At 47.1% G+C, this 72,089-nt stretch overlaps 2 protein-coding genes and 1 long non-coding RNA gene across 5 annotated transcripts in view; 1 reads left to right on the plus strand and 2 right to left on the minus strand.

The window, feature by feature from the left end:
• The window catches only part of LOC133914260 (uncharacterized), a 3,704-nt gene extending 954 nt beyond the window's left edge, over window positions 1–2,750 (plus strand). The window contains exons 1-2 of the mRNA XM_062357387.1: window positions 1–707; window positions 1,340–2,750. The exon at window positions 1–707 is cut by the window's left edge and continues 954 nt beyond it. Of these exons, the coding sequence (XP_062213371.1) occupies window positions 1–707; window positions 1,340–1,430 (798 nt within the window). The 3' untranslated portion in view covers window positions 1,431–2,750. The remainder of the gene's footprint in view (window positions 708–1,339) is intronic.
• A 28,580-nt stretch (window positions 2,751–31,330) lies between these two features.
• Window positions 31,331–40,713, minus strand: LOC133915874 (uncharacterized). Of its 2 annotated transcripts, none has more exons than XM_062359249.1 (3): window positions 40,404–40,713; window positions 31,788–31,864; window positions 31,331–31,584 (listed from the first exon to the last, which is right to left on the minus strand). In XM_062359249.1, exons 1-2 carry the CDS (start codon window positions 40,577–40,579, stop codon window positions 31,789–31,791), a joined length of 252 nt encoding a protein of 83 aa, XP_062215233.1. In that variant the 5' UTR covers window positions 40,580–40,713; the 3' UTR covers window positions 31,331–31,584; window position 31,788. The 2 variants fall into 2 exon arrangements, with proteins under 2 accessions (XP_062215233.1, XP_062215232.1); XM_062359248.1 differs by having other exon boundaries at window positions 31,331–31,588; window positions 40,404–40,712.
• Window positions 40,714–41,907: 1,194 nt separating this feature from the next.
• Window positions 41,908–44,028, minus strand: LOC133915875 (uncharacterized). Of its 2 annotated transcripts, XR_009909412.1 has the most exons (5): window positions 43,542–44,028; window positions 43,214–43,436; window positions 42,775–43,132; window positions 42,519–42,681; window positions 41,908–42,288 (listed from the first exon to the last, which is right to left on the minus strand). It is a non-coding gene; the product is annotated as an uncharacterized LOC133915875 (long non-coding RNA). The 2 variants fall into 2 exon arrangements; XR_009909411.1 differs by having other exon boundaries at window positions 42,775–43,436.
• Between the last annotated feature and the right edge of the window lie 28,061 nt (window positions 44,029–72,089).

Genomic DNA, 72,089 nt, shown 5'->3' on the forward strand with positions numbered 1-72,089 from the left:
CCATATAATCTTCAGTGGTTTAATGATGCTGGAAAAGCTAAGGTAACACAAACTTGCAGAGTTTCTTTTTCCATTGGTTCCTATGCTGATTATGTTGACTGTGATATGGTACCTATGGAAGCTTGCTCACTTTTATTGGGTCGACCTTGGGAATTTGATAATGATGCTATACACCATGGTAGAAGTAATACATATACTTTTATGCATAAAGGAAAGAAAATTACTTTGGTTCCTATGACCCCTGCTGAAATTGTACAAGCTGATAAAGAACGAGCTGCTAATTTGCGTGATACTAAATCTGAAAATCAGCAAGTTGCTAATTCTCTTTACCCACCTAAAAAGGATAAGTCTACACCTAGTTCTAAGGTAGAGGGCATAAAATTGAAGGGTGGTGTTATGCTTGCACTAAAAAGTGACCTTGCTGAAATTTCTAATAATGATATTTGCTACACCTTGGTTTGCAAACGAGTTTTGTATTCGCTTGATGATGTTATTAGTTCGATACCTCCTACTGCCACTAACCTTTTGCAGGAGTATGATGATGTTTTTCCAGCTGAGATACCCCCGGGACTGCCACCTATGAGAGGGATAGAGCATCAAATCGATTTGATCCCGGGAGCAACATTGCCAAATCGTGCTGCGTATCGAACCAATCCCGAGGAGACTAAGGAAATTCAGCAGCAAGTCCAAGAGCTTTTGGACCGCGGGTATGTACGTGAGAGCCTTAGTCCTTGTGCTGTTCCTGTGATTTTGGTTCCTAAGAAAGATGGTACTTGGCGTATGTGTGTTGATTGTAGAGCCATTAATAACATTACTATTCGATATCGCCATCCTATTCCTAGACTTGATGATATGCTTGATGAGTTGTGTGGCTCTGTAATTTTTACAAAGATCGACTTGCGTAGTGGTTACCACCAAATTAGAATGAAACTTGGAGATGAATGGAAAACAGCTTTCAAAACTAAATTCGGATTATATGAGTGGTTAGTAATGCCTTTTGGTTTAACTAATGCACCTAGCACTTTCATGCGTTTGATGAATGAGGTTTTAAGAGCTTTTATTGGACGATTTGTGGTGGTTTACTTTGATGACATATTGATTTATAGCAAGTCTTTGGATGAACATATGGATCACTTACGTGCTGTTTTTAATGCTTTACGTGATGCACGTTTATTTGGTAACCTTGAGAAGTGCATCTTTTGCACGGATCGAGTCTCTTTTCTTGGCTATGTTATTACTCCACAGGGAATTGAGGTGGATGAGATGAAAATTGAAGCCATAAAGAGTTGGCCGGTGCCCCAAAACATCAAACATGTGAGAAGTTTTCTTGGACTTGCAGGTTTTTATCGTCGTTTCGTGAAGGATTTCAGCGCCATTGCTGCCCCCTTACACGAGTTGACAAAGAAAGGTGTGGTGTTCCATTGGGGTAAGGCACAAGAGGAGTCCTTTGACACTTTGAAGGACAAGCTTACGCACGCGCCATTGCTGCAACTTCCAAATTTTGGTAAGACCTTTGAGCTAGAACGTGATGCTAGTGGAGTTGGCATTGGAGGTGTTTTGATGCAAGAAGGTAAGCCCGTTGCATACTTTAGCGAAAAATTGCATGGCCCTGTTCTTAATTACTCTACGTATGATAAGGAATTGTATGCACTTGTACGTTCTTTAGAGACGTGGCGTCATTATTTGTGGCCTAAATAATTTGTTATACATTCAGATCATGAATCGCTTAAGTATCTTCGTTCTCAAAATAATCTGAATCGTAGACATGCTAAGTGGGTTGAATTTATTGAATCTTTTCCTTATGTTATCAAACACAAGAAAGGGAAGGATAATATAATTGCTGATGCCTTGTCTAGACGATATGCTTTGTTATCCCAACTTGATTATAGAATTTTTGGACTTGACTCAATAAAGGAACAATATGTGTTTGATCCTGATTTTAAAGATGTATTGCTGAACTGTAAAGAGGGACGTACATGGAATAAGTTTGTGATCAATGATGGATTTGTGTTTAGAGCTAACCGTCTATGCATTCCAGTTGGTTCCGTTCGTCTTTTGTTGTTGCAGGAAGCACATGGAGGAGGATTGATGGGACATTTTGGTGCTAAGAAGACGGAGGATATGTTGGCCTTCATTGAACCTTCAAGGTCCAATCACAAGAGCTCGCGCACGACAATTAAATTTAGAGGTGAGCTCGTTCCTAAGCAACTCTTTATATAATTTTGAGAATAGATTACTACCTAATGATTATGTGTTGTTTAGGAATCATGGAGAGGACAAGGAAACACATAGAGGAAGGCTTGGAGGCGTGGAGGAGCAGCTAGGACGTTCAACAACAGCAGGAGGTCCAGTCCAACTCGAGTCCGAATCAGCCTCGGCCTCCAGGACCAGCGAGCAATAAAACGGACGCCCAGGACGCATCCGGACTCCGTTTTCGACGATTCACATATGGTTGGAAAGATAATTTCATAAGGAAACCAATGGCGTTGGTTTGAGGTCCAAATTCCTTCTGAGTCAACGGGAAACGTCGAAACAAGTCAGCGTCCAGAATCTGTCCCGGTGCTGCGTCACCGTTTTTGGTCCGTTGGGCCATGTATCGTGTTGGAGTCCATTAGGGACGCGTCTAGGGGTCCTTGGCCGACCCTAATCCTTTATATACAGTAGCCGCCGCCCTAATTAGGGTTGGGTTTTGCTTAGATTATTCTGTCAAGAACAGTTTCGCCGTTTCGTCGGTTTGTGAGACCCCAACTCGTGAGATTAATCATTCATCTGCAATTTGGTTGCATTCTTCCTTGTTCTTGCTTGTGTTCTTCGATTCGCAGGCAAGGATTTTAGCCTTCTTGGCGAGGTCAACCGTGCAACGCCGGTTGATAACCAGAGGAGACGTGGTGCTGCGATTGCGGGGTTTCGGATCGTGTTGTTCGGAAGCCGGATCGACTTGTGTCTCGTTTCCACCAAATCGAGAGTTACCAGAACCTTTCGGAAGATCGGGAACCCTTGTTCATATTAGCTCCTCAGCCTGCACGACGGTTAGTTAAGAGTGGTTCCTGACGTCGAGCTAAGGGTCAAGCAGCTCCGGGTGTGCTTGAGCCATTCCTACAAGTTGAAAACTTAATTAGACTTTCTTAAATAAAACAATAGAAAGTAACAAATTAAAGTGCAACATATGAAATGACAGAGGAAAGTATTTCAAACATACAAACATATGTTAACATAGTCCCTATAGATATACTACATTACATAACGTACTCGAAAAAAATACAAACACACATAACACAAATTACTACATTACAACATAATTGATAATAATAATTCCACAACAAGAATTGCAAACTACAATGTCAGATACATGAATATTTCTCACACCACAAATTACAACATAAAGCAAACCCAATGAGTGGACAAAGCAGATGATCAACGAGCATGAGGACGTTTCACATCTGCAGCTGAGCCCGAAGGACCTGCTTCAGCAGGGTTGGCACCAACATTGCATTTCTTATAAGTGTGGCATGTTCTGTTGCACTTGCTGAATAATTTCACATGATACCCATCTTCTGCTTTGTCCATATCATTACGAATCTTCATCGTCTTATGCCGTCCCTTCTTCTACTTCATCTGGTCTAGATCAGGGATGAACACTTAGTCTGACCCAGGCTCCTTTGTGAATGAATCAGCTGTTGGGGATGATCTCCCGCCCACCCTCTTCGGAGGGTACCTCGAAGTCTACTGGAAAGATCGCATGCTTGCCATTGCAACTTCGTTTCAGGGACTTCATCCGCAGGTGGCGAAGATCACGAAGCTCCATTGGTCGAAGGGTGTAGACGCGCTCGCATCCTCGATCTCCCGTGCCGGCGAAGACGAGGGCGACCTTCGACCGGAGGGCGAAATCCGTGCCTGCGGTCCTGAGTGATCACGGCGGGCGAAGATACAAGCCGACCTTCGCTTGGGGGCCGAAGGCCATCTGACGAACGACTAAGTGGAGAAGGCTTCGGCAGATCTCTGGAGACAAAGATCACTGCGGGACAGTGGGCCCGTTTTTGGTCGTTCGGGGCAGGGTTGTAATTATGTAATTATTCTCACTTGTACCATAATGCCCCCGGATATTCCGAGAATGTAGCAGGTAAAGGGGTAGGATTTGTAAACCGCGCCTAGGGTGGTCGAGTACGGGCTATAAATAGGGCCACACTGTACCCGGAAGAGACATCAGAAAAACTGTTCCGCCTCTAACATGTGACCCCGAGGACCCTTCGATATTCCCATAACCGAAGGTCCATATTGTTTGGGATCTCAGCCCCAACAGTTGGCGCCGTCTGTGGGGATCGAACACTTCGACGCCATGCCACCCAAGAAGAAATCGAAGCCAACCGGAATAGTGGAAGCATTGCAGGAACCTTCAGCCGCAACCAGGCCTTCGGCCGAAAGACCCCCTTCGGCCCTGCCAGGATCAAGTAATGCTTCGGCCGGTGGAGCTTCGGGCGGACGAGAGCAATGCTGCGGAGTTGAAGTAGCGCCACAAGTTGCCAGTGATGGCCGCCACGGTGAAGCAGTCTGGGTTAATGCGGAGCCGATGCGGGTCATGGAACCAATTGATCGTGCACACTTTGAGCCTCCGGTGAAAGAAGGTGAAAGGGTGTGAGACAAAGAATGGGAAGACCTTGATGACTTCGCAGAGTATGAAAACGAAGATGAAACAAATGAAGAAAGAATAGCCAGGCAAGAAGCCGAAGAGTTGGAAAGGCAGATAGCACAGAAGAAGCGCATGTTAGATAGCCTGGCAACAAGTCAAAAAGCCGCAGAATATCACAGATGGGCGGATGAAGCTAGGAAAACATTGGAAAAAATCCAAGAGGAAATCGATATGCTACACCAAGCGGAAGGCATGTCTCGTCAGGTGACGCCGCAGGGAGACATGGCATGAACTTCGCAGGATCTTCGGCAGAGGTCGTCCACGGGAGACCCGGAGTCCCCGCTGGCCATGGATATGCAAAACCAGCCGTGGCCACCAGGGTTCAAGATGCCCAGAGTGGTTATGTTTGACGGAGAGTCAGACCCAAGGGAATTTGTAATGAGCGGTTGTGGAGTCTGCCGGAGGGGATGGTACAACATTGGCGAAAGCCTTTGTATTGGCCATAAAAGGGATAGCAAGATCCTGGTACTCCGCGTTGCCCCCGGGATCCATATACTCATAGGAGTAATTGTGTAATGCACTGTACAACAATTTCCAGGGAAATCAAGCAGATAAAATTACCGCTACCGACCTCTTCGCACTGAAGCAGCAGCCAACAGAAACCTTGCAGAGCTACTTGCGCCGCTTCGTGCACATATGTTGTCAAGCGAAGGGGCTGAGCGAAGATACAATCATCGATGCGGAGATATAGGGCATCAGAGGATGGCTATTAGCAGGAAAGCTCACGAGAAAAGGACCTGGAAGCGTACAAGAGCTACTTAACAAGATGGAAGAATACTCAAGATCTGAGCTCGATCATCTTCGAAGGAAAAATGAAATAGCAGCCTCCAAAGTAAAACCACATGCATCAGCCAGAGAGGCAGGCAATAGCAATCCTAGAGACAGATTGCACCATCCAAGGATACCCGAAGTTTCTGACTACTCAAGGCAAATAGAAGTCAATCAGATTAACTCTAGCCCATTCAAAGTCACTCAAGCGGTAAGCGAAGCTCACAGTGTGGCTAATCAAGGAGGCCAAGCCGGTAGGGGAAGAGGCCACAGAGGCCGAGGAGGACAGGTTCCGCAGGACCCAACGACGTTTTATTGTGAGCTGCATGGCGAAGGAGCCGGCCACAGGACCAAGCAGTGCCCGCAAGTTGTGTCTATGAAAGAGAGCTTGGCGAAGTAATCTCTTGACCACGCAAGGACCATACACTATGCAGCAAGTTTCGTGAGAAGCGAAGCGTGGGAATCCACAATCAGAACATGGCGTTTGCAAACCAGTGGCGACCGATTCCTGCACCGCAGTATACACCTGCAGCCTCGGTTCAGTTGGATCAAACGAGGCAAATGAATCTCTAGGGAGAGCTACCTCCGCCACCACCAAGGCCTGCGATCAAAGCACCACCAGAGAGCAGTAAGTTCGTGAACACGGTAAATCGTGGATACAACGTGGTGTTGGCTATCTCAGGGCTATCTAACCAGCAGACAGAATTTAAGAGACAGCAGAAAGAATACGTGCGAAGGGTCAACCACGTCGAAGTGGGACCAACGTACATTCATTCAAGGTGGTCAAACGTTCCCATTACATTCTCGCAAGAGGACATGAGGGTCTTAGACTACCCACACATAGATGCCTTCATTATCACAGCAAACATCTCGAGAAACAAAGTGCACAGGATCTTAATAGATGGAGGAAGCTCAGCGATCCACTCCGATTGGCTTTCCAACACCGTCCTGGTCAAAAAACATAGCGGAAAATGGCGTATGTGCATCGATTTCACGTCATTAAACAAAGTATGCCCTCAAGATCCGTACCCTCTCCCCCGCATCGACCAGCTGGTGGATTCTACCACCGGTTACGAAATGCTAAGCTTCCTCGATGCCTACTCCGGATACCATCAGGTGTGGATGGCAACGGAGGATGAAAACAAGACTAGCTTTATTATCCCCTTCGGAGTATTCTGCTACGTCCAGATGCCCTTTGGTCTTCGAAACGTCGGGGCCATGTTCTCCCGCCTAGTTCACAAGGTGCTGCAACAACAGTTAGGCCACAACATCGAGGCCTACATAGACAATATTGTGGTAAAAAGCCAACTAGAAGCCACCCATGTTGCCGACCTACAAGAAACATTCAACAGCCTCCGAGCCACTGGCGTGCGGCTAAACCCAGAAAAATGTGTATTTTGCGCTAGAGGTGGAAAAATGCTAGAATATCTTGTCTCCCAAAGAGGCATCAAGGCCAACCCAGGAAAGATTCATGCTATCACGGAAATGTCGCCTCCCACCAATCCTAAAGAAGTACAGCGCCTAGCCGGCCGCCTCACAGCCCTCAGTCACTTCCTCGCGAATTCGCTGAGCACAACCTCCCTTTCTTTAAAACGCTAAAGGGCTCCGAGCCGTTTAGCTAGACACCGGACTGCTAGGCGGCATTCGAGGCCTTAAAAGCGCACCTATCCCACCTCGAAACCCTTGCAATGCCCCTCCCCAGTGAAGGACTGCTCCTGTACCTATCTGTCTCCGCATCCGACGTCAGCACCGCCCTGGTACAAGAGGAAAAAAGTTGTGGTCTCCCTACTCAAAGGGCTGCATACTACGTCTTAGAGGCCTTAGCCGGAGCCAATACATGTTACACTGAGCTCGAAAAAATAGCTTACGTCCTACTGATGGCCTCGCGTAAGCTCCGGCACTACTTCCTTGCCTACGACATCACTGTCCCAACCTTGTACCCGCTAGGTGACATGTTTCGCAACAGGGAGGCAACAGGACGCATTAGCAAGTGGGTGGTAGAGTTAGCCCCCTTCATCATATGGTTTGTAGCCCACACCGCCATAAAATCCCAAATCTTGGCAGACTTCATTGTCAAATGGACCCCAGCAACAACCGAACCCAACACCATGCCCACCCAAGACATCTGGACCATCTACACTGACAGAGCATACTGCTCCATGGGCGCTGGAGCTGGCACGATGCTCATCTTCCCCACAGGCCAGCAGGTCCAATACGCTGCTCTCCTAGATTTTTAGATGACCAACAACATAGCCGAATACGAGGTCGTCCTCCTAGGTCTCCGAAAGGCCCGAGCCTTAGGAGCAGCCAGAGTCATCATCCAAACCGACTCTCAAATCGTCGTCGGTCACATCAACAAGGACTTCCAAGTACACCATCCAGACATGGTAACGTACCTCAAGGCCATTTGCAAAGCTGAGGCACACTTCTGCGGCATATCCATACGAAGCATACCACGGGTGGACAACAATCAAGTAGACACTTTAGCAAAAGCTACAGCCATAGGAAAAAACCCACCAATAGGCACCTTCCTCGAGATCCTGCACCATTCGACGGCCAGAACCCTTGACAAAATAGCCATCGTCATCCTCCCCATCCAAACTGCAGACTGGAGGGCCCCCTTCCAATCGTTCCTAAGAGGAACAACAGAACTGGACGACCCAATTGCACTCCACCGCATCCAACATCGCGCCAGGGGCTACCACCTCATAAACAACACCCTTTACAAGACAGGTGTCTGCGCCCCCCTCCTTCGATGCATCACTAAACAAGAAGGAGCCACCCTCCTGAAAGGAATACACGAAGGCCTGTGCGGCAGTCATCTGGCACCTCAGGCTCTAGCCGGTAAGGCACTCCACCAGGGGCTCCATTGGCCTACGATCATGTCCAACGTGGAAGAACTCGTCCACACCTGCTAAGGATGCCAATGGATGGGACAACGAAACCACTGGCGAAGACCTCCAACTCCTTTGCAACCAATTGCCCCTGTCTCGCCCCTGGCTCGTTGGGGTATGGACCTCATCAGTCCATTTCCCCGCACCAAAGGAAACCTCCAGTACATAGTGGTCGCAATATAATATTTTTCCAAATGGGTTGAGGCCGAACTGTTCACTGCGATCACATCAAAAAATGTCCAGAAGTTCTTCTAGAATAACATAATCTGCCACTTAGGCATCCCACGACAGCTCATGGTGGATAATGGCACAAAATTCTACTCCGGGCCTTTTAGACAATTCACCAACGGCCTTGGCATCGAATTATGCTTCACAGTAGTTCGACACCCTCAATCTAATGGAACCGATGAAAGGGCCAACGGCAACATCCTCTCCGGTCTAAATTGGCGCCTCGTCAGCTTAGCTTGAGGCCTATGGGTCGACGAATTACCCAAGGTTTTATGGTCCCTCCGCACCACTATCATGCGGACCACCGGGTTCAAACCCTTCCGCCTCCTATACGGAGATGAAGCCATGACCCCCACCAAGGTCAATGCCTACTCACTCAGGGTACAACTCCCACAAACTGACGGAGAAAGGGAGCTCTCCCTCGACCTTACCGAGGGCACCTGGCTCCACGCCATTCAGAACCTAGATCACTACATTAAAAAAAACTAACGCTTGGTACGTTCCAAGGGTTGCGCCACGAAACTTCAAACCCGGCGAACTCGTGCTTCGACGCGCCCTAGCCCTGGGAAAGCTACGCAACAAATGGGAAGGCTCGTACTTGGTCCTCGAGTCTAACAGACCTAGCTCCTAGCGACTAGCCAATGCAGAGGGCAACCCCCTCGAACACAGTTGGAACGCAGAGACCCTCCGCAAGTATTATGTATAAAGAGCCCCAACCTTCCTAGAAAAAAACCAGCATCTTGGAGGCATAAGCCTCTGTGCTGGACATGCATTCCGTCCACCATCTTTAAGTTCTCACCAACCTACGTGGCCGATAGTCAAAGACCGCTCCGGCATCTTGGAGGCATAAGCCTCCGTGCTGGACAGGTATTCCGTCCGCCATCTTTAAGGTCTCGCTAACCTACGTGGCGAATAGGCAAAGTCCGCTCCAGCATCTTGAAGGCATAAGCCTCCGTGCTGGACAGGCACTCCGTCTGCCATCCTTAAGGTCTCGCTACCCTACGTGGCGAATAGGCAAAGTCCGCTCCAGCATCTTGAAGGCATAAGCCTCCGTGCTGGATAGGCACTCCGTCCGCCATCTTTAAGGTCTAGCTAACCTACATGGCGGATAGGCAAAGACCTCTCCAGCATCTTGAAGGCATAAGCCTCTATGCTGGACAGGCATTCTGTCCATCATTTGGGCCTAGAAAACCTAAAATGTCAGATAGGCAAAGACCACTCCAGCATCTTGAAGGTAGTTCCTTCATACCAGACAGGCATAACACCCCCTGTCATTTCTAAGGCCAGGCCGCCCTAGGCATGGCGAGGGGATAAAAACCCCAACAAAATTGAGTCTGTCACCCAACCCTTCCGATGCCCCTCGTAGTCTTACACCCTGTGGCTGCCAGACAACCATAGGATGTGAAGGGGCTGGGACAAGGGGCACAAGCGAGACATTAGCGCAATCAATCATCAAAAAGGGAGAGGAAAAGGAACACACAAAAGTCTTTTTATATAGTTAACCTCTGTACATCGAATCTATTCCTAGCAAACTGGCTAGCCAACTACGCCCCCCTGTACCACTACGGGAAGACAACGGTGCCGCACCGCCAAGCCTCCCGGACACACCACGGGACCTGGAGAGTCATCCACGACAACTGCGCACAGGAGGCCGACACGAGCCCCCTCCACCAAAGGGGTTGCTGCTGAAAATAGAGACTCGACCCTAGGAAGACGAAAAATCCACCGAGAAGGGATACGAGTCAAAGGCCGAGAAGTCCAGCTCCTCCCCCTGCCCCGCTGATGAGGCCTCCACGGCCTGTGCCTCCTCCACCTTCACCTTACCCAAGGTAGACTCGAGAATTTCTGAAGGCACCCTTTCGTCAGAACCCCAGGGAAGGACGAAGCGCTGAAAGAAGCGTGAGCCGGAAACCTCCCGGTCCGTTCGGGCCGCACACCAATCATCTCTTGTGGTAAAGCATACATCCAGAGTGGACACCAGAGGATCCTCCAGCTCGACCTTAATCAAAATGTCAGCAGCCACCTGCGGGTCAACACGCCCATCGGAATCGTGGGGCATAACAAATAGACTCCGCCAACGAACGAACGAAGTAGCCTCCGACGCACTAGACGCAATCAATCCCTCCCTGGAGGCACTATCCAAGGTACGGATGAGTCCTCCTCTGGCCTCGGGCCACCGTACCTATACACGCAGAGCAAACTCCGGTCAAAACTCAAAGGCTCAAAAGTCCCAGAAACAACACAGGTAAAACACAGGAAGACAGGCGCGGTTTCCATCAAATAAAGGAAAGATTATATACATAAAGCAGAAGGAGGCGGTCAACATACTAGAACAAAGCCCCCCTCCTCGAGAAAGAAAAGAAAACAAAGACAGCCACGATAGAGCTACACCTCTGGGGCATCCACGCTTGGCTCTGGAGGGGCAACAATGCTAGACAAAAGCTCCCCAGAGGGCCGCAAAGCACCCGTAGACTCTGAGTGAAGCACCAAGCCTCCCAACGAAGAACTCGGGCAAAGGCCCCCCGAGGCACCTCGGCCCCCCTAACTGGCCATGAAGCACAACGTCACATTTCGGCCATGTTTCCCCTATACACCGCGACGGAAGCTCTCCAAGGCTGCGCTAATCTCCACCGAAGGTGCCTCTGGATGGAAGGCCTCGACCACGGAGTCTGGCACCTGCCGCTCCAGTGCTTCGAAGGGACCAACCCTCGCCTGGTGCAACAGGGTCAGCTGAAGTGCAACAGCCACACAAGCGCTGGACCTCGCATAGGCCTTTGCAGCAGACCGAAGCCAGAAGAGTGGCATGACAGATGCCTCTAAGTCAAAGGGCAGTGGCGAACATCGGGCCCCTAGGCCACTCAAGGCATCAGAGGTAATCCAGGCCACCTCCGATGCTAGCACCGTTAACTGCTAGCACTCCGAACGCAGTGCCCCTCCAATGCTCGAACCTCCTCCGCATATTTACCATCGCCACCTGAAGGGTATTAGCATCACTCTCAGTGGACACATAGGCCGCTGCCGCCAATCATGCCTCCAGCTCCTCCAGGGGACGCTGGGTCAACGCTCTCTCGACCTCCCCACTTCGAAGCGGAGAGGAGGCCACAATGAAAGCCCTTGACACCTCTGGGCGCAGCGCAAAGTCATCCGGGGTCAGGATCCCAAGGCCAGGGCCCCTCAACTGCTTTGAAGGGACTCCCGGCAGAGGGCACGATGCCTCGAGCACCAGCCGTCGCGAGCGAGCCACTAGCCGTCTCTGGGCCCCGTAGGAACGAAGCCACATTCCCCAAGACAGCCCTCAGAGACCCCTCCGGAGGAGTCCACGATCTCCGCTGGGCCTCCGAGGCCCCAAGGGGTGGAGTCAAGGTCGCATCCACCTCGAAAGTCACTACAACAAAAAAGAAATATGAATTAAGATCCAAGCGCATGACCAAAAGGGTATGACTAACAAAGCAAACCACACCTGGTTCCCCTGAACCTCTTACAAGAGGACCCGTAGCATCCTCAGCATCCGAGTCAACAAGACCGAAGTCGAAGTCCACGGAGGCCATGCCTCGCTGTTGGCTCTGGTCCTAACCCGTAATATCCAGGAAGGCTCGGTCCTTCCCCTGGCCATCGCCGCCACCCTAGCCCTCGCCTCCGGACTGATCGCTCACACTCCCAACCCGCCTCAGGCGCTTCTTGCAAACTAAGGGCACCTCCGACGACTCGGACATCGAACCAGTTTGCGAGCCTCCGAATGCTAAGGGCCACCGGTCCTGGAGCATCCTTGTATGAACGGGGGGGGGGGAGGGGGGGCGCACACGCTTATTTTCCAGTAGCCCTAGGCTCTGGAGGATCCCGCCATGCCGAAGCCCTCACGCCAAGGTAAAAATAGACATGATTGTACCGCTCCAAACTCTGTGTCAGAGCCACTTGTCGCTCCCGCTCTGTGATAGTAGGGGGGCCCAGGATCACCTTTGCGATCTCCGCTGCGCGTTCCAGTGGGAGGCAGCTCTTTGAAAGAAAAAAGAAGGCTCACATTAGTAGATCGAGAACCCAACTACAAAGGGAACTCACCAGCGCTGACGGGCGGACCAGAATACACCTTCAACCACTCTTCCCCACCTTGCTCAAAAATGCAGTTCCAGCCCGTTTGGTGGGGCCGGACACACAACATGGTGAACTCCTCCACAAGTTCATGCATGCTCATCTTCTCGACCACCCTCCGGAGAAGGGCTAGCTGTGAGGAGAACTGGTCGTTCGTAATCCCCATCTCCGGCTTCGGAACAAATGTGATATCCTAGTTCATGGAGCGAAGGGGCGATACAGGGCCGACACTGTAGTATACCACCAGCCGTTGATGGCCTTCGCCGAGAAGGCATCACGATATTGCGGCCGTATCTGGAAGTTGATACTCCCAAAACTGAGGGGCCTCTTTGTCCCCTCGACCTTGATCAACTTCGGCTGGCAGCTGGCAAAGTGGAGGGCCATGAAGAAATCCACCCTCCCCTCACACCCCTCCGTCCGCATGGCCCACTCAAAGGTAGCCAGGCGGGCAATGGAGTTGGCGTGGAGCTGCGGGAGCTCCACGTAGAAGTGGCAGAGCACCTCTTCAAGCAACAGCATTGAAAGAAAACCCAGGCCCACCTTGAATAAGGCCTCAAACACCACAACCTCATGGGCCAGAGGCTTTGGGACCTCCTCGCCTAGCAAAGGTTGGGCGATGGATCGGGAGGGGATCTTCCCCTCCCTAACCATCCAGTCGAGCTCCTTGTCACCAATGACATCCAATCCCAGCGCGATGGTTTGCCGGGAGTGGCTTTTGCTAGCGCGTCGGAGCTCCACTCCCGGCGGCGGCCCCGTCAGCAACGGGGAAGACGATGACACCTGAGGGTCACCCACCGTGGCTACTTCGGCCATCTCCCCCACCGCCTGAGTTTCGGCTTCACTCGGGGTACTCAGGTCGGCCATATGAACCACAAGAGGATGGCAAAAGGCGCTAAACTACGAGAGAGAGGGGAGTAGAGATCAAGGAACAACTGACGCAAGGCAAGAGGCGTTGAAGACAGAGGCATATGAGAATGAGGAATCGACAAAAGGGTTGCTCTGGGTAATTCCCCTCCTACTACACATATGGGGCAACTTGCCCCCCCCCAGGCGGCAGGCGCACGCGCCATCCTTTTGCCTACCAGGCCGAAATCATGGGGGAGCGAAACCGACTCCCCTGCCCCCCCCCAACGACAAGATGACACGCGTCCCACGCTTCGCCAGATAGGGCAGGACTACACCTCTCCCCAGGGCGCATTCAATATCCCCTATCGCCAACGTCATCTAACACGTCGTTCTGTCACCCAAGTCAAATCGTCTCGGGCAAGCCAAGCAATTCTCGAACCACGGGCCATCAACCACAAGCCAGGGACCGCCGGGGGCCCTGCTCTGAAGGAACCGTGGGCCCGACCGCTCTGCTAGCTACCCCCGCAAGGGGCTACTGTTGGAGGTCGTTATTAAGGACCCCCGACGGCCCCTTGGCTTAATTAGCTCAGCCTCCCAAAGGTTGAGCCTGTTCCTGCCTTCTGAAGCCCCGGCCTTCCGGAGCTCGGCCTCCCAAAGGTTCAGTCTATGAGGCTTCGGCCTCCCAAAGCCTCCCTCTTCTGAAGCCCCGGCCTTCCGAAGCTCCACCTTATGAAGGCCCGGTCCCCGAGGCTTTGGCCTCCCGAAGGTTATTGGGTGATGCATCAGTCCTCAGGAAAGATCTGGCAAAAAGCAAGAATCAGTCGTACTTTGCCTGCGAGAAAGTGACCGGCATTTAGTGCCTAGGCTAGTGGATGCCGCTCTGACACCCCAGCATGATGGTACATATCCTGACACCCCTGGCGGTGCGGCACCGAGCCGCAATTGGCGACCAGCTCGCCCCCTTCAGGGGGCAGGCACCACGATAATTACCATGGTGGATATTTATCTCCCAACAAGATAGAAGGTAGTCTTCCAGGATAAGGCTCGGTAATTTGGTCGGATCCCAGATATTTGTACATTATGATAACTTGTACGCCGAGCTACGTATGGCCCTATAAATAGGAGGCCATGATCCTCTGGGCAAGAGGACGGATACAGAGCACAAATCACAGCAAACCTGTGATTCTCCCTCCGATCGATCCATTTTCCTACCATCAATATACTCGTGGTGTTCCTTCCTCTCAAACTTCATCTCCAAGCTTGAGTCTCCTCCTTAGAAGAAATTCTCGCCGTATTTGCTAGAGCAAGATGAATTCTTGCTCCAACAGTAGGGTTGTGGTGGCTACCATGTTGTAACTCTTGGGTAGTTGATACTAGAATCAAACTAGAGTTTTTGGTAAAATGTGAAGTTGATATATGCATCAGCAATATAGCAAATGATTGTTGTGTTGGTCGATAAGCATTGTAGCTTCATTATTACCCTCGGAGTTTTGAATGGAATAATTGTTATTACTCTTAGGTAGTTGATATTAGAATCAAACTGGAGTTTTTGGCAAAATGTGAAGTTGATATATGCATCGGCAATATAGCAAATGGTTGTTGTGTTTGCCGATAGGCACTGTAGCTTCATTATTACCCTCAGAGTTTTTAATTGTATAATTGTTATTCTGATCTTAACTTGACTATGACCATAAAATCTGCTTCGGAAGTAGAAGATTGTGGACAAATGTTGTTTAGCTTTCTAAAAACTTGGTCCCATCATGATCCATTGGTGAATAGATTTTGAGGATATGTGCGTCTATAACATTGATCAACCCAACTTTTATTTGACAATGTTACTTATGTCATATGAATAAGAGACACATGGAGAAGCTCCATAGAGATGATCTTCAAGATTCATTAGATTTTGAATCATTTGGCATGTGCGAATCTTGTTTACTTGTCAAGATGACTAAGTTGCTTTTCACCGGTCTAGGAGAAAGGGCGAGTGAGTTATTAGCTCTTGCACAAACAGATGTATACGTGCTGAGGAGCTCTATAGCTAAAAGTGGTTCTTGGTACAAATCTGAATCCTTTGAAAAGTTCAAGGAGTTTCAGAATGAGGTACAAAATCATACGGGCAAGATAATTACATTCCTGCTATTGGATCATGGAGATGAATACTTGAGCCATGATTTAATGGTCATCTAAAGCAGTATGGAATTATTTCACAGTTCACTCCGCATGACATGCCTCCATGAAATAGGTGTCTATACGAACGAATCGTACTTTGTTGGACATTGTTCGGTGTATGATGAGACAATTTGATCTTCCGTTGTCTTTCTAGGATACACTCTAGAAATTGTTGCTTTCATATTAAAATAGGGTTCCGTCTAAGTCTATGGAAGAGACGCCATATGAGATATAGGCCGGGAAGTGTCCCGTGTTGTCTTTCCTTAAGATCTGGGGTTGTGAAGCCTATGTAAAATGTTTTACGCCTGATAAGCTCACTCCTAAATTAGATATGCTTCTTTGTGGGGTATCCTAGGGAAACCAAAGTATATTATTTTTATGAATGGCAAGATCCTCCAGAGCCTAGGGCTACTGGAAAACGAGCGTGTGCGGGCCCCCTCCCCGCCGCCCGGTTCATACAAGGATGTTCCAGGACCGGTGGCCCTCAGCATCCGGAGGCTCGCAAACTGGTTCGATGTCCGAGTCGTCGGAGGCGCCCCTAGTTCGCAAGAAGCGTCTGAGGTAGGTTGGGAGTGTGAGCGATCAGTCCAGAGGCGAGAAGATGGCAAAGTGTTTGTCACTATGAATGGTGTTTTGCTGGAGAAAGAGTTTCTTTCAAAGAAAGTTAGTGAGAGCACAGTGCAACTCGAAGAGATTCAGAAACCATCAAAAAATATTTTAGTTCCTACTGAACCACAATTGGATGTTGCAGAACATGTTGTGGAGACACCAACCCCACGTCGGTCAAAAAGGGTCTGTCATGTATCTTAGAGGTTTATGTTCCTAACCACGAAACAATGCGATACATTATTGTTGGACAATAATGAGTCCCAAGTACTATACGGAAGCAATGGTGGGACCATGCTATGAGAGATGGCTTGAGAACCGAATTATAATCCATTAGAGAAAACTAAGTTTGGAACTTGGTCAATCCACCCAATGGTGTAAAAAACTATTAAGTGTAAATGAGTTTGAAGGAAAACGGGTAGACACTGATGGAAATGTTCGTGTCTGTATAGCACGATTGGTGGTGACAAGTTTCATGGTAATTCAAAGTGTTGATCATGATGAAACATATTGCCTGTCATATGCTAAAAGTCTACCGGGTTATCCTAGCGATTACTGCATATTGTGATATGGCAAATGGACGTCAAAATGGCTTTCCTTTATGGAAACCTAAGTTAAGGCATGTATATGATACAAACTAATAGTTTTGAGGATCCTAAAATGTGCTAGGAAGCTATGCAAGCTTCCATAGTCCATCTATGGATTGAGTCAAGTATATCAAAGTTGGAATTTTCACTTTGATGAGGTGGTCAGAGGAGTTTGACTCCATCAAGAGTGAGTAAGAACCTTTTGTTGGCAACAAGGCTATTGGGAGCATATCTGTGTCTCTGATCTCATTAATATGTATGACATATTATTGTACGGGATGACAATCCAATGCATTAATTTTCTCAAGTATTCATTGAGAAATGGTTTCAAGATGAAGTTATGGGAAAGATAATATAGGGCACAAAGACCTATAGAGATAGATAAAAGGAGGCCAAAGTGTTGGAACTTGCGAGAATCAGTGTGTGATGACACATGATGAACATGATATCCTAAATAAAATGCCCAAAAAAGGCTAATGAGGTTAAGTCGAAGAACACACATTGACAAGGTATTGAAATAGTTCAATATGCAGGATTCCATGTAAGTTTTCTTACCAATGCAATATAACATCAATCTTTGCGAGACTCGGCGTGTTGTGACACCTGATGAGTAGAGAAATCTTGATATCAATAACAAGTCATGTTGATAGTCATCAGAAAAAAAATCATGCTCTAGTACTTGATAAGAACAAGGATGTGACCATGGTTTTTGGAGTAAAGAAAATGTCATTATAAATGGTTACATCGATGCTAGATTCCAAACTAACAAAGGAATCATGGTGTGAAATCTGGTTCTATGTAAATGATGGAACGGTGAGCTAGAAATGTTCCATGCAAGAACCGTTGCCTACTCTACAACTATTGCTAAGAATACCACCGCTTTTGAAGTCACACAGGAAATTGCTTGGATCAGAAAATTAACTTCTGAGTTATGTGTGGTTTGCAATACATTTAGTCCAACGGATCTCTATTGTCGATATTATACCTATTGCCCAAGCACTAGTTGCATTGGCACCACCATAATTTCGAGCATATACTTTGGCATGGATACATCATTTGAATTGAATGGAGAAGTGATGTAAATATATGCAATTCGTATTGGATACCTATCAGATTGGATCCGTTAGCCTATCTTATCCTACAACATGAAAGAAGGTGCACTATCGAGCAATAGGTATTGGATACCTATGTGGCTGGCTCTAGTGGAAGTAGGAAAGTTTTGGTGATATGTCATAAAGGCAATCATGGAGATGATTGTATCATTTCTATATTTGTATTGTCTCGATTAATTTGTTACTTTGTTCCTTGAATGACCATTATAGACATTGATCAACAAGTATGTGACTTGCTCACAGAACACATTGTTTGATGTCATTCTAAAATGGTTACTGGTTTCATATCATCATGAGGAACAACGATGAATTACAAAATATCACATGTATTGATTGATGATCATATTTCATGGATCATAGATATGAAGGTATCAAATCAATAATATTAGCACATGTTAGCGAACATGGTGTTGGATAGACCCACCTCGAGACATTACTAGGATAGTTTGGTGAAGTGCCATCAGTTGTAGTCTTAAAAGGTGTACATGCAGAATCCTTTGACCTGAGATCTTCATTGATTCCCAGAATGTATAGTAACACACTTAGGGGCATCCAAATGCTATTCCGTAACTGGGTTGTTATAAAGGTTGCTTTCGGGTATGATATGAAGTATGTCGTGGGGTGTGAGTAGTCAAGATGGAATTTTCCCCTCCTACTTAATGGAAGAGATATCTCTGGGCTCCTTGAGGTAATTGGATTGAGGAAGTGCATGGCCATGCTAATATAATTAAAGAGTTAATCATGATAAATCCACTACTTGATTGAGTGAATGTTTAAGCTGTCACAAGGGTGACATGTATCTCACCTTGAGCTTGACTTGTATCGTGTGGCAAAGGGATTGGTGCATGTGTATATCAAGGTTCAGCCAATCTGATCTTTATGTGTGCTTGGGAGTCAATATGTGCTTCTAGGTACCGCTGTTGACTTGCAATATGGAAAGGGTTTCCGGGTCACGGCCTTTACACATGAACCTAACGGGTCACACAATGAAAGGGATGGAATTTAAGACTTGCATGAATCGACTATAGTGCAAGTGGGAGATTGTTGGTGACATGCCCTAGAGGTGATCGCGTATGCATATTAGATCTACGAATGTGATTTAATATGATTGAATGTCCATTAGGGTTTAGAGTCATGATGGTATTTAATGTGATTAAAGGCCCATTAGCGTACTCTATATAAGAGGAGGCAGGATGTGTCTGCTGAATGTGTTATGGGGCCTTGCGTTGTGAGACCATCTCCCCCCAAACGTAGCTGGTGCAGACTCGAAAGTAGCTGAAGTAGAAGTATAGGCTGCAAGACCCTCTATTGGTGTAGAAGAAGCAGGAGTCAACTCGGGAGCAGGTGTGATGGAAGGAAGTAGTGGATCATCCTCATCATCACGGAGAGCTGGAAGGTCAACATCTACGATAATGCTTTCACCAATCTCTTTGTCACCTGCACACTCGATAGCAGAACTAGCACACGGGTGAGAAACCAAGTTGAAATCTGCTTTGGTTCATATGTGATGAGTGATTGACAATGATATTGATTTGGTTTGATGATTTTGAGATTGCTTGGGCATGGTTATGTACTATAATTATGATCATAACTAACCAAAGTTGCAAAGAAAATAGAGTTTGTGTGTTTGTCTCTAAGTCTAGGAAAATTGTACACGCCAGATGATCCGACGCTGAAGAAAATGAACTCGCCGGATGATTCAACGTTCATATGCAGTACACGCCAGTGCATTTCAATGAAGAAGAAAAAATTAAAGTACATGCCGAATGCTCTTGCATTGGGCATCAGTGACCACCGAAGCTTTTCTTACAGAGAGGTTGCAAGTTGGCTTTGGTGGACTTACATGCGCCGGATGGTCCAGCGATGGGCATATGTACATACCGGAGTATTTCATCCTAGAGGCAAAGATTGAAGTACACACCAGATAGTCAGCGATGGAGTGAAGTGAATGCTGAAGCTTTTCTTGCATAGAGGTTGCAAACTAGCTCTTGTGGACTTGTACTCGTCGGATGGTCCGACGTTCAAAGGGATGAACTCCAGATGCTTCATCGGAGCATTTCTTGCAGAGATGTTGCAAGATGGTTGGCCCGGAGAAGAAGTACACATGGTCCGATGCTCAGAAGCTGTGAACACTAGATCATCCGACATTCACGTTTTCTCTGAAATGTGCTTTGAATTGAGAATTCTAATTTTGAGCTAACTGGAAATGTAGTTGGGATATGTGTTTGCTTATATAATGTTGTGTAGGTGATGGATGCAACTTGGCGGTCAACGATGGGATGATGGGGCCAAGCGAGGTGCTTGGTGCTGGATGATCGAGGATGTCAGGCGAGGTCAAGGGTGATCCTAGCTGTGCACATAGAGGACAAGCAAAGCATGAAAGGAATGTCGGTGCAAGTGACAAGGTGGCCTGAGGGACCGGGAGCGGGAGAGACTTACCGGCGGTCAAGATTGCAAGATAGAGTACACGTGTCAACATCGAAAAGCTTGCTTGGGATCAGAGCAAGTGGCAATAAGTCATGCTTTGAGAAGCATGCGAGGCGGTTTCGTGGTTTGGTCTCAAAACCTTGGAAGGGTGGAGGACTAATCACAAAGCTTGCGTCAAGGCAAAGCTAAGTTAAGAAGACGCCACAACCGTTCGATGGATGGAGCATAAAATAGACCAAAATACCCTGGTGGTAGGTAGGAGGCCATTGGAAGAGAGGAGTATTTTAGGAACAAGGAAGCTTAAGAGCTAAGCTACCTCTCAAGGTCTATAAATAGAGGGGAAGAGCTGTAGGGAGAGTGCTCGATGGCTGGTCGAGCAACTGGTCGAGGAGCACGACCACCTGCTTAGAGTTGGTCGAGGAATATGATCACCTGCACGGGGCTGGTTGCAGACCTGATCGAGAAGCTATTCGAGGAGTTTAACGCACATGACGATGGATTGTTCTACTCCAACTCTTCTTCCATTGCACTATGTGTCAAGTGGTAACAATCTATGATCTCCTACTTGCATTGTTTCCTGGGTGAATGTGGTAGAAAATTTTTCTTTTAGGCTAGTGTAGCCAACCCATTCCCCAACAGTGGTACCAAAGCCTACATGCGTAGTTTTTTTTATCTAGATCGGTCACATATATGTGATATGTGGTGGTAATAGGTTGGATCTATTATTGTTGTTGTGATTGGTTCATATGATGGATCGTTCGATGCATAGTTTGGTGAAATAGGGATTGGATGAGATGTGAGTCGATGAAACCATATGACCAAAAGATTAGCTCGATCTCCCATTTTGCCGTGCATGCGACTTGCTCCTACCGACTGGAATCACCATCGAGGCTAACAGCGCATGCTACAGCATGGTTGGATGATCAGCAGATCGAGGTTGTATGTGTTGTCATTGTTTCTGGAAAACCTCACGTGATGATCAATATGATTGATCTAGTTGAAATTGAGGTATTGTGAATGACTCATAATCGGCTTGGTATGATCAAACCGATGAGATTTTCATAGCGGAACCACTGTGTTGTCCCGGCCTAGGGCTTTTAAGGATAACATGTTTACATCACCCTTTAGAATTCGATTCTGTGCTTAACTTGTTTTTGTAGGGAATGATGTGAATAGTATGTATTTTATGTGTATATGATGTATGCGTGTACTTTTCATGGCCTGCGTGTAATGGTTAATTACAGCCAAAGGCTATCATGTTAATGTATAACGGCATGCATGCTGACCTGTGATGCTTTCTTTTCTCATGTAATTTGACTAGTGCTATTAGGTGTAATAAACTAGTGCATGATCATGGAGACTTGAAGCGTGAAGACCTGGAGGACAGGGACCATGGCGATGGAGATCACCATGTGAAGGGGTCATACTATTTTATAGTAAATATGATTGTCTGTGATCTCTATCTATGTTTCAGTCATGCTATTTTATTCATGTTTTCTATAAGATGGATATGTTTACATGATAGAATAGTTTCCCTTAGAAAAAATTAAGAGTAATTCATGCCCTTCCAATAGCCGCACCTACATAGGTTTTGATCATTGTTTGATAGGTCTGCCAAAGCAGGGTGCCATCATTTATGTTAACTAGTTAGGGTTGATGTTGGGCATCTACACGCATAGTGTTGGTTTACTTAACAGTCTATCAAAATAGTTTTGGGCTTGAGGTATGGTGTTGGGCTCCGGGGCATTCGATGCCACCCAACAAACAAGAGTCACATAAAGATGTGATGAGCAATGTGTTGCTTACCTATGTCACCCAAGTTTCTAGCAGTGATGCCAAAGCTCACTATAATTTAGTTGAATATGTATCTTACCCCACTATAGGGTTGTTAGAGGGAAACAGTTTCAAAACATATAGTGGGAGTATCTTTTGTTAAATTAGTTAATGAAAGGTTTACATAAACATAGTGCTAAAGTTTGCATATTTATTTCTGTTGTAGATCATGTCACCTATTGTTAATGCAAATTCTAGGTTTGATTTGCATCCGATTCTTGAAAAAGAAAAGCTATTAGGAACAAACTTTATTGATTGGTATAGAAATCTGAGAATTGTTCTCAAATAAGAGAAAAAAAGATTATGTTCTAGAGGTTTCCTATCCTGATGAACTAGCTGATAATGCATATGTCGCTGATCGGAGGGCATACGAGAAGCACACCAACGATTCACTCGTTGTTAGCTGTCTCATGCTTGCCAGTATGTCCTTTGAGATTCAAAAGCAATATGAGAACGTGGATGCTCACGATATGATTGTGGGACTCCAAGACATGTTTGAGAACCAATCTAGGGCCGAGAGGTTTAACACCTCCAAGTCCTTGTTTGCATGCAGGTTGACAGAAGGCAGTCTAGGCAGTCCTCATGTGATCAAGACGATTGGTTACATTGAGCCTAGAAAAACTTGGTTTTCCTGGTAGCCCTGAGTTGGCTACAGATGTAATTCTCCAGTCGCTCCCTACGATCTTCGAGCCGTTCATTTTGAATTTTCATATGAATAGCATGGAGAAGAGCATGGTTGAATTACGTGGGATGCTTAAGACTATTGAGCTCTAGTCATGTGATGATGGTTCAGAAGGATAGCAAGAAGAAAAAGCGCAAGGCCAAGGTTAGAGCATTAGATGAGATCTCGAGCTCAAAGCCTAAACCTATTAGAAAGTCCAAGGCTCGCCCTACTGCTTCTGATGCTTGGCACCACTGCCATAAGCCTGGCCATTGGCGGAGGAACTGCAAGCTATACTTGGAAGAACTCAGAAGAAGGGAAGTAAGACTTCCACTTGAGGTATAAATGTTATTGAAATTAATATTGCTACTCGTCCTAATGATTCATGGGTATTTGATACCGGGTCGATGATTTATACTTGCAAATCATTTCAAGAACTAAAAAGGACTAGGAAGTGTCCGAGAGGTGAGATGGATGCTCATGTCAGCAATGGTGCAAAGTTACTATGTTAGCCATTGGTGTTTATTCTTTATCACTACCCTTAGGATTAGTTTTGAAATTAAATAATTGTTATTACATTCCTGCCTTGAGCAAAAACATTATCTCCTCTTCATGTTTGGAAAAAGATGGATATGAATTCATAATAGTGAACAAGTGTTGTTCGATTTATTTGAATGGTATGCTCTATGGTAATTGTCCATTGGTGAATGGATTATATATTCTAGATCTTGAGGATGTCCCTATAACATTAATACAAAGAAGCCTCAACTTAATGATTTGAATCTCATTTTTATTTGGCATTGACGCTTGGGTCATATAAGTGAGAAGCGCATGCAGAGGCTCCATAAAGATGGTCTTCTTGATTCATTTGCTTTTGAATCGTTTGATATATGCGAATCTTCTTTACTTGGCAAGTTGACTAAGGCGTCTTTCACCCGCCAAGGAGAGAGGTTGAGTGAGTTATTGGCCCTTACACATATGGATGTTTGTGGACCAATGAGCTCTATCGCTAGAGGTGGTTTTTAGTACTTCATTACTTTTACCGACGACTTTAGTAGTTATAGTTACATCTATCTAATGTGGCACAAGTCTGAGTCCTTCGAAAAGTTCAAGGAGTTTTAGAATGAAGTAGAAAACCAAATTGGCAAGACAATTAAATTTCTGTGATCTGATCGTGGATGTGCGTATTTGAGCCATGAGTTTGGTGATCATCTTAAGCAATGTGGAATTGTTCCATAGTTGACTCCACCGGGGATGTCTCAATGGAATGGAGTGTTCGAATGGAGGAACCGGACTTTGTTGGACATGGTCCGGTCTATTTTGAGCCAATATGATCTTCCATTATCCTTTTGGGGTACACTCTAGAAACTGTTATGTTCACTTTAAATAGGGTTTTTATCTAAAACTGTAGAGAAAACACCATATGAGATATGGACTGGGAAGCGTCCTGAGTTGTCTTTCCTTAAGATTTGGGGTTGTGAGGTCTATGTAAAATATTTGACGTCTAATAAGCTCCCTCCCAAATTTTATAAGTGCTTCTTTGTGGGGTATCCTAGGGAAATCAAAGGATATTATTTCTATAACCAGGAAGAAGGCAAAGTGATCGTCGCCTAGAATGGTGTCTTTCTGGAGAAAGAGTTTCTCTCGACGAACGTTAGTGGGAGCATGGTGCTCTATTCTAGAGAAAGAGTTTCTCCCGAGGAATGTTAGTGGGAGTACATGAATGGTGTCCAATGGATCTCTATTGTTATAATAGTAGAGCCATTGCGCAAACCAAATAACCTCGGTCGCATCAAAAGTCCACGCACATACTGTGGTGCTATCACCTCATTCAAGAGATTTTAGATTGATGTGACGTGAAGATATGCAAGGTGCACACGGATTTGAATATTTTTTATCTGTTGACAAAGCCACTCCCACAGCCCAAGCATGAGGCACACATGAGAGCTATGGGTATTAGATACTTACATGATTGACTCTAGTGCAAGTGGGAGATTGAAAGTAATATGCCCTAGAGGCAATTATAGAGATGATTGTATCACGCGTTTATGTTCATGTACTTCTGAATAATGTGTTATTCTTTGGATGACTATCATTTACATTGATTAGCAAGTATGAGACTTGTTCTTGGAACTCTTTATTTATATCATGATGTTATTCTGATTTGATCCCTGGTCACATATCATTGTGATGATTTATAAGACCAGCACATGTATTGATTGATGATCACGTTTTACGGATCATAGGTATAGAGATATCGAATCAATAATGTGGGCATTCATGTTAGAGAACATGATGTTGGATAGACTCACTTTGAGATACTAATGGGATTGTTATTTATGATGTGCCATCAGTTGTTATCTCGGATGGTGTACTTGTAGTATCCTTAGACATGAGATCGTCATTGATTCCCAGAATATATAGTGACATACTCTGGGGCTGCCAAACACTATTCCGTAATTGGGTAGTCATAAAGGTATTTTTAATATTTATCAAGAAACATGTCGTAGGTTGTGAGCGATCAAGATGGAATTTGTCCCTCCTTGATAATGGGAGAGATATCTCTGGGCCCCTTGAGGTAGTTGGATTGAGAAAGTGCATGGCCATGCCAATATGATTAAAGAGTTAATCATGATGAATCCACTACTTGATCAAGTGAATGATCAAGCTATCACAAAAGTGACACGTATCTCACCTTCAGCTTGACTGGTATCATGAGACGAAGGGATCAGTGCATGTGTATATCAATGTTCAGTCGATATAATCTTTGTGTATACTTAGAAGTCAACATCTCCTACTTGGGACCGCTATTGACTTAGGTTTCGAAAGGGTTTCCGAGTCGTGGTCGTTTGTACATGAACCTAACGGGTCATACACTTAATGGGTTGGAACAAAACATGTGAATTGGATTCGTATATGGGTTTGATTGGATTGTGATCCATGAAGTGTTATAGTGCTAAAGGGCTTTCAACGTGGGAGCCCATTAGCGAGCTCTATATAAGGAGAGGCATGGGGTGGGGCATGCACTGGAGAGCCACTCCAAAACCCTAGCTGCAACCCTCCATAAGATCTCCTAAAACCCTAGCCATGCGTGTAGTGCTAGCACATCGACGCTCGATGATTCTGCCTAGTGTGTGTGAATACCGTAGAGGCGTTGTTGCTATTGCGACGCTGATCTCCTCGGTGTGTAGATCTTAACGCTACTGCTCGACTAGTCGATGACCTACTCGGCTGGTCGATATTCTTGCTCGGTGCTGGTCGCGGATCGTGACATGACCACTCGAAGCTGGTCGAGGACGCGACGGATCTACTCGATCGCTGGTCAAGGAACTGGTTAAGGAACATGACCACCTACTCAAAACTAATCGATGAGCACGACCACCTGCTCGGAGTTGATCGAGGAGCGTGATCACCTGCGCAGGGCTGATCGCAAACCTGATTGAGAAGTTGTTTGAGGAGTTTGACACGCACAACGTTGGATCGGTCTACTCTAACTCTTCTTACGTTGCACTGCGCGTCAAGTGGTAACGATCTATGGTCTCCTACTTGCATAGTTTCCTAGGTGAATGCGGTAGAAATGTTTTGTTTTAGGCTACTAGAGCCCCTGTAAGAGCCTAGAGTGACTGACAGTCGAGTTCCCAAGAGACGCTACCAATGTACCTACTGCCAAAGAGAGGATCACCTTATTGGATTTTGCTTTCATCGTAGGAGAGATGAGCGGCATGAGTGGGAGTGGAGTACTTGTGACATGTATCGTCTTTCTGCTGATGTACATAAGCCTTTTTCTCACTCTAGTCCATGAGGTTTTGACACTCCTCAGTTTCCTCCTAGAGGTGGTGTCCGGTGTAGATCTTACCATGATTCATATGGTTTTGGTTCACGTGTAAGAGGCTTTGAGTTGCAGCACTTTGGCGGACCATATTTTCCCTATCGTGGTACTCACCCTCAGTGCACCAGTGTTGATTTGCATGCACATTTTTTACTGCTTTAGGGTGGATGACCCAATATTGGATTCCCAAGAGGTTTTTGTCTAACCCTAGCACTAATTCATCCACATATTATTCTTCTCATATATAGTGGCAAGCGCAAGCCTAGAGAACAAGTGGCTCATCGACTCCCGTTATTCACGTCATATGACTGGAGATTCATCATTTTTCTCTAGCCTCACCCCTAATGAAGCAACACGAGTATATTACTTTCGGGGATGATCGAAAAGGAAGGGCGAAAACCAAAGGTATGGTAAAGGTGAATGAGAGTTTCATTCTCAAAGATGTGGTTTTGGTGGAGCATCTGGGATATAACTTGTTTTTTGTATCTCAATTGCTGGATGAGGACTTGGAAGTGTGATTCAAGCACAATGCTTCTTGAATTCTTGATTCCTCAGGTGCTTTGATTTGCCGGATTTCTTGAGTATGGAGAGTTTTTGGAGCTGATTTTTCTAAGTCTTTTATTTCTTCTCGATGCTTAACTACTAAACCCTCTTCTGAGCATTGGATGTGGTATAGGAGACTAGGGCACATGAGTTTTGATTTGCTTTCTCGTTTGCGTTCCCTAGTCATGATCTGATGATTTCCCAAGCTCAACTTTGAGAAGAACCTAGTTTGCGTTCTTTATTGGCATGGCAAGATGGTTGTCGCTTCTCACCCACCAGTCAATATGGTAATGACTGAATGACCAAGACAACTTCTCCATATGGACACTACCAAAGATGCCCAGATGTCTTAATATGAACAAGGGTTCCCGATCTTCCGAAAGGTTCTGGTAACTCTCGATTTGGTGGAAACGAGACACAAGTCGATCCGGCTTCCGAACAACACGATCCGAAACCCCGCAGTCGCAGCACCACGTCTCCTCTGGTTATCAACCGGCGTTGCACGGTTGACCTCGCCAAGAAGGCTAAAATCCTTGCCTGCGAATCGAAGAACACAAGCAAGAACAAGGAAGAATGCAACCAAATTGCAGATGAATGATTAATCTCACGAGTTGGGGTCTCACAAACCGACGAAACGGCGAAACTGTTCTTGACAGAATAATCTAAGCAAAACCCAACCCTAATTAGGTCGGCGGCTACTGTATATAAAGGATTAGGGTCGGCCAAGGACCCCTAGACGCGTCCCTAATGGACTCCAACACGATACATGGCCCAACGGACCAAAAACGGTGACGCAGCACCGGGACAGATTCTGGATGCTGACTTGTTTCGACGTTTCCCGTTGACTCAGAAGGAATTTGGACCTCAAACCAACGCCATTGGTTTCCTTATGAAATTATCTTTCCAACCATATGTGAATCGTCGAAAACGGAGTCCGGATGCGTCCTGGGTGTCCGTTTTATTGCTCGCTGGTCCTGGAAACCGAGGCTGATTCGGACTCGAGTTGGACTGGACCTCCTGCTGTTGTTGGACGTCCTAGCTGCTCCTCCACGCCTCCAAGCCTTCCTCTATGTGTTTCCTTGTCCTCTCCATGATTCCTAAACAACACATAATTATTAGGTAGTAATCTATTCTCAAAATTATATAAAGAGTTGCTTAGGAACGAGCTCACCTCTAAATTTAATTGTCGTGCGCGAGCTCTTGTGATTGGACCTTGAAAGTTCAATGGAGGATCATTGTATGTATCCGAGGGAGTGATGTCCTCATCATGTCTAGGCCATGCCCATGCTGGCCGGATCATGTTTGTTCATGCTTGTCTGGGTTGTGCCTGTGTCGGCTTGAGCTAGGTCATGCTCATGCCAGCCCAACTCAACTAGATTGTGCCTGCTCTTTCTTGTCTAGCCTATGCCTATTACAGCCTGACTCAATTGGACCGTGTCCGTCCGTGCTTGTCTAGGTCGTGCCTGTGCCAGCACGGGTTGGGTCATGCTCGTGCTAGCTCGACTCAACCGAGCTATGCTGAGCTGACACGCCATGCCATGTACTTAGTCCAGACACGACTCATGGCCTCGTGTCATGCCTAGGTCATGCCTACGGTGATGTGCCTACAGTAGGCACAGGACATTTGGGCATATTTAATAGCATCCATGTGGAGAAGTTCTCCTAGTCGTTCAGTCATCACCAGATTGACTAGTGGGTGAGAAGCAGCAACCATCTTGCAATACTGACAAGGAGCACAAAGAAGGTTCTTCTCAAACTTGAGCTTGAGCAATCCTCGTATCAAGCCTGGTGCTGGAACCGAAATCCCAAACAAGGTGAGCATTCGGTTACAAGGATACCGAATGGCCCTCAGAGTGACACGTGTTAGAGGTAGAATAGTTTTTTGATGCCCCTTTCGGGTACAGTGTGGCCCTATTTATAGCCCGTACTCAGCCACCACATGTGCGGTTTACAAATCCTACCTCCTCACCTGCTACATTCTTGAAATATCCGGGAGCATTATGGTACAAGTGAGCATAATTATATAATTACAACTCTGCCCTGAACGACCGAAAACGGGCCCACTGTCCCGTAGCGATCTTTGCCTCCGAAGATGTACCAAAGCCTCCTCCACTCGGATGTCTGTCAGATGGCCTTTGTCCCCTGAGCGAAGGTCTGCTCGTATCTTCGCCCGCCGCGATCGCTCAGGACCGCGGGCATGGACTTCGCCCTTCGGTCGAAGATTGCCCTCGTCTTCGCCAATACGAGAGATCGAAGATGCGGGCGCGCCTACACCCTTCGACTGATGGCGTTTCGTGATCTTCGCCTCTTGCAGATGAAGTACCTGAAACAAAGCTGCAATAGCAAGCACGCGATATCCCCAGTAGACTTCGAGGTACCCTCCGAAGAGGGGGGCGGGAGATCATCCCCAACAGTAGCCCCCTACTGGTAAGGTTTATCTTCGATAGACCGAACCTATAGTCTGCAAGATGTCTCAACGCCGTCCCCTTCGGCCTGTCGAAGTCTAATGGAGCAAATGCATGTCGTTGAAAATTATTTTTATTATTATTGTTTTTTTTTGTCATAGGTTGCCAATCGGTTCCTTGGTAACTGCATGCATTTAATGCTCTTGATGTACACCGAAGCATAGTTTTTCCCGCCGGTTCAATTTTCGACGCGCGCAGTTCTAACCGCCACCGCCCTACACTATAAATATCATGCCGCTGTCAATGTTTTTTTACCGCGCCTTTGCTGAAGCTGTCACTCTCATACGAAGCCTCCTACGGTTTTTCGAGCCTTTCTCGGAGGAAGCCCCGCTTTTTAGCTCTTCGCGTAATTTGCTGTTCGAGTCACCCTCTTCGCGTAAGTAGCAAAACCATTATTGCCCCTCTCAAATAGCTTTTCTGTTGGGAAGAAATATCACCAAAGGCGTTGTCATTCTTCATGAAACAATCCACAAACTTCATACCAAAAAATGGGTGCCATTTTAAAAACTGACTTTAAAAAGCGTATGATAAGATCAAATGGCCGTTCCTCATATGGTCTCTCTGGATGAAAGATTTCTCCCCTAAGTGGTGTTCTGGGTGGAGAGTATCATTTCGGGTGGTAGTGTGACAATAAAGGTCAAAGATAATACTGGCCCATACTTTTCAAGCAAAAAAAGGTGTTCGTTGGAGTGACCCTCGTCATGCATGCGCCACCTTCATGCAGAAGCATTGAGAGAGGAGCTGCTGTTAGGAGGAAGGTGAAAGATGCTATTTCAGGGTAATCTTCACGATTTCTCTTAGGCAGAGTTCATTAAGGGGTTTGGAGTAGATGCGATCAAATATAAATTTTTGCTCCTCAAAATACCAGAGATGTTCGTGAGTTTAGGAGTGAGCTACTTGGACAAGAAGCTATGTAATTTTTTGTACACAAGATACGTCCTTCCGTAGGGATCCATAAGGCTAAAATTTGGAGGTACAGTATCACCTAGTGGCTCAACTTTAGTTTTGTAGATACGATTTTACTACTGTATGAAAGAGGCTATTTGTTACACTAGCAGAGCCTAAGGTACTCTTGTGTGATAAAACATCTGTCGTTCGACAATGACTCTTTGCTGCTGGATGCCATTTTCATATTATTTGGAATGGTATTGCAAGAGTCATGCTGCAGTTCAGACTCATTATCCCAAGAAAGGGTCGTGCGTGAGTGGATGCTTAAATTTGAAGATGCACAAAGTAGACCATTTTCACGTTGACAATTAAGATGCATGATCCTGGCCATGGTCACAAAACTTACACAGTGCTCTATATACGTAAGTCTTCTTGTGGGCAGATGACATGGTGCCCAAAGGCAAGTCTTTCACCATTTCGGCTTCCTTTTGGGCAGATGGATAGCAAATTCACCAATATTAGCGAATGCAGTGCCCAAAGAGCATCCCATGACCTGGCAAGGACCATACCCAGGCTGCTTCCGGTAAATTAGTAACAGGCGACAAAATTGTATAAGATCGAGAGGTGAATTAGTCTGGAGCACAAAACTTAGCACAACAACCACCACCAATGCAGCAAATAGGAGATAACATGTTGCATGGTGTAAAGTTTCTGTTGCATATGATCAAAGGATCATAAAGATTTTAAGAATGGACAAATCATTCAGCGCTCATCATCTCAGTATCTGAGCAGGAGTAAACACCAGAATAGTAGCAGATTAAAACAAACACTTCAGTCTTCACAGGTCAAGTTCTAACATTACACAGGGAAACCAAAAGTAGTAGAACCTCAATCCATAAAACCTTAGAGCTCCAAAACTTTCCGCACCACAGTTGACTGGATAGAAGCTTGCCTGACTATGGCCCGAGGAGTTGGAAAGTATGAGTTGTAGCACACAAGAGAAAACATCAAACAAGTTAAAACATGACCGGATCTATATCAAGTGTCTGTCTTAAAAAAAAACATATCCTACTGATATAATCATTGACTGCAACGTAAGTCTGAGCAGGTGACAGATATTAACTAAAGCTAATATGACAAGAGAGATTGGCTCACCTTAAGCTTGCTGTTGCTTCTTCTCGAGAATTTTCTTCCAGCGCTTTTGATCAAGCATCATTGTCATGTCTTGCAAGCTGAGATATATGGTATCATATGCAAACAATATGTCAATCAATTTGTATTGCACGATGAAAATAACAGTGTTAATAGTAAGAATTTCGAAGACACACACAAACATTGAGAGAGGTTTGAAAAGAAAAGATACCATATGTTCAGTGGAAAACAATTTGTGTGTATACTGGATGCTATGATCAAAGGATAACACTAGAACAGTTGAAACAGTTATTATAAAGAATGACAAACAACTCATTCCATAAAAATGAAAAGATGGACCACAAAATCTTAACAAAACCACTAGAACAGTTGTATACACAACACGAATGCGCACACCGGGAAGAAGCACACTGCCAAGGTTCTCATTGGGACATCATCACTTGGAATGATAGATCATCTCTGCCACCTACCTCATTGTCTGCTGCAATGTCAATAAATGGTCAGCACACATTTAGGAAGTTGTATCAGGACCCAAAAACCATCTATAAATGTGAGGGGTGACTGGCTGTTATCATTAAGCAGAGAATAGATCTGCTTGTTTCAATTTGTATGGCAAGCAGTATGGTGTGGCTGTGTTATTTTTTTTATTGAACATACAAGAGAGCTGCGTATCTTTGTATTAGAGATGGAAAAGAAAGAACCGATCTAGTACAATGCCCCAAGGGGCAAAGCTTAACACCAAGAACGCACGCAGACACTCGCCACACCCCAAGGGGGAAAGCTTACAACCAAGAGCGTGCACAGACACACACCATGCGCATCACAACACTGGCATTAAGCAGGAAGAACCCGCCCAAGACGACACTCCCTACCCCTGTAGGAGGTCCCCCAACTTTTTGGCCCTTGCCATTATCCAGAGGTGCGCCTCAGCAAGGATTTCTCGCAGCACCAAACTGATGTTTGGAGTCAACCCATTGAACACGTAGTCATTGCGATGCTTCCATAGCCACCATGCCCCAAAACTGACCAAGGAATTCAAACCATTGTGTCTTTCCTTGCCAGTCCTTCTAGCCACCCATCTCCACCAAACTGAGAAGATCTCCTCTGCAGCGGTAAGAGCAAGATGTTGCAGACCAAACCGATTGAGGAGTTGGGACCACAGATCTCTTGCAAACACACAAGAGCAAACGATATGTTGGATTGTTTCCTCCTCTTGATCACAGAAAGGGCAGTGTGCGAGATGCGGCAAGCCCCGACGTGCAAGCAAGTCCACAGTCCAACAGCGATTAAGAATCACAAGCCACAGGAATTCAAACAATTGCGCCCAAGATTTCCATAGTCACTTCCAAGGCTCAAATCGAGTGTTTCCAATGAAGAAAGAGAGGTAGGCCGATTTGGAGGAGAACTGCCCCGAGGAGGATAGTTGCCAAATATGTTGATCAGGCTCCTTAGGGTTCAAAGCAAAATTTTGAAGACAATCCCACACCTGAAGATATTGAATTAACGCCACCGTAGAGAGGCCACCCTTGATATCCTTTACCCGGGTACGATCCTGCAGGGCTTGGAAAACCATTCTGTGAGATCGTGCACGTTTGGACACATTGTGTGTGTGTGTATCCATCATCATCACATTGGACACCATCCTTATCAGATAACATTTTTGTCTTTTCTTTGATGGTGGAGATATGGAGTTCTCATTAGGACTGAGATGGGCGTTTTCTGGATCAAATTCCATAGTTTTAGCAGTTAGGGACCTATTGCAGGTGACAGTAAAATTTTAACACTAGAAAGAAAAAAGATGGCTTAATAACAAAGAGAGAAGATACATATAAAATTTGAGTTGCTACAACAACAGCAGCAGCAGGCACCGCCTTTGTCCCAAGCAAGTTAGGGTAGGCTAGAGACCCACAAGATCCAACTAAAAAGATGATGTGAAAACAATAATGATAATAAAGGTACTAGTAACAATAACAAAATAAAATTAATAATGATATAAGAAGACTGATGCATAAGTTATGGTTCTGGCACGTGGATTGCTAACTTTCACGTGCTTCTATCCGTGGATAGTTCTTTAGGGGTATTCCATTCCTTCAATGGTCTGCACACATGTAGGTGTCTGTTAAGGACTATGTCGTATTACACTTTAATGCATGCCCCTTGCTGGTTGCCATACATACCACTGACTAAACATGTTGTACACAGCACAAGACACTGCCAAGGCTCTCATTTGACATCAATCACTTTGAATAAAACCCATCTCTATCACCATCCTAGTTGTATATGGTAGCAACTCGCGCTTTGATGGCTTTAGATGGAACAAGTGAGAAGTAGTTTTCTCCCTCTTCATCTTGTCCTCAGTCATTTTTGTATTATATAAATGAACAATTTTATCTGATGCAGTCTCAGATGAAATGTCCATCATCATCACATTGGTCACCATCCTTATTATATAACATCTAGTCTCTTCTCTGATGGTGGAGATATGGAGTTCCCATTAGGACTGAGCAGGGGATTTTCTGGGTTAGACTCGATTTATGCGGATATGGACCTATACAGGTCATAGCAAAATTTTAACACTGGAAGGGAAAAGGATGGCTTGATAACAAAGCATGAAGATATTTATAATCTCTTGAGTTGCTGCAATGCCAATAAATGGTCTGCACACATTGTGGGTGAGTCGGTGGGTGTCTCAAGGAATCTATTACGCTTACGCATGCTCCTTGCTTGCTGCCATGCATACCACTGGCTAACAAGCGCATCGCACATCGCACGGCACATTGCCAAGGCTCTCAGTTAACACCATTTACTTTGATTGTAGTCCATCTTTGTCACCTCCATCAACATGTGCCCTAATGCCAATGAATAGATATAGAGCATTGCTATGTTCAAGAACACACACATCTAATGCAGCACAACACAACACATCAAACTAACATACAAGCACGACAAAGCCTAAACAGCAATCACCCAAGAGAAGTCTCGCAAATCTAATAACACACTGCAACCCATGGAAGGAAAATGGTCTCAACGCCTATCAGATTGAGAGATATGAGGGCATGCTGATCCCACTTGGGAGTATCCTAGGCAACTGTTTTTCAATTCAAATTAATATTGACTTCATGATGCAGCACAAGTATTGGAGCAACCCATAGTCACAAGAAACTTGGGTCGACCGGGTCGAGGAATGGGGTTGCGGGACGTGGGTCGACACTTGAGAAAAGTTGGGAACGAGCAGGACATGACCCTAAGGATTCCGGGTCGATGACCTCAGGACGAAGCTTGGGATTGAGGTACAGACTCATTTTGCTATCCATCACAAGAATCCTACTCCATGGCTTCCTGTACGGTCAACTGGTCAAGGATATAGGGATGTAACGAAAAATATGCAGGAGTGGAGGATCCAAACTGCAAATTGTGAAAAATACCCTTTCTTATTTCCTACCAACCACCCAGTACATATACATCACTCCCTCCCTTTTCCCCTAAATCGCTCCACTCTTCGAATCCTCACTGTCTGCCTCCCCAACACCTAAACCTAGCCATCACAACGATGAGGAATAAATCTTGTCCTCCGGCGAGGAAGAGGAGTAGTCCGACACTGTCGGCTCCAGATCTGGCAAGGATGGGGACGAGGAGGCAGCGGCGGCGGCGGTGACTATGGGGGAGGCGAATGGGGAAGGCAGGAGGAGATCGAGGCCGTCACCACTGGCGCAAGAGGATTGTCGCATCTCTGCCCGTCTGACGCCCCGTCTCCACTGTCTTCACGACTCCTCGTCTGCATCAGGTAAAACCCAGACTCTTCACCTGCATATGGTTTCGTAGCAACCCAAACGGCAACTGTGTGTGACCCATCCAGAATCAGGAGATCGACCTAGTTTGACCCTGACCCTCGAATTGGGTCGACATCCCGGGGTCGTGGAATGAGCCTTCTACCCCGATCCTTGTGACTATGGAGCAACCTCTCCAATGTGATGATGCGTAGATAGCACAAAGTGTTGCAGGAACAACTTCAACATGCTAGTAGATAACACCCTAAGCGCAGTCCGAATCCACAGGCAGAAAGAGCTTTAGATATATTAAAGGGTAGTGAGTGCATGTGAATTGCGAAACTAGAGCACATTTCTATTTATAGGCTCCAAAACCTCACACAACTCACATACAATGCTAAAACTGACAACTCATAGCCAACTAAAAGACAGCTAAACTGACAACTCAGAAATTACTCATAACAACACGCCCATTACTCAATAAAACCTAATAGACGGCTTATAGGACAACTAAGCGACTTCTGGTAATGCAATAGCTCATGCCACGACATCACAACACTTTTTGACCAAGCTAACTCTTCATGAAGCATGTAGAAGATGTAAAACTAAAACTGACCTTTTGTTGTAAGTAGCATAATCCAAATTTGCTTCTAATATTTACTTGTTTCAGAAATTGGCTAAATGATGTCCTTCATCATGTCGTACATAACATAATACTGAATATCGACTTCTACACGACCACAAAAACAGAAAAGTGGAGGTCCCACAAAGTACTTGCCTATTAAGGTGTAATACTTGTATGCATCATGAGAATCAATTTTTATATTGATATGGTGCAAGTAAGAAGAGTTTGTGACTGTGTGGCCATGCCGCCATGCCTATAGGGCAGGCAACTAAGACAAGTGAGGCCATGGAAGGAGATGCAACCAGAGCTAGTGAATCGAGTGTTGAGCATCAACTACCGCATGAAACACCTCGCTGGCACCCCTTTGACGTCCACTGGGATTTGTGGGCTTGTGGCCCATTTCTGTCACCCATTGCAGGGAGGGCAACTCCCCCTCGAGTTCCTAGGGCAGGGTGAACTCGAGGGGACCGCCAGCTCGAGCTGCTTCACAGACACCCTCATTAGAAGGGAGCAAGAAGGGTAAGGAAGGAAAGGGGCACGACAAGAAGACAGGCACCAGCAGGGCAGCTGAATGAGAATGATGGAAGTAGTACAAGAGTAAGGAAGAAATAATACAAAATACAAAAAAGGGCATGTTTGGAATACTGGAATCTTAAAAACACAGGAACAGGAGAAGTATAGGAATTAGGATGGCATGCCAAATGATTCCTTAGGAATCCAAGAACATAGGAATTGTTCAACTGGGCTGTTTGGATGCTACACAGGCAAGGGCACAGGACTTAAGGCTGAGAATTGTTGGAACATTTGCACAAGGTTGTACCTTCAAACTTCTTATGGATTGGGCCATTTCATAGGAATTTTAGCAAGCAATTCTTTTGTGTGGATGCTGAGGACCTTACATAACAGTCGGCTGTGGTTACTGGTTAGGCTGATGCTCGACAACCATGGTCGTAATGACTTAAGAGCCAATAGTACCTTCTTAACCTAGAATGCATGCTACTTGGCGACGCACAGGCACGAGAAGAGATGACCAAGAAGAGATGGATGAAATGTGTATAGTTCATGAACATGAACTTCTAGCAAACAAGCAGCACATGAAAGTGCAGGTCAACCATACTCGCTACTTTAAAATGTGGATTAGTTTCTCACATACATTCAGTGAATCTGTGAATGAACATTCATTATTCTAAGTCCAGATGAGAGTCTATGGCTATATGGTCACGCCTTCGTCCCTGCGAGGGCTGGAAAGTTGACCTGCAGGAGCAAATGCAAACAGAGCTGCCAGAGCTGGTGCCAGGCATCAAGTTGGCGTTGAACAACATGAACCGCCTCAATTGGACTTACAGACAAGCCTCCAAACATTATTGTAAATACAGATTATGAGAAAGCAACATTAAAAAAACAAGAATATGAATTGCACCAAGTAATTGTCACCAAGGACCACATATATCGACCCGAAGTAATATCTCTTAGCCCAGAAAAAGTGCATGGGCATGGACTTGGCTGATTGCAATTTGGTGTGTTGGATGCCAATTCGAAGTAGCAACCTTTATGAAATACCACTCCAACGTTTTGGTTCTACCTACTGCAACTTCAAAATATGTACATCTATTTGTCTCACATCGGCATCGATTATGAACATTTCCTTTCCAATTTATATTTGGTGGGGTAAATTAGAGTTAAATATCACGAGCATGTAGCATAACAATGTTAGAACAAATTGGCCATCACATAATTTGCCCCATGCTAATTCAGTGAAGCCAATCGTAGGAACAAAAAAATTGAGGCAGACTATGCATTGATCGGACCAAGTTCTTCATGACTTTTCAATGGCTCAAGATAATGACACAACAATTCTCATGTGCTTATAGTTCCATCACAGGCAAGATATATTCAAGTTGTGGATGGAACTGTTGAAACATGTGACATAAATCTTGCACCAATTATTTAGTTGGAACCTCAGAAAAGAAGTTGTGCTTTAGATGTATTCAAGTTAGTCAATGATAGAGACAGCCATAAGAAAATTTTCATAGAACCTTGCTTCCTAAATAAAACTTTAAAGCTAAATGAAAACACTGAACAAAATGTGCTTAAAAAGAGTCCCTGTACGAAATAAGGTATTTAGAGTGCATAAAACAGTCTACAGCCCACCATCTCCATACATATTCTTCAAAACAAAAGGAAATACTAAACCAAAAGATCCAAGAAAAAACCGATTCAAACTTGAACAACACAAAGTGTTTTTAAGAAAAAATAAATGTATGCAATTACCATGTATTCTTCTGGAGATCTGAGTTGGATTTTGAAAAATACGTGTTGGATAGAACACCCTGCATCTACCAAATGTTTTTTAAGATTTTCATAACTTTAAAGGCTTTTGCACTAGATAGACCCCCATATATTCACATAGGCAATGGCAGGGATCAAATAATATAAACAAGCATTTTATAACGGTTTTGTTTGTCTCAACTGTTGGATAATTTTTTTGTAACAGCTTTCTCTTAGAAAAGTACTCCCTCAATTTCAAAATATAGGGCGCGGTTTGACAGGGTGCGGTCTCCAAAACTAGACTTTGACTGTAAATTTCTCTTAGTACATTGCTCATAACAATAAAATTATGATCATTGGAAACTACATTGAAATACGAATCTAATGAAACCAAATGTGTACCACAAAATTTACATAGAGTTAGACTAATTGTTGGTCAAAGATTTACATAGAGTTAGACTAATTGTTGGTCAAAGATTAAAAAGTTTGAATCTTTGAATGTACGCATTATAAAAGGAAATGGCGAGAGCATGTAGCAAAGCTTCATAATGTATCCCTCACGGTGCGTTTGGTTAGAGGGAATTGATAGGAGTGGGAGTAGAGGTGGGGGCTTTAAAATCTCTTGATTGGTTAGTGGGCATGGAAATTTCAATGGGACGAGGAAGGGAATTTGAGAGGCCAACTCCCACCATTTTAAACCCAGTGGGAGGGGTGGTAATTGGGTGGGAATTGTGTTGTCAGTGGAAGATGGATACATCTCCACCATTCATTCTGACTTATGTTGTGATTGCCCACTTCAAAACCCACACACCAAATAGTGGATAAGAATTCTCTCTTAATTCCCATCACAAGCCAAACAACGGATTGAGACTAAAAGTCCAACTCCCAAGCTAATTCCCTCCACCAACTCCCACCTCGAATTCCCATGCCCATTCCCATCATTCCCATCGCTTGCCATACGCACCCTAGGGTTGAGAAGACCAAAAGCATTTGGTGCTTAATAGGCCTTACATCTAAAGCACATACCCTAGCCTTAATCCTATATGAGCACCGTGTTGCTCTGCCCACATCAAGTTTTTTACTTTCCTTGCCCATACATTTTTAATTTAGCACCAATTGGCAATAGGCTGTACCATATAGTCTTCCCATTCCAAAAATAGAGCTGAGTTCGGCAGCATGAAAGAACTGCAATGCACCCATCAGAAATAAATATGAACCCTGAACCTCAGCAAAACCTGCATGTTCGGTACTAGAAAAGAACTATTGATTGATTCTGGATTTTCTAGGTCTGGTTCTTATGCTCATGCCATTACATAAACGAGCACAAAATTAGGTCCCACCCCACCGAATTTACTTGATATTCACCCAACAGTGTAATCATGCATAAGCAGCAATTCATTGATCAACAACAATGGCTAGGGTGAGTGTATCAAGATGATATGCGATGTCGTAACCTTTGCATAGTCACAAAGTAGTGGTTGTTATAGAAATAACTAATTGTTGTGTGTCTAGTCTGAGTTGAAGAAATTTCAGCGTATTCAAGTCATTAAAATCAGAAAGGTTTAGCTAATAGAGTATCCAACGGAGTAAACTAAAGGTGGTTAAAAGCCACAGAATATATTCAATGGAGAAATCTCCGACCCAAACATAATGGAGTTAAGAGCTGACCAGTGCTCGGGTCGATATATTAAAGTCACACAACACTTCCACATTCCTGTTGAGAGCTGATTGCACTGCTACCTCAAGAACACACGCATATAATCCAGATTTCAGCACAACAAATCACAGAAATCGCACACACATGCAGGACGAGGCCCAAACATCCGCCTAACTTCAAGAATTATACTCCTATCTACATAGCAGCACAATGCAATCCACGGTATAAGGGTCTCAACAGCAAGCAAGAACACGAGAATTCAAACAAATCCAAGAGGAACTGGTGGGTTGGCAGCGGCGCACCTTTGGGGGAGGGACTTGAGGTGGGAGGCAAGTGCGGAGGCGTGGTGGTGGACGCAGGCGGCGGCCCCGAGGGCGAAGGCGCCGGTCCAGGTGGAGACGAGGCGCTGCGGGTCGGAGTGCGGCACCCCGGAGTCGCCCCTGTACGCCCGCGCCCAGTAGTCGTCGAACTCGCCCATCCTCCTTCTTCCCGAACCTTCTGGAAGCTCCTTCCTTGGGTCGGCGGCGAGGCTGCGGGAAGAAAACAGATGGATGCGGTTTTGGAGGACACGAGACTTCGGCAGGGGATGGAAATGCGCAATTGGGGCCAACGTAGGGTAACTGAAGACAAGAGAAAAGGTACGTTGTGGACCTAGTCTACGGGATGCGATATGCTTGACCAATGTTGTTTGAGACTAGTTATTGGGCTTGTCTACGTGGGTATCAGCCAGAAGTTGTATGAGATGATCACATGCATGCCACCTAGCGTATTAGGCAAGCAGGTGCGTGAGCCAGAGATTGAATAGTATGAGTAGGTAATTTTTGTGAAGTTTAGATATAGCCTGCAGGATTGGAGGTAGGACATCCTATCTAGTGTGAAAATCACTATATATATTTTAAATAGTAGAGATTTGTGCTCAATAAGAAGCTAGAATGGATGATTGAGATGTACTACCATACTAGCCACTCCAATGTGTTTTGATATTACGAGTAGGGCTATCAACAAGCTCGTCGTCTTAAATTTGAGTTTAATAAAAACTTGAGCCGAACTTGATTAGAGTTAAAGATCTATCCAAGCCTATAATCAAGTTTGAGCTTAGTTTGTTAGGGTTTCGAGCCGAGTTCAAATCGAGTCTACAACAAATCGAGTTTGAGTAGCTCACGAGTCTCGAACTTTTTTGATAGCCATATCTATGAGTCATATGAGCCATATATCTATATAGTTACGTGTTCTTAAGATTGTTGGACTTTAGGTTGGATGGTGATTTAAAAAAATGAACTTGGCTAAAGAGAATGGACATATGTTTTGTCTCGATAGACAACAGTTTAAGTTTCCTGAGCTTTTAATGAGCTATTCAAGTTCGAGCTCGATAAGCTTGCAAATTTGTGGCTAAAGTTGAGCTTGACTTGTTAGGATCTCGAATCGAACCTATAGCGAGTCAAGTTCAAATAGCTCGCTTGTCTCAAGCTTTTTGGGCAGCCCTAATTACAAGGGTCACAAAAACACGACATTGTAGATAGGTTTCGATAGAAACTTTAGAACTTGACTATCAATATCTTTAAAATATTTAGATTGCAAATATGAAAATCATATGTTGTGTATATCTATCGTGAAAAATATGTTCCCCTCTTTGGAACCCAGGAATTTGAAAACGCATGAACAGGAAAACCACATTGATGCAAGCCTTATACTCTCCAATCCTATAAGACTAGTAACGTGCACATACGTTACAACAGAACTTATGTTTTATATAAAATGGCTTTATGTTCTACATAAGACAAACAATTATATTTTAGACATCATGCATCGAGCATATGGATTCATATTCTGTGATATTTAAATATTTTTTAAACCTTGATATATCCAATAGATCCATTACACTTTAGCACTTGAGCATAGTTGGGAATTTACCCTAGAAAATTGAAGGACCACATAAACAAAGAAGGAAAACTCTAGCATTATCTTGTTTATATACATGACAAACTTCCTTGTTCCAAACCCTTGCAAATTGACTATCAACAGCACTGGCCTTTAAGGAGAGCCATCCTGCCCCTGTGACAATGCCCATGTTGACCCCTATCTACGACCGGCTTGTCGCTGCTTGCCCACCACGTCCATGCGTCTTTGCTTCGATGAGAATTTCCATCAAATTGTTTCGAGAATGGCACAATTTGGCACTGGATTGTTCTGAAGGAGCCAACAATAGTTCATGGTCCCAACAAAAGAGATAATATATTGGTTAATTTGCAATAGGATCTAACAAAGATAACATACAATCACTTGGGGAAATTCCTTACCATGCACTACCCTATGGCAAGCGTATCACCATAAGTAAAGAATAATACGAAGTGTAATAGTTCAATCTATAGGGTATTATAGGCAGAAATCAAGAGCTCAAACAAGGCATACACTCTCACCAGGATCAGTGGCATTGTGCGGTGGGGATAGACGGTTGACCACAGATTGAAATGGTAGCGTATCAAAAGCATCGGCACCTCGTCTTCCTGAATTTAATAGTCCTCTTCATTCTTTAGGTGAGCTACTTCATAACAATTGCAACTGCTTTAGTAAATTCTTCAACTGAAATGCATTAATATGACCTAGATTAGATGAGAAAGCATCCAAAATAAATCAAAATTGAAAATTCTAAGAAAACGGTACAAACACCACAACCTTTTTGTGCTTCTCCATCAAATAAGCACGACAATGTAGAATTCCATGTGCATTGGAGGTACTCCAAGCACTGATCTTTAAAGCCAAACCATATCAAATTATAGCCTTGTTGACTATTCAGCGGCTATGAAAAGCGAGTTACAACTTCTGGATGATGACGATAAGTTTGCTTGCAGTTATGTGTTGTTGAACATGGGATCGGCGGCTGTGAGAAGAATTTATTTCCCTCACTATTGAGGACGCGACGCAACCAAACCACAAAAGAAAATCATTGGCAAGAGCAATCCAAAGAGTACAGGAATATCAAAACAAATGAGAATGGTGCTTGAATATTCCAAGTATGGATTGGCAGGAGCTGCTGCATGTACGGAAGACTCTGAATTGGAATTTGGAAATAAGAATCGTGTATTTGGAATTTCTTGGATCATTATGTATTTACCTGGGTTGAGGAGATGTGGATGAATAAATGACATGTGTATTAAATGTTTGGGTTTCATGAGCCAGCTTGTGAAGCCCATAGCCTCTTAGATTAATCAGATGTCACAAGACAAGACACGGAGCAGCAGGCAGCCAGATCCAAGGGATATGAAGAGAGGATCTTGGTGGAACCTTTTACACTTCCTGCATACTCTTGTAGTTTCTCTCACATCTACCAGCAGAGCCTAACCCAAAAAAAAACAAGCAAAATATAAACACCAGGATTCTGCATTCCCTCCATCAATCAAATCATATTTATATCCATATATTTCCAGAATCAAATCAGTAACCTGTCTGCAGGTAGACACCTCAGCTGTATATCCATCTTCTATCCCTGAATTTTTAAGTTCCATTGCTGCTTTGACAATTTCATCTTTCTCAGCCTTCTCTGTGACACCCAGAATCTGCATGGTCAATTGAAACATGCCAACTAATAAGAAGAAGGCAGATGTTCCAGAATTCTGGACTGAAAACGACGAGATCTCAAAGCTTGTTCACAACATTTTATCCCGAAATGAGGGAAGCCCGTAAAATTACAGGTGCAGATTTCAAAGGACATTATTATGTACAGATTAAATTTGAATTATGATGAGAAAATTCCGATTCGATCTGTAACTAAGTCAATTTAAAGGGGCCAGAATGAGCTAAAGTAGATCAGTCAACGATCAATGCAACCGTACAGTAGTGCCATCCCGAGAATTGCACCATTCACAAACAGACCAAGTCACAAGACAATTCACTTGATAGAAAGTGACAGGGATCTCCACCATGGGTGCAGCAGGCGCCTCCTGCCTGCTGCTCTCGGCTGTCACCGGCGCCGCCTCCACCACCCTGCCACATACCACCCCCGTAGCCGACCCTCGCCGCCCGCCCGCCCGCTACTACTCTACGTATCGGCCACTCCTCAGGTCGTAAGCATGGTGCTGGTGGTGGAGCGCGACGAGTGCGCGGGGCCAGGTGCTGGGTCCCAGCTCCCGGCCGCCCCCGAGCACTCACCCATCCTCGCGGCTCCCCCCGAGCAGGGGGTCGAGCCCGAGCTTTTGGCTCCCCCCGAGCAGGGGTCGAGCCCGAGCACTCGGCTCCTCCCAACCAGGGAGTAGAGCCCGAGCACCCGGTCAGCCCCGACCACGCCGTCGAGCCTGGGGGCTGCAACAGCCCCTCGGGTGAGGCCGCGGTCCGGGCCCGCCGGGTACAATGACCGGTGTACTTCATCAGTGAAGTCCTCCGGGAGGCCAAAACAAGGTACCCCCAGGCTCAGAAGCTGCTCTACGCCGTGCTCATCGCTTCCCGGAAGCTGCGCCACTACTTTCAAGCGCACAAGGTCTCGGTGGTTACCACGTATCCACTAGGACCCATCCTCCGGAACCGAGAAGGCACCGAGCGCGTCGTCAAATGGGCGGTGGAGCTGGCAGAATTCGACCTACACTTTGTTAGTCGCCAGGCAATCAAAAGCCAGGCGCTCTCTGACTTCGTGACGGAGTGGACACCCGTCCCCGAGGTCGTCCTAGAAGAGATTTCTGTACATCCCGGGCACGATGTGCTCGAGTACTGGATCATGCACTTCGACGGTTCTCTCTCGCTGAAAGGCGCGGGGGTCGGAGTGGTTCTCACCTCCCCAACGGGTGAAGAACTCCGGTACGTCGTGCAGCTGCAGTTCCGTGCATCCAACAACATGGAGGAATATGAAGGTCTCGTCGCTGGCCTCCGAGCCGCGATGGGCCTCGGGATTCGTCGCCTCCTGGTCAAGGGAGACTCCCAGCTGGTGATCAACGAGGTATCCAAAGAGTACCAGTGCACAGATCCTCAAATGGCGGCGTACGTGGCAGCAGTCAGGAAGCTAGAGAGGCGCTTCGATGGCCTGGAGTTGCTGTACATCCCTCGCCGCGACAACACTCTAGCCGACGAGCTCTCCCGCCTGGCCTCCTCCCGTGCGCGCGTCCCTGCCGGAGTCTTTGAAGAAAGACTCACACGGCCTTCCGTCCTGCCTGCCGAACAGGACGAAGGGGAAACCTCGAACTCAATTCAGGGGACCCCGGCGGTGCCCTCAGTGGGAAGCCCCGTCAGGGTGCCGCCGTCCGGCGAGTGCGCTGCACTTGCTGAATGTTCTCAAGATGCCTCGTGGATGGACGACATCCGAGGGTACTTGAAGGAAAAGTTCCTTCCTGGGGATGAGGCATCTGCCGAAAGAGTTGCTCGGCAGTCCAAACGCTATGCCATAGTAGATGGGGATCTCTACCGGCGTAGCGCAGGCGGTATACTCCTGAAATGCATCTCCCAGGCAGAAGGTAGCGAGCTCCTCGCTGAGATCCACGAGGGCGAGTGCGGTGGCCATTCATCGTTCTGCACGCTGGTCGGGAAGGCCTTCCGGCAAGGTTTCTACTGGCCTACAGCCCTCCAGGATGCTTCCGAACTGGTTCGGCGCTGCAGAGCGTGCCAGTTCCACGCAAAGCAGATTCACCAGCCAGCTCAGGCTCTTCACACCATCCCCCTGTCATGGCCTTTCGCGGTCTGGGGGCTGGACATTCTGGGTCCATTCCCCTGAGCAATCGGGGGCTATGAGTACCTCTACGTCGCCATCGACAAGTTCACCAAGTGGCCGGAGGCGGTCCCAGTCATCAAGGTGACCAAGAACACGGCGCTCCAGTTTATCCGCGGCATCACCAGCCGCTTTGGTGTCCCGAACCGAATCATCACCGACAACGGCACCCAGTTCACGAGTGCCCTGTTCGGGGACTACTGCGAAGACCTCGGCATCAAGCTCTGCTTCGCCTCCGTCGCTCATCCTCGGAGTAACGGGCAAGTTGAGCGCGCCAACGCGGAGATACTGAAGGGCCTCAAAACCCGGACCTATGACGTGCTCACAAAGCACGGGAAGGGATGGGTGGACGAGCTGCCCGCCGTGCTATGGGCTAACCGGACCATGCCAAGCCACACCACCGGGGAAACTCCATTCTTCCTCGTGTACGGCGCTGAGGCGGTCCTCCCCTCCGAGCTCACCCTAGGCTCCCCTCAGGTGCATGCCTATTCTGAAGGCGAACAGGAGCAGCAGAGGCACGACGACGTCGACTACTTGGAGGAGCGCCGGCGGCGTGCAGCCGTCCGGGCGGCTCGTTACCAGCAAAGTCTACGGCGCTACCATCAGCACCATGTCCGGGCCCGGTCTCTCGAGGTGGGGGATCTAGTTCTTCGACGCGTCCAGTCACGCGAAGGAAAGAATAAGCTGTCCCCTATGTGGGAGGGTCCCTTCACCGTGATCGGGGTCCCGCGAGAAGGTTCTTTCAGGCTGGCTGCAGAAGATGGGCAACCGCTCCCCAACCCATGAAACATCGAGCACCTGCGCAAGTTCTACCCGTAGATGGCCATGCTCGCGGCTCAGGTCAACCAGGCCAGGGGCTTCCCCCCTGCCCAAGTTGACCGGGGGCTACCACTAGCTGGGTAAGTCACCCAACCTTGTAAAAATTGTCAATTCAGTATGAATGTTAATGTACAATCGTGCGTCAGTTTTGTTTTGTTGGATTCCATATGTTTAATCTGTTTGGTGAGATGCTCGATTGTGCGAGAAAAGTTCGCTCTCTCATTTTCCCCACTGATAAAAGAATCCCGATCGGTATGCGCGCGGGCAGTTGCCGCTGACTTACGTCCGATGTAGTAGGCTGTGGTGTTTGGTGTCGTGGCAGATCTCCGGGCACTACTGAGTCCCTGGGTGCTCTGGGTAATCCTATCGCTCGAGTCTCTCGAGTAGTCCGGAGCCCAGGCCCCAGGGGCGGGCTGTCGGTGCTCGGTCTGGTCTGTCATACCCGGGCGCCACCGAACCATAGGAACTCTGGGTTATGCCTCTGCCTGCTCTTGTCCGCCGGTCTGGGTATTCGAGAGGTCTCGGGTCTAAAACGAGAGCAGTCTATAACTAGTACCGCACTAACAGAGCGTACCAAACAAGGATTTTCTCCATTCTCTCTTAAGTCACAGATCGACAATTAAAGCAAAGGCAGCTCGACCGCGAGGGCCTCGATGCCTAGGTCGCTGCTCGGCCCCAAGGGTCCTCGGGTGGTCCTACCGCTTAAGCATGAGTAGTCGAGATCACCCGACCCTGGGCTCCTCGCGCACCCCTTGATGCTCAGGCGCCCCGGCTGAGGGAACCAAGTCCCCGGGCACTCCGAGCTTGGAGCGCACGCCCCTCCTTGATCGGTTGGCCGAAAGGCCGACAGCTGTCCGGTGAGTGGTTAAATTCAAACGAATTTACGTTCAATAATATTTTATTCCCGAGTCGTCCTCGGGGGCCCTCGCATTCTAATCTGCCCGGTGAGATGGTCTCCTCGCGCACAAAACCCTACCGTGCGTCCACTTTTTCCTAGAACGACAGAACGGTCCGTAGAAAGGTGTACCGTACGTGCGGTAATGTCCGATCGAAGTCTTTCATGGTGGTCGTGGTGTTCGGTACGCTTTTAGGGCCCCGAGCACTACCGAGTCCCTGGGCGCCCTGGGTAATCCTATCGCTCGAGCCGCTCGAGTAGTCCGGAGCCTAGGCCTCAGGGGCGGGCTGTCGGTGCTCGGTCCGGTCCGTCTTAAGCCCGGGCACCACCGAACCATGAGGATTCTTGGTCACATTCCCGCCCGCACGTGTCTCCGGTCTGCTGACTGAGTGGTCGCAAGATGGAAAGGTGTTCACCGGTCACGACGTGTTCCGTGCTGGATCGATCTATCTCCCGAGCAAGGAAGTTCGTGTCTTTGTCTCTTGACTTAGTCGATGCGGACTCGCGAGGGCTCGGGGGCTGAACGCGCTGAGAAGGACGGTCGGGACAACTTCATTCTCGGGGATGAAAAGGTCGGGGTCGAACCGACTAAGTACTCCCCGGGGCATCAAGGCAAAACATCAGAAGAAGCACTAAGTACTCGAGAATATCGGAGTTGCGAGCCCAAAGAAAAGCTTCCATTATATTTACAAGGGGAATATAAGCATTTCTAAGGGATCACTCCCGTATTTACATCAAGTCAAAGACAAATGAAAGAAGAAGAAGCTACAAAAAGCCTAATCGGAGTCGGCATCGGAGTCGGCGTCGTAGTCGTCACGGCCACCCCCGGGGGCTAGCGGCGGCGGCGCTTCCCGCGTGAAGCCAGCCGCCACCTCGACGGCAATGCTCTAAACCGCTTCTCGGGCGGCCTCTCCCTCGGCTTCGACTACTCCTTCCCGAGCTGGCTCCAGCGGGAAGTTCGAGTCTCTGCTCCGGTAGCAGGCCAGGACGTCCTCGGCCACCGCTTGGGCCAAGCCGCGTCCTTCCCGGGCGGCAAGCTCCTAGACGGCCCAGGGCAGCGCCTCGAGGCGCTCGCAGACTTGCTGGAGTCCCAGGACGTATCATCCGAGGGCGTCGCCCTTCTTGTCCACGACGAGTCGCCCAAGGCCGGCCCTCGCCACGGACCGCCGCATCCGCCGAAGTGTGTCCTCCAACATCTGCTGCAGGTTAGCCCACGCGGCAAAGGCGGGCTCGAGTTTCTCCTTCGCGGTCCGTAGCTGCTCCTCGAGACCTTGGCCCCCGGCCGCGCCAGAAGAGCCGGCGTCGGGTGCAAGGCCGGCGGCTTGCTTCGCCTGCGCCACCAGTTCGGACAGAGCCCGCTCGCGGGCGGTCAGCTCCGCCTCGTGCTTAGCGATCTGCTCCTCCCTGGCAGCGGCGGCTGCCGCCACCTCGGCAGCCTCACCCTCCCGGTGGGTCAGCAAGTCCTCCCGGGCGCCCAGGTCTGCCGCCGTGATCTCGGTGTCGAACTCCCGGATGGCGACGTCCTCCTCCCAGCGTCGGAGATCCCCTTTGGTGTTCTGGAGCTCCCCTGCCCAACGCTGGAAGTCGGCGTGAGCCCAGTCGGCCTCGCCCTCCCGACGGGTCAGGTCAGCTTCGAAGGCCTCCGCCGCCCACTCGCGGCTCGTGACCGCATCCTCCCGCTCCTGCGCCCGCCTCTCCCTAGCAAGGGCCTCAGCAGCCTGCTGCCGCGACGCCTCAGTCAGGCAGGCAGGCGGCATCTTCTCGCTCCCGCGCAACTTCTACGCGGGCGCTCTCCAAAATTTCCCGCTCCCGCGTAATCTCCGCACGGGTATCCTCCAAGAGCTTCTACTCCTGCACGGCCGCCGCGCGAGCCTCATCCATGGCGCTTTGTTCTTCCTCGTTGGCGGCGCGCGCCGCGACGAGCCGGGCTTCGAAGGAGCACCATGCCGTCGTAAGCCGCGCCCTCTCCGTGGCCAGCGTGGTGTGCTCCGCCTCAAGCTGCGCCACCTCCCCGTCCACCGCCGCGCCCAGCTGCTCGACCGCCACCCGGACGCTCTCGATCGCGACCGGGAGGGGGTCGGTAGGATGGCCGGGCGCCGGCTGGGCGCTGGGTTCCTCGCGGGCCTCCTCCGGGGGGTTCGGGGTTCCCGAAGGTTGCAACGCCATCATCCGCCCCGGGCTCAGCACGCCCGGGGTAGGCTCGACCGGCGCAGGGCGCTCGGGGGACGGCTGCGTCTCCGTCTCTACCGCCACGTCTGTCGGCGCCCTCTCAGCCGCCGCGTCCGCCGGTCCCAGCAAGGGCGTCGCGCCCGCTGTTTCCGGCTCTGCCGCCGCGTTCGCCGGTTCCGGCGTGGCCGCCGCTTCTGCCGTCCCCGACATGGCCGCCGCTTCCGCCGTCCCTACCTCCATCGCCGCGTCTGCCTACCCTGGCTCCGCCGGCCAGCTTGGCTCGGGTGCTGGCGCCGGCGCCGGTGCTTCTCAAACCTCGGTGGCGCCTGTAGGCGGCCTGCAGGAGAAGAATGAAAAATCAAAATCAAAGTTTAGTTCGGGCGAAGCGCGCCCAAGAAGGAATGAAAGGCAAAACTTACGTGGTCCTGGTCCCTCGGTACTGCCACTTGGTCGCCGGGATCCTGAACTCCGGGCCCGATAGCGCCGGTCCGGAGTCCTCCCTCACCCTCTTCCGCTGGGGGCTCGGCGGGGCCGCTGTGCGGTCTCCAGGCGCCGGGGCGGGCCCCATCCTTACGAGGCGCGGCTCCAGAATCGGGAATGCCGCCATCGCCGATGGCGACGGTGGGGACTCCGGTACGGGAATGTAGAGCCAGGGGCGCTTCCCCCGGTCCTCCGGCGTCGCTGCCGCTCCGCTGTCGGCGGTGCCTCCTCCTCTGGTGCGACGGCTGCTGCCCACAGCGGCCCCACCGTTGGCCTGCGCTTCGCCACTCGCGGCGCCCGGGCCACCGGTCCGCACCGGACTGCTCACGGCCCCCCCGCTGGCCGCCTCATCCAACCCTGGGAGCTCGGGGGCATCGGGGCTCCGGCTCCTCGGTCGGTCGACGAGCCCCTGGGCGTCGAACTGCGGGAGCATCGCCTGGATCGTCGTGCGTTCGGGGTTGGCGCAGAGCGCCATTTCCCTCCACGGGAGCTCTGCCCGGCTCGTGTCCTCCACGCCGGTCACCACCCAGATCATGCCCCTCAACTCCGCCGGGCCTAGGTCCCAGCTTGCGCCGATTTGGATCCGGGTGATGTCTTCGGGCCCGGTGTAGAGCCAGCATGGCCGGGCCCGCTCCCGCAGGGGCGCCAGGCGGCGGCGCAGGAAGTCCACCACCACCATCACCGAGGTCAGCCCGGCGTCGCACAGGAATCTGATGCGCTCGAACACCGGCTCCAACCTCGCGTCCTCCGGCGGCGGCGTCTCCCACGTCGAGTTCTGGGGCTCCGCCGCCACCTCCGGTAGGGCGAGACGGTCATAGGGGTCGACGTCGACGGAGAACCAGTCCCGCCACCACTCCTCCCATTTGCTTCGTAGCACCTGGGGGATGTACCGCTCCCCCATGCCGTCTCGCAACCGAAGATTGCAGCATCCCGCGACGTCCGTCGTGGAGTACCCTCTCTTCTTCCCGGCCGATCGCAGGACGAAGAAATGTCAAAGAAGCGTTACTGACGGTGCCACTCCCACGAACATCTCGCAGAAGTGCGCGAACACCGCCAGCATGACGACAGAGTTGGGGCTCAGGTGCACCAACTGGACGCCGTAGGTGTCGAGGACTTGAAGAAAGAATGTCGAGAACGGCGGCACCAGTCCCGCCACCACGAAGGATGTGAACAAGATGATGCACCCGGGGATGGTCGTCGCTGGCGGGAAGTTCGCCGGCATCACCACCGAGGCCCCCTGTTGGCCCTCGGGGACCAGCAGCTTCCTGACCCTCTCCGCCGCCTCCTCATTCTTCAAGCGAGACTCCGGCAGCACACTGTCCGGAGTCCTGTCGTGGCGGCTTCCCCCGGCTCTCGGCATCTCGTCAGAGGGGGAGGTTGTCTGGGTGGTGGAGAGGAAGAGAGAGAAGCGCTCTGATCGCCTAAGGGATTCTAAGGGCTCATGAGCGCGAAGGAAACAAGAGCAAGATCGCAAGATGGCGTAAAGAGGGGGGCGGATCGATTCCCCCCCCTTTTTATACCTCAGAGAATTCAAACGTCTCCTGCCAACGGCGCACTCGGCGGGACAGTTTCCTCGATCGACGCAACCGCCAGGCGAATCTCCCACTAGTCGTGCGGCGTCAGCGGCTGCCAGGCGTATTTTCCTCGATCTGCGCGGCAGCCGCGCGTGCCGCCCGTCCCGTTGTCATGCCCATCGGGAGTTGTGTGGATGCGCGTCCATTCGTCTCCCCGTTGGGCCGTACCAAAGGCCCGAGTCGAAGGGGCCACCCTCTGAAAGCTTGCCACGTGGCGTCCGCGCCGGCCTCGGCCTTGTTCGCGATGAAGGGCCTATCTGCAGTCTCCGTGCCATCACCTGCCAATAGTCCCGGGGGCTACTATCGGTGTATCAAGAACCGGGGGTCCCTGAGTCCCGAGGCCAGGCCAGCCATCCCGCGAGGTCCCTCCTGCGGGGTGAGGAAAGTTCAAGTCCCGGGAGAAGGTGCTCGGGGCCACAGTCACTGGTCCCCGAGCACCCCGGTTCCCCGATGATCCGTGGAGTCTAAGTACGGGGAAGAAAGTGCTCGGGGAGGTGCCCGGTCACCCCCGAGCGCCCTAGTCCCCTGACGATCAGAAGAGCCAAGTTCCAGGAGAGAGTGCTCGGGACTGCATGTGGCAGCTTCCGAGCGCTTGGTTCCCCGAGGATCCGCGCAAGAGTTCTCGGGAGAGAGTGCTCGGGGTTGCACGTGGCAGCCCCCGAGCACTCGGTTCCCCGAAGGTTCGTGCAAGAGTGCTCGGGAGAGAGTGCTCGGGGAGGTGAACAGTACCCCCGAGCATCCGGTACCCCGAGGACAAGGATAGGCATTCTTGGGAGAGAGTGCTCGGGGAGGTGAACAGTACCCCCGAGCACTCGGTGCCCTGATGGCCCAGAAAGACCCCCGAGGCACCCGCCGATGAGGTGTCAATCGGTTAGAGGTCCGAAGCCGCATTTAATGAGCGTGCGTGGCCTGACATCCCCAACTGCTCCCGCCGCAGTGTCAGTTCCTGCCATGTTTTGGCAGAGAGGCGTGGGGCTATTAATTGCACGGGTCCTGTCCCGTATCATCCGGTGTGTCTCGGGATAGCATCGCTAGAATCAAGGCGTTCCGTCTGCCGCCCTGCTGTGGCAGAGGAACAAGATAGGGCGGGCACGCCAGGTTGCTCTGCGGCTGCCCGGTGGGCCCTCTCTACGGCACCTGTTGCTAGGGCGTTTATGGTGACAGGTGACCGGGCGTGCGGCGTTTTTTCCACCCCCGGTCACTTCACCCAGAAGAAATGATGACGCCCTTCCCAGTCGCGGCGTCTTGGAACTTGTGCCCCCTTCCTTCCCGTTCGGGGCATGTCTCAGCCGGCGAGTACAAAAGGAGCCGGCACACAGAAGAGAAGGTGGGAGAGGGAATTCGAACAAGCCAACCATCCAAGCATCGAACACAGAAGCACCAAGAACCGAACCATAGACCAACTCAAGGCACAGTCCCTGCCCAAGAACAAGGAGCCTCAAGCTCTTGGTTAGACAAATATTCTTGTAACCAGCAACATCTTTGAGGGACTTCCTCAGGACAGTTATTACATTCATACAGGAGTAGGGTATTACGCCCCCGTGCGGCCCGAACCTGTCTAAATTCCTGTGCATTTACTTCTCTTTGCACCAGATCATCACCCCCATCACCGGCCGTTGCATTTACTCTCATTCATTTCTCCGATGAACTTATTCAGGATCACCCCCCCCCCCCGGCCGAATCTCTGAAAAGGGGTCTCTCGGGATCCCTGCGACAGGAGTTAATCCTCCGACAAATACGAATTGATACATATCGAATATGTAATGAGTTAGATGCAAACAATATCAGTTATGGATATTTATTTGAATATTGAATAAAAACAATAACCACATATATCATGTATGTTATGATTGTTCGACCATTCAACGTATCTAAAGCTCAACTATATTAGAGGTCCAATAATCAAATCAGCAATATGCTCACATAGGAAGAGTTATGTTAGAACCATCGGAGAAGTTATGAGTGCCTAATATGCTGGTTCAAATTTCTATTAATCATTTGAACATATTAATAACTTCAAATAAAAAAAAAATATCAACTACAAGCTTATAGATCTCATCGAGAGCTATAATTTTTATATAAATATAGTCTCCATCTAACTCCATATAAAAAAGTTACAAGCTCTGAAAGATAGACTCACATAGGTGTCGGATAATCTTTAGATATATCCGATTTTATTCTCGGATATCCAATATCCGACGGATACATGGTTCCCTATATCCGAATCTGATATGTCAAAGATTAGTGTCCGATAAAATATCCGTAATTAAACTAGGGTACCTTTGAGATTAGGGATCGAAGAGGAAATAAGACACGCGATGTATATAGGTTCGGGCCCTCGATTGGAGTAATATCCTACATCATGTGTAGATATTGTTGTATATTGATTGTCTCGAGTATGAACAATATGGCTAGACCTATTAATAAAGAGGGGATTGGATCTAGACTAATATAGGTTTGAAGTCATCGTATATCTATTATTGGTATGGTCTTGATCTTGCTTGCGTCGAGTTGCGTATGCGTAAATTATCTTATGGTTCTTAAGTCCTTTTTCCAGGGTCAGGGTCCCCACCTTATAAAGGGGTCCTAATATCGCCTTAGTCCCAGCCATAGTCGATAGGGAGTCCTTAATCTTGTCGACCAACACAAAATAGATGAACCCAATTTGGATACTAGTTGTACTCGAGTTAGTTAACCCAATTGAGACTTTCCTACTATACATCTTCCAAATCTCCAAGTTCATCGGGTGCCGTAGATTCGAGTCTGCAATATCTGGAGTTATTAAGCATGCATATGGTGTACCCAATCTATATACGATGTACTCCTTATATGCATATACCCTATAGTTAGATATTTGGCAATAGCCCCCTAACTATACTCAGAAGGAATGGCTTCCATAAGCATCCACTCGAGTACTAACAAGTATGGGTTTAGTTGAGTAAGGTGAATCAAGCTTGTAGTTGAAAGAATCGAGTAGGAAAAGGTCACATTCCAAGTGTCGAGTGGAAATGTAGTTGGGTCGAGCACCCACCCGTTGTCCGTACTCGGTACTCAAAAAAGGCTTGGAAACTAGAGTTATCAACACCTAACTCTAAGTGGAGTTAAAAAGGAAAAACTTTGAAATTTGAAATGTTGAGTATAGGCACATTTAATGCACGTGGATGGGCATGTAAAGATTCACACGACGCCATCACCCCACTTTTCATGTCGAACGAGGCGCCACAGTGAATGAAGTGGTTACCAAAGACATGGTAAGCCCTGGCTATTTATACGTACGAACCTAGATTGTAGCCATTCTTTCATCCTCTTGTCATCAGTCTTCCCCCACAAGTTTTATGGCACAGAAACTTAACTTTATGGCTTCCAATTCCTCTGAGAACATCGCCCCTCCTTCCTTGCCCGAGAAAAAGTCTGACGCGAAGGCTACCGACGCCTCTCCCAAGCAATTGGATGAAATGTGGCTCCTGACAGTTGTTTGGTTAATCTCGATGATGCAATAATCAAAGCTCTAGGAACTTGAAGCCGAAGAATCATTCCTCCTCACGAGTTGGCCAATTGGAGGCCGACGTTAGGTGAGGAATTCCCCTCTTGTCAGTTTGATCATGAGATTGTGGTGTTTGAATCTTTTTTCTGATGTGGTTTCAATGTTCCTGCTTCCATGTTTCTTCTCACCATACTCGATTGTTACCAAATGGAGCTCCATCACCTGAATCCTAACTCATTTACCATGCTTAGCATGTTTGTCCACTTGTGCGAAGCCTTTGTTGGTATCGTACCAAGCTTGAATTTGTTCTAGTATTTCTACCATTTGAAAAGGAATACCGAGAACAAATGTGTCGGAGGCTGTGGTTTCCAACTATGGAATGGAATGAAGAATTCCTATATCCCAATTTTGCTAACCTCTCCTAGCAGAAAGATTAAAAAAATATTGGATTTACATCTTCAACCCCGACCGAGTCAATACTCCCTTAGTCTATAAGAGCATCCACCCTCACCCAAATTCATCCTAATCGAAGAAGTATCGCAAGTCTGACCACACTGCCCATTATATCAAGAGGATTGGTGAATTTAGGCAGAGTGGTTTAACTGGGTGGCATGTAGCCAAAGACTTCATTAGTCGGAGATCGAGTCCTTTGAAAGTGCAGGATCACTTTGCCTGGGACTATGCTGGAGATGATGATAGCTCCCGGGATGTGGTCAGATGTAAAACTTATATAGCATTTTGCTGCTTTTGTTGTTGTAGTCAAGCTCATTCGAGTGACTCTTTCTTCTTCTTTTTCAGCATGTCCCTGCAAGATACTGCTGCTTGATTGAGCGAGCTATTTGCTGAAGAGGCGTAGCCATGCTCTATTCAGCCCTACTCGCTCATAAATCCTCGACCACCGATGAGAATCTTTATGATTGAAAAAGTGGTACTGATCATTACTTGTTCAACCTAATTCGTCTACATGATTCTAGGTTCCAGTCTTCCACCAAGAAATCAACATCCCCACACCAGGGTCCTTGTTCTCGAGGATACCTCCTGCTCCGACGCTAGTGATAAGCAAGGTCTTCATCCCGCAACCAACACTATTGCATAAGAAGCTAAGGCCAAGGGTTAAGCACCAGCTGATCGAGAGGCCGAAGAGTCTCCTCGATCTAGGAGATCATCCTCACCATTTGATCCACCACCCCTCAAGCACACGCGAAGAAGAATTCAACTGGTACTGACATCGAGTTGTTAGGTGATCACTTATCTAGTTGTTACTCCAGTTATTGAGCATATACCAACTAACACCCGGTCTGTGTGGGTGGCCTTTTATAGAAAACAACTGAAGCTCCTCCTCAATTGCCTCCTTGAGTAACTATCGTACCTGATGACTCAGTAAGAGAGGTAACTCGTATCAAAGTTGTCCCCCTTATGTTGATCATTCTTCTGAGCACTCACTTGGTAAGTCCAGAATGATGATGAATCATTGTGGGCGGGTTTCTTGCAGCAATGGTTGCTCTGGCTTCATGACCCCTAGAAGACCCCTTCAACACAACCGATCCAAGCTCCCAATATGATGAAGAAGTCAAACATCCTTTCGAGCACTCTGCCTGCCAAAAGGTTTGACTTGAGTATTTGTCTTAACTCGCGGCTTTCCTTTCCATTCTTGAACCTGTTGATTGCAGGTCGCCACGTATGAAGGAATCAAAGGAGCAGACGGCAAGTGGTTTGACCGATCTAGTTGGCTCTAGCTTCCTCCGTTGCACAACTTTCACCTTCTTGAGCAAGTCAACCACCCACGGATAAACCTAAACCAAGCTCGAAGCTCAACACCGTCGAGGCCCTGGTACTGGCACCAACTATTGACCCTTGGACAGCGATAGAAGCTCACATCAAGGTTGTAGGCGCTCAAGTAGTAGTCGCCAAAGCTCAGTATTCGGCAATCAACTATACTGACTACCAGAGGGCCCTCGAAGAGAAGGATGTACTGCTTGCCACTAGCCAAGAGAGGGTCAATGGTTAGTGTAATTGTAGATCATTAGTGTTATAATTTGAACATTAAACCACCGATGTTGAATTATTTTAATTTTCTCTCCTAGTCCTCGAAGACGACTTGAAGATCAAACTCGCGGCTATCAACGAGGCAACAAAAATTATCAAGAAGAAGGATACAACGCTAAAAGAACTTAGGGGCGCTTTGAAGAAAGCAAAAACTGATCGGGATGCTATGGCTGCCAATCGGGACACTACGGTTACAACGCTTTAGAAGCTGTGGGATCAGACCCTCGACTGCATATACCTGTTAGCTTCCATCAGTGCCGAGTCAATGCTTGGTCTTCTGAAGAGCTATAACCCCAACCTCAACACATCAGTGGTGACAGAGGGGTTCGAGTGTTCTGCAGAGGAGGCAACAAATATTATTCAAAGCATCAGGCCTCTGATCCATGCCTTCATCGAGTCTTTAGTGCTTAGTCTGCCTGAAGATGAGAGCGAAGGCAATCCTTCTATCTAATTTCTTGTAATTCTTGACTCAAAACATTTGGAACTTTTCATGTGATTGGGAGATGTCTATAACATTATCGGTATTTTCCTTGTCTAGCATGCTATTGCCTACTATTTCCTTATCGATGAAATAAAATTAGTGTAAGTAGATGCAATACTGATCATTACATGTTATGACCATCCTCGGAATTGGCTGACTGCATATCCATTGACACCTGAAAGCTTAACTAGACACATTATTAAATACATTGGTCCTCGAGTAAGCACTCAAAGTAGCCGAAAGAGTAAGAAAAAAAAAGAAAAACACTAGTGCAAAACTAGAAAAAAGAGATAACATGATGATTTTTTTGCAAACTTTCACTGACTTGCGTATGTAACCAGCACGGGATCATGAACTCGATAGAGGAATACATATGAGATGGACTAGAACTTCGGAACCTGGGCAGTTAGGCGTGAGATGTCTGACAATCTCTAATACCGCTATGCCTTATGAGGTGGAGTTATTCGTCATCGACCCAACACATGCCTCCATTTGTTCTATCCACTATAGTCGATGCATAGCTAGATAAACTTTTGTAGAAAATATGTAGCCCCGACTCTCTAGTCAGGAGAAGATTTCCCAATCATAGAGTAAGAATGAACATACCTGTACCATCGAAAATATATGATATAGCCCCTGACTCTCTGCTCGATGACTGGATGGAGTGGAGATTAAAGTCGTAGCATTGAAAGTATGTGATGTAACCCTCGACTCTCTGTTTGATGTGATAACCAATACAACATGGCCTCTGACTCTTCACTCAATGACTGGATTGAATAGAAAGTGGAGCATAGATGCTGTTATTTTGTGATGTATCCCCCGGCTCTCTGATTGATATGATAATTGAAACAAAAAGTAGAGCACAAGCATTAAAAATGTGTGATGTAGCCTCGACTCTCTACTATAACACCCAGTTTTAAAGGAACAAAACTGGGCACAACACATGTATGCCAAGATCAAGATTCCATACATGTGCTACATCATCAATGTATCATCACAATGCCAAAATTACAACGTTAAATAACTTATTACAAAGGGACCCGAAGGTCTAAAAGAAAACACAACGGAAATAAAAAGAGGTCTTCAGCGCCAGCGGGCCACCATCTTTCACAGAAGTTGACCGGGGGCACACCAACCTAGAATAGCAACTCCGGGTTGAAGTCGTCCTCGTCGAAGTTTGCAGCATCAAAGACGGCTTTTGAATAGCGGTAGAATGCAAGAAGAGGGACAACGGGAGTGAGTACAAAATGTACTCCACAAGTATAGGGAAAATATGCTATGGGGCTCAAGTCAAGGAAAGGATAGACACAGGTTAACTGCATTAAGCAACTATGACTTATGGCATCAACATCACGCATCCTATTTACTAGGTGAAGACTCAACTATAACAAAAAGGAAAGACTCATTGGATTCCATCCGATTAACCAAGACTCACCAAGTAATTCCATCACCTGGCTACACGACCAACCATACCAAACACAGATTCAACCTAATCTTGAAGAAGTCCAAGCCGCTCCTGTCCTTGAGCACGACTGATCGACCAGTTGGTTACTCTGGAAAGTTTGCACATCTTTCCCCACGAGTCATGATTCTCGTGTTGCTTCACACTTCCAGGATGGGGAGTCGGGGTCTCACTACAAGGCCTTTACAAAGCTCCTTCTAACCTTCAAGCACCCACTGAGGTTTCACCTCTAACAAACTATTACATCGCTACAGAAGCCCCCTCTTGTGCCACTTAACCGTCCAATAGTGCCCACAAAGCCAGAGGGGTGGCTAATTAGTTGGTCAGGCCGTCCCCATATAGGCCTCATTGTTGTGCGGTTTAACTTGGTTACAGGCTTCAAGAACTAGTCCTTAGGACCCCACACAGAAACAAACACAAGACTGCTATTCAGCACCACCTCAAACCAACCATTCTGTTGGGATCCCTATACCATATTGCTACAAAATTACCATTCCCCAAATATTATTTCATAGTTCATTAGTCAATGTTAACATTTCTCCTAACCCTAACTGCACTAGCATATCTATCCATTTTATAACATGATAAAACAACGGTGACAAGGAATATTTATTCAAAACTAATAAACCCTAACATGGGATTTCATATTTAGACAAGAATGCATTGAAGGTAAAACATCTACATAAATATCCTAAAAATAAGTGCAAGATGCTTAAGGACACTTGCCTTCGACAGAGTGTTGCTCAAAATCCACGAACGCTTGGTCTTGGAGATTTCCGGACAACTCAGCTCCTACTCGACAAACCGGAAAAGCACACAAAACAAAAATCTAAGGACATTACACCAAACAGTACTGAAACTAGGCACAAACCCTATAAAAAGATTATACACATCGCTATGAACATTAGGGCGTGAAAATCGCCTAAATCGGAGCTACGAGCAAAAACTATTGAGCTTTTGAAGTTCGAGGGACTAATCTGCAAATTTTAGTAGAATTCCGAGAATAAAGTGAATTATTTTTATACTGGAAAGTGGATTTATGACGTCATAAACAATTGCTGAATTATTTTTCCATAGGGAAAACTCGTGGAAAAGGTTCACGGGACCCGTGGACCATGACCTTATGGCCGGTCCACGGTCCACGGTGGATCGGGGCTCAAAGGGGTATGCCTGGTCTAATCCGAGCCGTCGGATTTGGATCGGACGACCGAGATCAAACACGGGCGGTGGCGGGCAGCGCGGGATGAGGGAGATGGCAGCCAGCGGCGGCGGGCGACCGGAAGCTCACCGGCGAAACGCAAAAATGCGCCTTCGGCCATCATTCTCATCGGGAATAGGTGCAAAAGATAGAGGAGGGGACAGGGGTCATCACCATGGGCTCGGTGACGGCGGAGGAGCTTTAGAGACGGCCAATGATGGGGAAGAATGGGTGGCAGCCTTCGAGCACGGCGGGGATGGCGTTCGGCTGCGGATGAGGCTCCAAAAAGAGTCGGGAAGTGAAGCTCGAGGTCCTGCGAAGCCGAAGGGAGGAAAACCAAGGTCAAAGAAGGTCTGGTCATGGGGAATTTTGGGTGGCAGCGAGCTCTTACCGTTGGCAATGGCAGATACGGCGGTGAGCTCAAATTCGTGCGCAAAACAAAGGGAAATGGGTGTTTCGGGTGGGGAACGGCGCAAAGGAGACGAAGAGGGGCTTAAATACCTGAGAGAGGAAGAGGAGAGGGTGGATTGGAAGGGATTCAGCCGGCGCCATGATTTCCAATTAAAGCTTCAGTTTCCAAAATAATGACGGCAATTATAGGGGGAAACTGCCGAGAAGGGGGAAAGGACGGGAGGGGATCACAGTGGTGTGGTTTGATTAGCGAGTAAAGGCTCGGGGAGGTGGAATTTGGAAGCGGGCGTGTGATTTTGAGGGTGGTTCAATCGACGGCGGGAGGTGGAAGAGAGGGAGCCGGCTCGGGTCAGGTGGCTCGGCTCAGGCCGGGCCCACCTGGCGGTAGAAGAGAGCGGGAGGGCGGCTCAGCGCAAGGGAGAAGGCTGGCTCGACCTAACGGGCCGACGAGGGTAAAAACAGAGCGGCCCACGAGGAGGAGAAAAGAAGAGGGGTAGGGGGAATGGGTTGGGCCAGAAAGGAAGAATCGGCCTAGAACTCTTTTCCAATTTGAAAATGCCTTTTCTTTTAATTTTAAGCTAATTTTTGCAGAGGGTTTTAAACGAGCGCCATCTACGAGATTTTGCAAACTTTTTCCACGCATAAAAACCTATTGCAAGTAGGATGGCATGAATGCATCAACACAAATATAACCTATGGTCAAATTAAATTTAGAAATTAATTCTCTCTATAGAACAAAATTGTAATTCCTATTTAAATTCTAGCAAAATTTTAAACTATTGAAAAATTTGAAATTTAGGGTGTTACAAACCTACCCCCCCTTAGACTGAATCTCGCCCTCGAGATTTTGAAAGATCGGAGAAGAGATGGGGAAACTCGTTCTTCTGATCATCTTCTCTTTCCCAGGTTGTTTCTTCTTTTGAGTGATGCTTCCACATACGGACTCACATGTTTCTGGTGACCCGTTCTGATGTATCGAGAATATTGACCGGATATTCAGAATATGAGAGATCTTCTCGCACATCCAGTTATTCTACTGGCAACTATTCTTCGGGAACTCTTAAGCACTTCTTTAACTGTGACACATGGAAACCATTGTGTACTCCCAAGAGTTGAGGAGGTAACTCGAGCTGGTAAGCTACTTTTCCTCGTCTGCCCAATATCTTGTATGGACCAATAAATTGAGGTGAAAGCTTGCCTTTAACCTTGAATCTGCGTAGACCTCTGATTGGTGATACTTTGAGATACACAAAATCTCCTACTTCAAAAGTCAGTTCCCGGTGTCAATGGTCTGCATAACTCTTCTGCCTTGATTGTGCTATTTTCAGATTATCTCTGATATCTTGAACTTGTCTTTTTGCTTCTCTCAGAACTTCTGGACCGAAAACTTGGCTTTCTCCGTTCTGGTTCCAGAACAACGGGATTCTGCACTTCCTTCTGTACAAAGCTTCAAAAGGGGACATCTTGAGACTAGCTTGATAACTGTTGTTATACAAGAATTCTGCATACGACATATTCTTATCCCAACTATTACCGTTTTTCAAAGCACATGCTCTCAACATATCTTCAAGGATTTGATTTACCCTTTCTGTTTGTCCGTCTGTCTGCGGGTGATATGCTGAGCTGAAATTCAACCTTGTGTCCATAGACTCATGTAGACGTTGCCAGAACCATGAGGTAAACTGACTACCACAATCGGATACAATTATCTTAAGTACCCCATGCAGACACACAATTCTGGACATATACAATTTAGCTAGCTTCGAACCTTTACAGGTTTCCTTGACTGGAATGAAATGAGCTACTTTTGTCAGCTGATCAACTACGACCCATATAGAATCATATTCTGACTGGGTTTGAGGTAGACCCACTATGAAATCCATGCTGATTTCTTTCCACTTTCATTCAGGTATTTTCAAAGGTTGTAGCAGTCCTACTGGTCTTTGATGCTCGACTTTGACTTACTAACAGATATCACACAAAGCTACGTGTTCTGCTACTGCACATTTCATTTCGTACCACTAATACTGATCTTTAAGATCTTGATACATCTTTGTACTTCCTAGGTGAATGGAATATGCTGAATCATGAGCTTCTTTTAAAATTATATCCCGAATAGCTTTCACATTCAGAACACATATCCTGTGCTTATACCACATTGTGCCTTGTACATCTTCAATGGAATCTGGGGCTTTGCCAACTTTGATAAGCTGCTTGATTTCTAAAATCTTTTTATCCTTAAGCTGACCCTTCCTTATATCTTGTTCAAGAGTTGAGTCGATTTCCATCGCAACCATCTCGATGTTACACACCATGCTCAAATTCAACTTCTCGAATTCCTTGCATAGCTCGGAACTCATCTCTTGAGGAGTTATAGTGTTGACCTGAGATTTTCTGCTCAAGGCATCATGCACTACGTTTGCCTTTGCTGGGTGATAGTTGATTTCCAAGTTGTAATCCTTAATGAGCTCTAACCATCTATGTTGTCTGAGATTAAGATCCTGCTGAGTGAAAATATACTTCAAGCTCTTATGATCTGAATAGATCTCACATCTTTAACCTATCAAATAATGCCTCCAGATCTTGAGTGCATGAACCACTGCGGCTAGCTCCAAGTCATGTGTCGGATAGTTCTCTTCATGCTTCCTTAACTACCAGGATGCATATGCTACGACATGACCTTCTTGCATGAGCACACATCCCAAACCTTGTTGGGACGCATCGTAATACACCGAAAACGGCTTCTGAGTATCTAGCATGATCAAACCTGGTGTTAAGGTCAACCTTTTCTTCAATTCATTGAGACTGGCTTCTCGAGCGGCTATCCACTTGAACTTTGCTCCTTTTTCTAATAGTTCTGTCATTAGCTTCGCTATCTTGGAGAAACCTTCTATAAACCGGTGATAGTAACCTGCTAAACCCAGGAAAATGTGGATCTTTGAAACATTCTGCGGTGGTTTCCAGTTCAGAACATCTCTCACCTTAGACAGATCTACAAACAGACCTCCTGCTGATATGATGTGACCAAGGAAGGGAACTCACATTTGCTTAGCTTAGCGTACAACTGGTTTTCTCTGAGCTTCTGCAATACCATCCTTAAATATACCTTATGCTCTTCTTCATCTTTGGAGTACACCAGGATGTCGTCAATAAATACTACGACAAACTTGTCCAAGTACTCCATGAAGACTTTGTTCATTAGATACATGAAATAAGCTGGGGCATTGGTCAAACCGAATGACATTACCGTGTACTCATATAGACCATACCGAGTAACGAATGCTGTCTTTGAAATATCTTAGGTGCGATTTTTCAGTTGGTGATACCCAGTCCAAAGATCGATCTTGGAGAACACACATGCTCCTTTCAACTGATCAAACAGATCTTCAATGCGGGGTAGAGAATATTTGTTTTTGATTGTTACTTCATTCAGGGCTCGATAATCTATCCACATCTTTGGGTTCCATCCTTCTTCGGTATGAAGATTATTGGGGCTCCCCAGGGCGAAGAACTAGGGTAGATAAACCCTTTGTCTAGTAGCTCTTGGATTTGCTCCTTGAGCTCAGCCAGCTGATTGGCATCCATTTTATATGGCCTCTTGTATATAGGAGCTGTTCCAGGTACTAATTCAATGACGAATTCAATTTCACGATCAGGTGGCATACCTGGCAAATCCTCTCAGAAGACGTCTGAAAATTCACCGACCACTCTGCTATCTTCCACTGCATTGGCTTTGTTTAAACTGGCGTTGATCGCTGACTCTGTCGTGGCTTGAAAATCCACCTTAGTACCATCTGTATGCGTCAACTGTACTGACTTTGTAGCGCATCTGATGAATCCTTTGTATTTGGTCAACCAGTCCATTCCCAGAATGATATCAAATCCTTGGACTCCAGAATGATGAGGTTGGCAAAAAAGTCTACCCCCTTATGCATATACTTATTTTAGGGCATACATGCCTAGATTCCATTTCTCCTCCAGGAGAACTTACTAGCACTCGATTTTTCATTAATGCTCTTGGCAATTTATAAGTGTTCACAAACTGACATGATATAAATGAATGCGTAGCACCAGAATTAAACAATACTGTAGCAGGATGAGAGTTGGCAGAGAACATACCCAGAACCACGTCAGGAGATCCTGGGCTTCCTCCACTGCAACATGGTTGACGCGACCATGCATCGCATTCTAGCGAGGTTGCTGCTGCTGCTGACTGTTGCTGCCCTAGGCCTATGCTTGGCCTTGCTGCTTCTTGAGGCACTTGTTGGTGAGATACTCAAAGTTGCTACAACTGAAACACGGCCCAATGTTGCTTGACCCTTGGCCTATGTGGTTCTGTTGATGAGGCTGGTTGTTGTTGGGTTGCTATTGTTGCTGGAAATTAGGGTGAGACTGTTGCTGCTGTTATTGCTGTACGGGCGGCTTGTATGACCCTGCAACCTGATTTGGCATCTTCTATGGTGGCCTCTACTGCTGATTCTGCCCTCCATGGCGGAACATAGGGCCAGTGGCAGGAGGGTTGAAGCGGGGCCGGGTGTTACTACCAGAAAACTGACCCTGCAGACTGCGCATGCGCTCTTCTCACTGGTTCTGACGTTTCTTCTCTATGATGAACGCTCTGTCCACCAGCTTCTGGAAAGTGGGGTACTCATTGGCTGAGAGGGCATACTGTAAACTAGCGTTGAGACCCTCCAGGAAGCAATCTTGTTTCTTTTCATTAGTATCCACATCATTGGGGGCGTAGCGAGAGAGCTGGGTGAACTTGGTGAGGTATTCTCTTACTACCATGAGTCCCTGCCTCAAACTAAGGAACTCCCTCCTCTTCAGCTTTACTTCACCATTGGGGACATGGTGTGCACGGAAGTTATCCTGGAACTCTGCACAAGTGATTTCCTAGGGATTCCCATGAATGGCAGTATAAGCTGTCCACCACTCTTGAGCTGGTCCAATCAGTTGATGGGATGTGAAGAGAACTTTCTCCCTTCCATTACACTTGGCTATCTGTAGCTTGCCTTATATGGTCTTTAGCCAGTCATCTGCCTCCATGGGCTCCACTGCCTGAGAGAAAGTGGGTGGCTGAGTGTTCAAGAAAGTCCTGAGCCTAGACTGCGGTTGTTGTGGAGGTGCTTGCTGAGCTTGGGGTTGCTGATTGATAGCCTGAACCAAACCTTAGAGGATGGTCATCACTTGATTGGCATCCATCAGAGGTGGCGGGGGTGGAAGATCGTGCAGGTTGGCAACATTGTCATTGACGTTGTCGTTGACATTGTCGTTATCATTGTTGTTGACGTTGTGGTTGGTGTTGTCGTTGATGTTACTATTGCGCCTAGTGTTCACCATCTGTTGGTCGCCAGGGTACGAGCGGGGGAGCATAAGTGAAAAGCAAGGATGGAAAAACAAGACAAGAATACAAAAGAACAGATTGGAACAGAAAGAAAAAATAGAAAGAAAGGACTCCTAACTATTATTATAATAACTGATGCAATGTAGATGGGAAACCCCAACACTACATCAACACTCAAACAAAGATCCAAATCATAGTAAGGTTCACACAACAGACTCAAACACAAGCACACACTAGCACAAACGACACACGAGACTAAATGTTTTATTCAGCTAAGGACATCCTTCTAGCTCGAGTCTACTCCTGGCCTACTGTGCCTGAAGGGCCTGCAACATCTTCCTGACGAAGCTTCCTGTGCGGAGGAGAATGGGGTTGTGCAGGTGCGGGTGCTGGTGCCGGGGGAACCTCGTCAGGGAGCTGGTCAGCGTTCTGCAGCATCATCTTTAGCTCATAGATCATTTGCTCGTGCTCGGCGTGGCGCTGGTGTAGATCCTCCAACTCGTCGAGCGCTCTGTCCATCTTGGCATAGAGGGCGGCGGTGAGACGGACCTGCTCTCTCAAACGGAGATCTGCTCCGTTGCCCACAGACGCGAAGGTGACCTCTAGGCTACCTGATGGGCGCTGCAGGAACTTCCCAAACTGGGTGTGGCTGAGGTCCTGTCTGTTCTCCCAACAAAGAACAGCCAGAGCCTGGCGAGCAGCGTCCTTGATCCCTTCCTCAAACGTATCTCTAAGGGCGGTGGCAGTGTGAACTCGGCGAACTTGGCGAAGATCGTCGTTGGAGGGCTTCTCGAACATGGTCACCTCCACTGACGAGGAGTAACCATGTCCTCCAAGCAGAACCCTGATGCCCTTGAAGAGAGGAGCGTCATGGTAGCCAAGACCCTGCAGCAGGTACCATAGCGTGCGGGCGAAGTATCCGGCAAGCTGTTCGTCAGAGTAAAACTCAACTGGGGATTGGTGCCTCCAGACTGCACCAGTAGGAACCTCCATGTCTGGAACCAGCACGCGCTTGTGCGGGGTGATCTTCGTGTGGGCCATCTAAAATTTTGAAGAAAGATAGGAATTAGTAACCATTTTATAAAGAGTAGTAGACAGAGGAAGGAAAAACTAGAAAAAAACAATTTTGCAAAAGTAGTTTGTACAAACATAAGTCCATAGCACGTCCAATCTATTTAGGCTGCGTCCTATGGTCAACATGGCTCTGATACTACTTCTGTAACACCTAATTTTAAAGGAACAAAACCAGGCACAACACATGTATGCCAAGATCAAGATTCCATACATGTGCTACATCATCAGTGTATCATCACAATGCTGAAATTACAACGTTAAATAACTTATTACAAAGGGACCTGACGGTCTAAAAGAAAACACAGTGGAACTAAAAAGATGTCTTTAGCGCCAGCGGGGCCACATTCTTCCACTGAAGTCGACCGGTGGCACACCAGCCTAGAACAGCAACTCCGGGTCGAAGTCATCCTCATCAAAGTTTGTAGCATCAAAGACGACTTCTGAATAATGGTAGAATGTAAGAAGAGGGACAACGGGAGTGAGTACAAAATGTACTCCACAAGTGTAGGAAAAATATGCTATGGGACTCAAGTCAAGGAAAGGATAGATACAGGTTAACTGTACTAAGCAACTATGACTTATGGCATCAACATTAGGCATCTAAAAATAGGTGCAAGATGCTTAAGGACACTTGCCTTCAATGGAGTGTTGCTCAAAATCCTCGAACGCTTGGTCTTGAAGATTTTCGGAAAGCTTAGCTCCTACTCAACAAACCGAAAAAGCACACAAAATAAAACTCTAAGGACAGTACACCAAATAATACTGAAACTAGGGACAAACCATATAAAAAGATTCTACACGTCGCTACGAATGTTAGGGCGCGAAAATCGCCTAAATCGGAGCTACAAGCAAAAAGTATTGAGCTTTTGAAGTTCTAGGGACTAATCTGCAAATTTTAGTTGAATTCTGAGAATAAAGTGAATTATTTTTATACTGAAAAAGTGGATTTATGATGTCATAAACAATTGCTGAATTATTTTTCCATAGGAAAAACTCGTGGAAAAGGTTCACAGGACCCATGGACCATGGCCTTATGGCCGGTCCACGGTCCACGGTGGACCGGGGCTTAAAGGGGTATGCCCAGTCTAATCCGAGCCGTCGGATTTGGATTGGGCAGCCGAGATAAAATACGGGCGGTGGTGGGCGGTGCAGGATGAGAGAGCCGGCGGCCAGCGGCGGCGGGCGACCGGAAGCTCATCGGCGCAACATGAAAAGGCACCTCTGGCCATCATTCTCGTCGGGAATAGGCGCAAAAGATAAAGGAGGGGACGGGGGTCATCACCATGGGCTCAACGGCGGTGGTGGAGCTCCGGCGATAGCCGGCGACGGGGAAGAATGGGTGGCAGCCTTTGGGCACGGCGGGGACGGCGTTCGACTGCGGATGAGGCTCCAAAAAGCGTTGGGAAGTGAAGCTTGAGGTCATGCGAAGCCGAAGGGAGGAAAACCAAGGTCAAAGAAGGTTCGGTCATGAGGAATTTTGGGCGGCGGTGAGCTCTTACCGTCGGCAATGGCGGAGATGGTGGGAAGCTCAAATCTGTGCATAAAACAAAGGGAAAATGGGTGTTTCGGGTGGAGAACGGCGCAAAGGAGACGATGAGGGGCTTAAATACCCGAGAGAGGAAGAGGAGAGGGCGGATTGGAAGGGATTCGACCGGTGCCATGATTTCCAATTAAAGCTTCGGTTTCCAAAATAATGAGGGCAATTGAATAGGGAAACGGCTAGGAAGGGGGCAAGGAAGGGAGGGGATCGCGGTGGTGCGGTTTGATTAGCGAGTAAAGGCTCGGGGAGGTGGAATTTAGAAGCAGACGCGTGATATTGGGGGCGGTTCATTTGGCGGCGGGAGGTGGAAGAGAGGGAGCCGGCTCGGGTCAAGTGGCTCGTGCAGAGTGGCTCGGCTCGTGCAGAGTGGCTCGGCTCGTGCCGAGTCCACCTGGTGGTGGAAGAGAGCGGGAGGGCAGCTTGGCGCAAGGGAGTAGGCCGGCTCGGCCTAATGGGCCAGCGCGGGGGGAAAATGGAGCGGCCCATGTGGAGGAGAAAAGAAGAGGGGGAGGGGGAATGGGTTGGGCCGGAAAGGAAGAATCGGCCCAGAACTCTTTTCCAATTTGAAAATGCCTTTTCTTTTAATTTAAACCGATTTTCGCAGAGGGTTTTAAACGAGTGCCATCTAGCGAGATTTTACAAACTTTTTCCATGCATAAAAACCTATTGCAACTAGGACAGCATGAATGCATCAACACAAATATAACCTATGGCCAAATTAAATTTAGAAATTAATTCTCTCTATAGAACAAAATTGCAACTCCTATTTAAATTCTAGCAAAATTTTAAACTATTCAAAAAAAATTAAAATTTAGGGTGTTACATCTACTCGATGATCACAAGCATTAAAAATGTGTGATGTAGCCTCGACTCTCTACTCGATGACTGGATCGAGTAGACAGTAGAGTATAAGCATCGCCTTACTACTTTCAGCCATATGCTCAAAGATGTAAACCGATGAGCATATGGCTGAAATTATGTTATGGTTATCGAATGAATTCGAATGGTCAGATAGGTGAACATTAAAAATCCATTCTCGTTCGTGCTTGTTTTCACCGCAACCCTTGATTTGACATTATATAATGACACAACATCCCACTGTGGAGGGATTGGACGTGCCATAATTTCTCGGTGATGCCTCGGCTTCCACCTGACACACAATCGAGGTGACCTAGAAATTGTAATCAATGTTATTGGATCTTGACGGTTCCATTTCCACAGTCTGGCCCGTTCCCACGACTATAAATATAGGGGACCCGAGACAGTCTGTTTTTCACCCCATCTAATTGAAAGGTCGAGATGTTGCCTAGAGGGGGAGGGGTGAATAGGTGTTCCTACAAAATAAAACTTCCGGATTCAATTCGGAACTTCGGGTTCCGGATGTTCCAAGCTCAACGTGGATTATCCGAGTACAGAACAAGAATCTAAAATTAAAGTGCCCCTAAGCAAGTCTAATTAATTCTAATAGTTACCAAAGGTTTCAAACAATGTCTAAAGACTTTTCCAAGATTCTCCTATAGTCACAAGCTCACAATCAATTAGATCGGACAAATCGCCCAAAAGTCAACTAGGAAATATGAACTCAAGTAAGCAAGATGACAAAGATTTATTTCCCGAAATTCGGACACCTCCACTTGAGGTTCCTACGTCTCTGTTGAGGAGCTCCAAAGAGCTAGGTCTCTTTCAACCCTAATCATCACGAAGCGACCACCTAGATCAAGCTTGGGCTTACTCAAATGTCCTCTTCCCTTACGAAAGCGATGATGAACCTCCAAGAGCAGCAAACACGATGTCGAATAGCTTGACGATGAAATCGAGTGCTCAAAGATGGGAATGATGCTCACTAGCATTCTTTCTCAAAATCTCAACTCAACTCTCAAATCCTTGCAAGAATTAAAGCCAAGAGAAGAGGGGAGAGCTTTTAAAGGGGCTTTGAATGCTTTGTCTCAAGGTAGTTCAGTAGCAAATGCAAGGTGGGGTGAGGGGGTATTTATCCCAACCCCCAAAAACTAACCGTTACAACACTTTTTGGACTTACCCAGAACTTCCAGGTTAGCTATAGACTTAGCAACCGAGGACCCTTGCTCAAAAATAACCCAGAGGTTCTGGCACCCGAAACTTCTGGGTCAACCCAGAACTTCCGGGTTAAACTCAGAGGCCCCAATCTAGCACCTCTGCCTGGACTTAATCCGGAGGTTTCGGCTACCCAGAACTTCAGAATTGGAATTAAAACACCAAACCGAGCACCCTGCTCGGAGCTCCACCTAGAGGTTCCGGCAACTTGAAACTTCCGAGTTGCACCCGGAACTTCTGGGTACACAGAGCAACAAATAACTTTCCAATGTTCGTGGGGTGTTTTGTGTCTCTTATTTTTGTTCTAAAAGGGTACTTTGAGCACGAAGACATCTTCAAGTAGATCTACACTCATCCCTCTTAATAGTACGACATTCCTAAACTCAAATTCAAAAGTAAAACAAATAAATCTATAGAATATTCAGATGTTGCTTCTCTTTCCCTTTTTGAGGGTTCCTAGCGTCATATAAATTATTCATGGGACTAATATACGTTAATAAACTTATTTAACTTTATTAGTCCCTTTATTGCTTGTCATCAATTACCCAAAACCCACGTAGGGGGCCTAGATGCACCTTCAATCTCCCCATTTTTGATGATTGATGATAACACAATTAAAGGTTAGAAAAGATAATTGAATTAAAGATTTTGAGTCCCAAGATATATTGTGAGCTCCCTCTAAATGTGTGCATTGATTAAAATTTGATTTTGACTTCATATGCACATATTTAAGAGAATTTTGCGAGAGCCCCCCTATATCTTAGTATTCGTGGGATGCAACATGTGTAAGTAAACATATAAACCCGTGATGCATATGACAAGATATATCACACAATAAAAGAGAAAATAAAATTACACAAAAACATGACATAGCTTAGCATCACATAAATCTCACACTAACATAAATAAGTTCTTACAAATTTTAAGTTCAACATCTAGCGCACTATGTAGTTCATCACACCATTACAATAAATAGTTTTACATGTCCAACATAGGATAAGATAAAGATTTTAGCTAAATAGGAACTGCCATAGAACCCGAAATTTTCGAGTGAACCCGGAAGGTAGACAGAACAGACAACAGAAAGATATGCTCTCTCCCCATTTGGCATCAAGTCACCAAAAAGGAAAGAGAAGCTGGAAAAGAAAGCTTAGTCAATGTTCTCCTCATAGTCCTCATCTCCATCATCATCATTGTCCTGGCCATTGAAGTTGTCCTCGGCACCTCCAACATCTTCTTCTTCTTATTCTTC

Source organism: Phragmites australis, chromosome 4, assembly GCF_958298935.1.
Source record: "Phragmites australis chromosome 4, lpPhrAust1.1, whole genome shotgun sequence".
Taxonomy (NCBI): domain Eukaryota; kingdom Viridiplantae; phylum Streptophyta; class Magnoliopsida; order Poales; family Poaceae; genus Phragmites; species Phragmites australis.

Coding starts and splice junctions, on each gene's coding strand:
- LOC133915874 (XM_062359249.1), bottom strand. CDS start 40,579: ATGGGCGAGTTCGACGACTACTGGGCGCGGGCGTACAGGGGCGACTCC. Junction 31,865..40,403: donor CTCAAGTCCCTCCCCCAAAG/GTGCGCCGCTGC, acceptor CATATATCTCAG/CTTGCAAGACATGACAATGA.